Source organism: Panthera tigris, chromosome D4, assembly GCF_018350195.1.
Source record: "Panthera tigris isolate Pti1 chromosome D4, P.tigris_Pti1_mat1.1, whole genome shotgun sequence".
Lineage (NCBI taxonomy): Eukaryota > Metazoa > Chordata > Mammalia > Carnivora > Felidae > Panthera > Panthera tigris.
Window position 1 is genome coordinate 30,895,432 of NC_056672.1, and position 72,089 is coordinate 30,967,520.

A 72,089-nucleotide genomic window follows, 5' to 3' on the forward strand; every position below is an offset into this window, starting at 1 on the left:
TATCATGCAAGTGGATGTCAAAAGAAAGCCTAGGTAGCGATACTTATATGAAACAAAATAGACTTAAAAAATTTTTTTTAATGTTTATTTCTTTTTGAGAGAGAGAGCGAGTGGGGGAGGAGCAGAGAGAGAGGGAGACACAGAATCTGAAACAGGTTCCAGGCTCTGAGCTGTCAGCACAGAGCCCAACACAGGGCTTGAACTTGCGGACTGCGAGATCATGACCTGAGCCAAAGTCAGATGCTTAACTGACGAGCCTCCCAGGGCCCCCTAGACAAAATAGACTTTTAAACAAAAACTGTAACAAAAGATGAAGGTACCATACAATCATAAAGAGAATGATCTAACAAGGAGATATAATCATTGTAAATACTCATGCAACCATCATGGAAGCACCCAAATACATAAAGCTAATAACATAGAGGAAGTAATTGATAGTGATACAATAATAGTAGGGGATGTAACACACCTCTTACATCAATGGATAGATCGTCTAAACAGAAAACCAACAAGGAAACATTTGGCTTTGAATGACACATCGGACCAGATGGATCTGACAGATATGTTTGGAACATTCTATCCTTAAAAAGAAGAGTACACATTCTTTTCAAGTGCACATGGAAAAATCTCCAGGATAGATCACATATTAGGCCCCAAAATAAGTCTCAATATTAAAAAATATTGAAGTTATACCATGCATCTTTTCTGACCACAATGCTATGAAACTACAAATGAACCACAAGGACAGATCTGGAAAGAGCATAAATACATGGACCTTAAATAACATGCTACTAAACAATGAATAGCTCAACCTAGAAGTCAAAGAGGAAATCAAAAAACACATAGAGACAAAAATGAAAACACAATGATCCAAAATGTTTGAGATGCAACAAAAGGTTCTAAGAGGCAAGTTTCTAGTAATATAGGTCTACTTCCAGAAGAAAGAAAAATCTCAAATAAACATCCAAATCTTACATCTAAAGGAGATAGAGAAAAATGAACAAATCCCCAAACTAGTAGAAGGAAAGAAATAATAAAGATTACAGAAGAAATAAATTAAATAGAAACTAATAAAACAATGGAATAGATCAATGAAAGCAGGAGTTGGTTCTTTGAAAAGTTCAACAACATTGATAAATCTTTAGCCAGATTCATAAAAAAAAAATAGAGCACTCCAATAAACAAAACAGAAATAAAAGAGAAGAAATAACAACTAACACTACAGAAATACAAAGGCTTATGAGAGAGTTTTAAGAAAAATTATATGCTAAAAAATTGGATAACCTAGAAGACATGGATAAATTCCTGGAAATATATAACTTGCCAAAACTGAATAAGGAAGAAGTAGAAAATTTTAAGTCACCCATTACCAGCAATGGAATTGTATCAGCAATTAAAAAACTCCTATTAAACCAAAGTCCAGGGCCATATGGCTTTACAGCTAGAGAATTCTGGTGAATTCTACCAGACCTTTAAAGAAGAGCTAATACCTAGTTTCCTTAAACTATTCCAAAAAAATATAAGAGGAAGGAAAGCTTCCAAATTCATTCGATGAGGCCAACATTACCAGAATACCAAAACCAGATAAAGACTCTACAAAAAAAGAGTACTACTGGCCAAAATCTCCGATGGACATAGATGCAAAAATCTTCAACAAAATATTAGCAAACTGAATTCAACAACATGTTTAAAAAATCATTCATCATGATCAAGTGGGATTTAGTTCCAAAATGCAAGCGTGGTTCAATATTTGCAAATTAATCAATATGATACATCACATCAGGAAGAGAAAGGATAAAAACCACATAATCATTTCAAGACTCAGAAAATGTATTTGACAAAGTATAATATTCATTATCACAAAAAACCCTCAACAAAGTAGGTTTAGGGCTAACATACCTCAACATAACAAAAGCCATATATAAAAAACTTACAGTGAACATCATACTCAATAGTGAAAAACTGAGAGCTTTTCCCCTAAGGTCAGGAACAAGACAAGAATGTCCAATCTCACTACTTTTATTCAACGTGGTACTGAGATCCCTAGCCACAGCAAGTTGTACTTCAGACAAGAAAAAGAAATAAAAGGCATCCTAATTGGTAAAGAAGAATAAAACTTTCACTATTTGCAAATGACATGATACTATACATCGAAAATCCTAAAAATTCCACCAAAACATTACTAGAACTAATAGATGAATTCAATAAAGTCTCAGGACACAAAATCAATGTACAGAAATCCATTACATTTCTATACAGTAATAATGAAATAGCAGAGAGGAAAATAAGAAAACAATTCCATTTATAATTGCACCAAAAAGAATAAAATACATAGGAATAAACTTAACCACAGTGAAAGGCCTGTACTTTGAAAAGTATACAACATTGATGAAGAAAATTGAAGATAACCAAAACAAATGGAAAGATATTATATGCTCATGGATTGGAAGAACAAATATTGTTAAAATGTCCATACTACTCAATGCAATCTACAGATTTAATGCAATCCCTATCAAAATACCAGCAGTATTATTTTGCAGAACTAGAATAAATAATCCTAAAATTGGTATGGAACCACAAAAGACCCCAAATAGCCAAAGCAATGTTGGAAAAGAACAAAACTGGAGGGATTGCAATCCCAGATTTCAAATTATATTGTTAGAGTAGGCAGTTAGATAGACATGAGCAGGTGGGGAAAAAGGACCACCCAGTCTCCAACCAGAGACTGCCCCATCTCCCTTAGACAAACACCTTTTCTGATTTGCCACCAACTGATAAACAGAAGATATGGGTTACAGGGACTTCCCAAACTTTGGAGCATGAACACTTAAGAAAGACCTTGTTCGCTAGTAACTCCAAAGCTTTATAATATTTGCATTGCGGTTTGGGTGCCCCCAGTGAGTTGTGCTTAGGCCCTCATGGGGAGATAACTAACACAAATTTGTGTAAGAGGTTTGAAGGGAGGGAACCAAAGTGGGTCCAAGTGTGGAGTGACAATAACAAGATGGGAGGGAGGAGACCAAATAAATCCCCATAAAAGAACACAATGAAAAACAGCATGTGGCCACCCATCCTCAGGTCAGCCCACTCCTCTGTTGCTGCAGTGTACTGTTGCTTTTTGCTAAATAAAAACTTTGCCACTTTAGCTCTTTATCAGGTCTCTTGACTGAATCCTTTCCTTCAAGTAGAAAGAACTGAGGAATTCCAGTAGCCGGTAACAGTACTGCAAAGCTGTAGTAATCACAACAGTATGGTACTGGTACAAAACTAGACACATAGATCAATAGAACAGAATAAAGAGCCCAGAAATAAACCCATGATTATATGGTTAATTAATCTTTGATAGAGGAAGCAAGAATATGCAATGGGAAAATAGTCTAACAAATAGTGTTGGGATAACTGGACAGCTACATGCAAAAGAATGAAACAGAACCACTTTCTTACACCATACAAAAAAATAAACTGAAAATGGATAAGGGCCTAAATGTGAGACCTGAAACCATAAAATCCTAGAAGAGTGTAGAGGTAGTAATTTCTTTGACATTGGCAATAGCAATATATTTCTAGATATGTCTCCTGACACAAGGGAAATAAAAGCAAAAATAAACTATTGGGACTACATCAAAATAAAAACCTCTGCACAGCAAAGGAAATAAACAAAACTAAAAGAAAACCTACTGAATGGGAGAAGATATTTGCAAATGACATATCTGATAAGTGGTTAGTATCCAAAATCTATAAAGAACTTATCAAACTCAACACCCAAAAAACAAATAATGCAGTGAAGAAATGGGCAGAAGACATGAAAATATACTTTTCCAAAAATATACAAATGGCCAACAGACACTTCAACAGTTCTGTACATTACTGAGTATTGGAATATTATTCAGCCATAAAAAATAAAATATTGCCATTTGCAATGACATGGGTGGATATAGATAGTATAATGCTAAGTGAAATAAGTTAGTCAGAAAAAGACAAATACCCTATGATTTCATTCATATGTGGAACTTAAGAAACAGAACAAATAAATAAAGAAAAAAAAAGAGACAAACAAGAAAACAGACTCATAACTATTGAGAACAAACTGATGATTACCAGAGGAGAGGTGAGTGGAGGATAGCTGAAATAGAAGAAGGGGATTAAGAGTACACTTATCTTGATGAGCACTGAGTAATGTACAGAACTGCTGAATCACCATATTGTACACCTGAAATCATTATAACACTGTATGTTAACTCTACTGGATTTAAAAAAAAGAAAGATTGGCAAAGTGGATTAACAACAAACATGATCTAACAGTACACTGTTTTACAAGAAACTCACTTCAAATACAAGTTCATGGGTAGATTAGAAGTAAAAGGAAAAAATTGTTAATTTAAACAAGAAGGGTTCTAGCAATATCAGATAAAGTAGACTTCAGGGTAAAGAATATTACTGGAGACAAAGAGGGACATTACATAATGATAAGAGGATCAATTCACCAGGAAGACATAATAAACCCAAATGTGTACACACCAACAACATAGCCTCAAAATACACAAAACAAATCCCACAGAGCTGAAAGGAGAAACAGAAATTCACAATAGTTGGTGTCTTCCAATAGTCATTGTCAGCAATTGATAGAACTAATAGTAATAAATTTTTAAAAATTGTATTCATTTTTTCCCCCATGCAAAATATATTGTATAATATGAAAACAAATAACCAGTGTGTTTGTTAGAAATGTTGTTAGAGCACTCCTTCCTTTGGTAAATCTTTATTGAGCCAGTGTGAAGTGCCTAAGCTTACTGAATACATGCTTGGGTGTGGTCAAGAGTTTAAAGTCATACCCTGTGTCTGCAGTACAGCTGCCTTGCATTCCTACAGGTGCTGGGGCCATTCTTGCTCTCCGAGACCATGCAGAAGATACCTGTGTGTGGGAAGCACTGCTTGACAGCCTCAGTGGTGCATGGAGCCGACCAGCAAAACCAACTGCCATGACTCCCAGACCCCCTGAAATCCTTGGGGGCCATAGATACTTCATAGCTTGCCCAGGATTGTTGCTGTCCAAACAAACAAACAAACAAACAAACACATGTGGTACTAGAAATCCCAGAAGCTTCTGATCCTCAAGATCCTTTTCTAGGACTGTTCCAGAAAATCACTCAAGGTTTGCAGCCTGACTTATGCAGCCATGGGTTTTATAGGAGGCCCACAAGACATACATGGTCTGCCAATTTGAAGACACCAACCTTTATTTAAAGCAGGAATTCTCTCTATGTTATCCATCGTACAGTCTTCTTTCTGGATTACACTTCCACAGCAATAAGCACTTCACGTCACTTCACCAGAAACATGCCATATTCCTAGGTAGATACTCATCCTTCTCTGGATGATTACTGGCATCCTTCTTAAAAGGTGGCTGCCAGGCCTGAACACAATATTCTAGATGTGACATCATGAAATTAACATCACTGTCTTCTTTGTTCTACCCTTAAATTCCATTATGCAATCTTCTGGGGTACCCAAATCATGTTCTTAGTCATTTCAAAATTATTGGTACCAAAAATTAATTTTAGGGGTACTATTAAACCACTTTTCCCTCATCCTATAATTGTTATATATACACACATTCTTAAATTTTAACATATACCAACATTTAATCTCAATGTAGAACTTTTTGCACAATGAATTTCATTCTACTGGATTCAGTCTTTCTAGGGTTTAGAAATCCTTTTTTTTTCTCTTTATTCTTTTCAATCTTGATTCTTTTATTTAGAGTATACAGTCTCTATCATGGGCATATATCTTTTTTGCCTACTGAGTGATGATGCCCTGGTTTTCCTGTAGAAGCACTGCTTTTCCAAAAGCAATCCATTTGGTTTAGTTGGGTGGACCACCTTCCAAATCCTGTTGAAGGCATGTGACCCAGGCAGGGCCTAGTGACACCAGCCCTGCCCACAACTGGGAAAAACACTTTCCTCCAAAGAGAATCAGAGTGATAGCCTGACTGGGGTGTGTCCAATGTGGAGGTAGAAGATCCCGCACATGGTGGGAAACAGTGGGGTGCTTGTGACATTTGTTGAGCCCTGGATCCAGGCATGTCTGCAGCCAAGAAGTCCTCTTCTTGTGTAAGCAAGTTTAAAACTGATTTCTGTTTGTGGTGCCTGGGTGGCTCACTTGGTTAGTTGTCAGGCTTTGGCTCAGGTCATGATCTCATGGTTCATGAGTTCTAGCCCCCATTGTGCTCTGTGCTGACAGCTCAGTCTTGAGCCTGCTTTGGATTCTGTGTCTCCCTTGCTCTCTGTCCCTTCCCCACTCATGCTCTGACTCTCTCTCTGTCTCTCAAAAATAAATAAACATTAAAAAATAAAAAAAAATGATTTCTGTCACTTCAGCCAAGAATCTTGTTCAATAGACCATCCCTGAAAATTGTGTCACTTGGACAATCATATTCTCATAGGAGGTGCTGGTGGCTCAGATTTGTTTTGGAGCTGCATTTCCATAGGAAACATAGTTTTTATTTGTATTTTACGTGTGTTTAGGGTGGTTTAGTGGGGTAGGATGGGTGTGTGTGTGTGTGTGTGTGTGTGTGTGTGTGTAAGAAATTCTGTCAAGTGTCTTATCAGGGCTGCCACTGTGTTTATTTAAATATCTGATAAAGGTCAATGAGGGAGATCAGGTCGAGGATAAAGCCTGGCTTTTTTGCCACCAGAAACCAAGTGAAAATTGACAGTAACTAACACTATTTGGGTACCATGGTTTAGTTTTTTTTAAATCCAGGTCATATTGCTGGTGTGAATGTAAAATGATAGCTGCTGTGGAAAACAGCTTGGCAGGCAGTTCCTTAAAAAGTTAAATACAGGATTTCCATTTGATCCCACAATTCCACTCAGATACTTGTATAACAATGTTCATAGCAGCATTCTTCAGTAGCCAACAGGTGGACACAATCCCAATGTCTATCAACACCTGAATGGATAAAATATGGTATATACATCCAACAGAATTTTGTTCAGTCTTTAAGAGTAATAAAATTGTGATACATGTGAAATATGGATGAACCTTGAAAACACCATGCTAAGTGAAATAAACCAGACACAAAAGGATAAATATTGTATGATTTAACTTATATGAGGTACTTAGAATAGGCACACTTACGGAGACAGAAAGTAGAGTAGAGATTACCAGGGGCTGGGAGGAGGGGAGGATGGGGAGTTATTGTTTAATGGGTACAGAGCTCCTGATTGGGATGATAAGAAAGTTCTGGAAGCGAAAAGTGGTGATGTGTGTACAACATTGTGGATATACTTAATGCCACTGAATTGTACGTGGTTAAAATGATGAATTTTATATTATGCATATTTTATCACCAAAATGAAAAAATACAACCTGCAGACATTAGTGCTTCCTCTGATTTAGTATGCATATCATGGATGAGCAGTCAATATTTGTTTACAGTATTTTTCTTTTTATGTAAAATTTACATGTAAGGAACTGCACGAATCTTTTTTTTTTTTTAGAGAGAGAGAAAAAGTAGGGGGAGCACAAGTGGGGGAGGGGCAGAAAGAGAGGGAGATAGAGAATCTCAAGCAGGCACCACGCCCAGTACAGAACCTGACATAGGCTCAATCCCATGACTTTGAGATCACGACCTGAGCTGAAATTAAGAGTTGGATGTTCAACCAACTGAACCACCCAGGCGCCCCTGAACTGCACAAATCTTTGAGTTTTAACAAATGCATACACCTATATAACCCAAATTCTTATTAAGATACAGAATATTATCATCACTTTGGAAGTTCCTTCATGACCTTCCCTGTGAAGTGCTCTGATATAATTTTTTAAAGTTTATTTATTTGAGAGAGAGAGAGAGAGCTCGCGCGCACGCGCAAGCGCGCGCGCATGAACGAGTGGGGGAAGGGCAGAGAAAAAGGGAGTGGGGGGGAGAGGAAGAGAATCCCAAGCAGGTTCCACAATGTCAGTGTAGAGCCTGAGGCAGGGCTTGAATCCAAGAACTCTGAGATCATGACCTGATCCAAAAGCAAGAGTAGACACTTAATTGACTGAGCCACCCAGGTGTCCTGCTCTGATATAATTTTTTAAAATGTTTTTATTTATTTTTAAGACAGAGAGAGACAGAGCATGAGCAGGGGAGGGCCAGAGAGAGAGGCAGACACATAATCTGAAGCAGGCTCCAGGCTCTGAGCTGTCAGCACAGAGCCGGATGCGGGGCTTGAACTCACAGACTGTGAGATCATGACCTGAGCTGAAGTTGGATGTTTAACAGACTGAGCCACCCAGGCGCCCCTGATATAATTTTTAAAAGCAGAATAGAGAATCCACAAGTGAGGATTTGTTTTTTTGCTTCTACCTATATTGGCCCTCCCTCTGAGTGTTGTGTGATTAGCAATCTAGTGCTGTTCCTGGATGTGGAGGAAGAGGAGAGGGTACAGAAAGCTGAGGAAAGGACACTTCTGTCCCAATGTTGGGATATGGGATGCAGGTGGAAGTAAAGAGAATATGTATTCTGAAATTCACTAAAGCAGTCTAATCAGAATTGTCTCTTGGTATATTCCCTTATTGTCCACTTCTCTTTGGCTCTTAGCAAAATCCCTCTCTAGCCCCTTGGGCTGAGCCCAATGACTTTGAGCCAACAGCCCACGCCTCTCAGAGAAGTTCTGTGTTATTGAGACTGCATGGCTAATGACTGGCCAGTGGCAGTTCCTCATGTGAATGTTGTGTGAATGGACTGGCTGAGCAATGACAGTGCAAATCTCGGAAAGATAAATCCTCCAAATAGGAGACTTGCCTTGATTTAACCTATCTAAAGACAGTCTGTTTTCCCCTCTTTCTCCTCCTCCTTTTCCTTTACCAATTCTTACGTTTTTTAAATTGAACTGTATACTTCTGAATCTGTTACCTCATGAGAAGAATGTATATTATTTTTTTTTTAATTGGAATAATACAGCAGAAAGAGAAAGTATCTCTTTTTATGCTCCAGGAAGCATACCTGGTTTATAACTTTAGAAGACTTTTAAAAATACATACAAAAATGTGTATGTCTCTCTGTGTTTGTTTTTGTTTTTGTTTTTGTTTTTGTTTTTTTTTTTGAGAGGGCTCATGTGAATGAGGGGCAGAGAGAGAGGGAGAGAGGGACAGAAGCGGGGCTCACCTGAAGCGGGGCTTGAGCTCACTGGAAGCAGAGCTGGATCTCACGAACTGTGAGATCATGACCTGAGCGAAAGTCCGATGCTTAACTGACTGAGCCACCCACATGCCCTTGTCTCTGTATTTTAAAAAAATTGTAACAAATTATTCATACTGATCTACAACTTGCTTTTTTACCTGAGATGTATATTTCACAGGCATTACTATGTGCTTCTTCTGCTGTAAGATCTACTGACTTCGAGAAAATGACTCACAAAACAACCTGAGAGTTTTATTTTATTTATTTTACTTTATTTTATTTTATTTTTGTTTTATTGGGTTTATTCTTTTCAAAGTCATGTGGATTAATTTAAGTGTCTCAAGTAAAACTTTGGTTACAAAATGACATGGTTGGCCAAGAAAACAATTTAGGAACTCACAATTTTCCATCCACTGATTTTTGAACATTTTTAAGGAGAACCCCTTCTCCCAAGGCTGTTTTTTTTTTTTAATTTTTTTTAACATTTATTTATTTTTGAGACAGAGAGAGACAGAGCATGAACGGGGGAGGGGCAGAGAGAGAGGGAGACACAGAATCGGAAGCAGGCTCCAGCCCACAGCCTGACGCGGGCTCGAACTCACGGACCGCAAGATCGTGACCTGAGCTGAAGTCGGACGCTCAACCGACTAAGCCACCCAGGCGCCCCCCAAGGCTGGTTTTAAAGAGTGCTTAAGTAATCATCTGCTTGAGGAATTGTACTTAGCCATTTCTTTACTAAGGGATGAGCAGAAAAAATAAAGTAAGGAAGAAAAATTTTGAGCTTCCTTATCACACCAGAAGGGAATTCCAACTCATAGTTACAAAATGGGATACCCTAAGACCCTAAGCAACATATTTACTACAATTTTTGCCTGTAAGAAAGCCCATCAGTTTCCCTTCTTAAGCAAGGCATGGAAAGGTCTTAATATCTGGGTTAGATGGGGACAAGAAGGTCTCCAGTAATCCAATAAACCAACAAAAGCCTGTAATTCCTTTACTGGTTCAGGGATTGGGAAGGCTTGTATTTTATCAGTGACTGCCTCTGGCACCACTTTTGTCTTACCTGCCCAGATGACACCCAGGACACTGCCCAGATGACACCCAGGAAGGATCTGGTCAGTATTTACTTCCCATCCTTGTGACTTCAAGTGCACCTGTAATGACGCAGCTGCTTGAGACAGGGAGGATAAATCATCACAAGTTAACATTACATCATCTATGTAGTGATAAAGCACCATCTCCTCTGGCAATACCCAGTTTTCCAGATCTCTGGCTACCATCCTATGACAAATTGCGGGACTATGGAGGCACTCTTGGGGCAATGCCTGGAAGAGCCATTGTCTCCTGTTGCATGTAAAGGTGAACTGGCCTTGGGATTCAAATTCTAATAGAATGCTGACGAGGGGGTTAGATAGGTCTAGTACGTAATGATATGTCTTAATGGATGCTGTGATTTTTTTTTTTTCTAACAATGAGGCTATATTAGGCAACATGGCATGGCTGCATGGAGTAACTTTACTGAGTTCCCTATAATCTATTGTCATTCACCAGGTCCAATTAGATTTCTTTTTTTTTTTTTTTTTTTAATGTTTATTTTAGAGACAGAGAGAGCACAAGCTGGGGAGGGGCAGAAAGAGCCAGAGACAGAATCTGACATAGGCTGCAGGCTGTGAGCTGTCAGCACAGAGCCCAATGTGGGGCTCAAACCCATGAACCATGAGATCATGACCTGAGCCAAAGTTGGACACTTAACCGACTGAGCCACCCAGGCGCCCCTAGATTTCTTTACAGGGCAAACTAGACTATTGGATGGGCTTTGAGCAGGCCTGATTACCTCTGCCTTTCCTAATTCTTTAATGGTGGCAGTAAACTTGTTATGCTCCCCACCCCCCGTACTTTATATTGTTTTATGCTTATTACTCTTCAGAGGAACTGGCAGCTGTATAGATTCCCATTTTGCAGAACCCACAGTGATGGGTTTTACGACTCCAATGTGCAACTTGAATTTGCCTGTCATGGTAGTTAGATCTAGATCCTGTAAAACATCTACACCCAAAACATACTGAAGAATGGGTGATACATGCACTAGAAAACAGCAGGGTGGGAGCCTGCCAATCTGTAGGTAGAGACTAGTTTGTCTGACCTTGATAATTTGTCTCCCATAGTATCAATTGCTTCTATTTCTCCCTGAGATATCAAGGAGTTTCCATAGATTAGTGTGCATTCAGCTCCAGTGTACATTAGAGCTAGTACAGTCTGTCTGTTAGTGTGAAACTAATAAATGATTAATTCAACATGGGGTCTCTGGTCACCCCTATTGTACTCACCAGAGGGCAATGTTGATCTAACTTCTAATCTCTAGGAGTAAGGAGTACCCATACTCTAAATTCGCTTGTTAGCAGAGGGGCACTCAGGAACACATCTGGCTTTTTTGAGCCTTCTTTCAAGGGAATAAACTGCTTTCCTTTAGTCAGTGCCTTCCATAGGCTTAGCAGGAACCATTGGATTGCTTGTCTATATTTCCTCTTAGGGTCCTAGATAATATTAGAGTTTACAACTAGTAAATCTAGTTGTTTACTAGAGACCCTGATGGACCCCCTTTCTGCCATTTTATTATTGGCAGGATCCTTTGTTTTTCCATTTTTCAACCCATCTGTTTCCCCTATGCCAGATTCTTTTGGTTTCATGTAAGTCAGCCACCATAGCCACTACTGTAGCAATGGACTGATTAACCATAGGTGCAAGGACAGATGCTAAAGTCTCATAACATGCCCCTGAGGCATGGTCTTTCATATAAGAGGAAAATAATTATTTGGTCCTCTAAAATGCTGAATGTAAATGGCATGTTTCATTCCCAGTTCTCATATAATTTCTTGTAGTTCTTCCATAGAGGTCCAGTGTAATGGAGGGTAGGGAAAAATCCCCTTCATTAGGCCAAGTCATCTTTTTTTTTTTTTTCATTTACATCCAAGTTAGCATATAGTGCAAACAATGATTTCAGGAGTAGATTCCTTAATGCCCCTTACCCATTTAGCCCATCCCCCTCCCACAACCCCTCCAGTAACCCTGTTTGTTCTCCATATTTAAAGAGTCTGTTATGTTTTGTCCCGCTCCCTGTTTTTATATTATTTTTGCTTCCCTTCCCTGATGTTCATCTGTTTTGTATCTTAAAGTCCTCATATGAGTGAAGTCATATATTTGTCTTTCTCTGACTGACTAATTTCGCTTAGCATAATTTCGCTCTAGTTCCATCCACGTAGTTGTGAATGGCAAGATTTCATTCTTTTTGACTGCCAAGTAATACTCCACTGTATATATATATATATATATATATATATGTGTGTGTGTGTGTGTGTGTATATATATATATATATATATCTCACATCTTCTTTATCCATTCATTCATCAATGGACATTTGGGCTTTGTCCATACTTTGTAGGCCAGGTCATTTTAATGCTAGAGTTTATCAAATCAATCAAATTAGCTAAGCACTTACCCATGCCTGCGGCATGGTATATAACCTTTGTTCCAAGGCAGGTTGAGCAGTGACTGAGGCCATTTTTGACATCTCAGACCCTCTAACACAATACCATCTGTCCCAATATTCCACAGTTGTAACATGCAAGATGCATCCCTTCTTGGCCTTTTTGCTTAAAATGCCTCATTAGCTCCACTAATTCACCTCATAGTCATTTTCTGACTTGTTGGAATTTATTCTTGGTTATCTCAAGGCTCATGAGGGGCCTGGGTCTTTGTTTGAATCAAAGGGTATGACTGTAAGTCATTTTCCTTGTCTATTATAATATCCTCCCCATAAGCGGAGTCATTATTCCAGGGATCCTAAGCTTTAGGGTCCCAATTCTCTTGAAATATAATAATTCTCACTTTAGTGTATGGTAGCCTGCACCCATGCATCTTTGCCATTGTACATGTCATACTTCCTAAGCATTTCTCCTGCTGTTGTATTCTTGTGGACAAGATATCCATATTAGATGTGGCTTGTACATCCTTTTCCAAAGTCAATGCTTCTCTAGTCTGTTCTAATTCTCTCCTTACTTATAATTCTGCAGTGTCTCATAATGCACATATCTCTGGCCAAGCTACTGCCACAATAGCTTGTTCACTTTCCCTTCCCTTTTCCCTACCATTCTAGATAGGATATATAACAATCCTTTGGGCCATTTCAGGGTATTCCCCTATTCATGCACTGCTCCAAAATGCTCAAAAAACCTAGCTGAGTCTTCCCACATGACAGTGGCTGGCCAGCTTGGGATTTCCCCCACCAACAATGGGATTTCCCCCACGGACTATGGGCTTTCCCCTGACAGAGCCCCTTTATCTCTGCTTGTTTTGTTTTAGGTCTCTAGCTTAGCTCACCAATTGTTAGAAGATCGAAGAGGAACAGTAAGGTATCCTTTGAGATACTTTGAAACCAAAAAATGAAGTAAGCCACTCCATACCATTTACACACAGTTTTACTGATATGGGGATTGGGTGGATGACGATCCAGGTGCTTTTCAGCTGTTGTCTGCAAGGTCTGGAGCTTAATCCACAGATTTTATAGAGCAAGGGGGTATGCAGAGGCCATTGTAGGGTCAAACTGTTTAACATTTAACAGATCATCTGTGCACCAGAGTGGGGGAAGGGAAGAAACGATATTATCTCTACTAGTTATCTAAACAACCTTAGGGATGATCAGATTAAGCCTTCTTGCATTCTGGTTAGGGGATACATAAACCTCCAAGGACCTGGAACAAGTATCCCTGAGGGAGATCATTGCAGGGACAGGAACAAGATGGAAGGCCAAAGAATCAGTCTGCTCTCCTACACCTACACTAAATGTAGTCTAGATGCTTTTGGTATATTGTAGAAGAAAAGGTATCCAAAGGTTTGGGAGTTTCAAATGTTAGAGTGGATTTGTCATGTAACAATGCTCACTCACCACAGAAGGGTATAGAGGACACAACTTCTTCCACTATGACTGTAAGAAATAAATTTGTGAGGGAAATCCTAGTATCTTTGAAAAGCTCTGTGGTCACTCTTCTCAACAGATTAGAAATTACAGTGGAAAATGCTGCCACTGAATTGAGATTCTTAAATGCAATGGGGTAAGTGGATCCTGGGTGGCGGGAGCCAAATGGTGGCACTTAATCACCAAAGATAAGGTGGATGTAGAGGCCACTTTTAGGTGACGTGCTTGAGCAATAGAAACTTGAGCAAGACAAAAGGGCCCACAGTGACTACCGAGTGGACGTAAACAGACTCACTGAGTGACCCACCTCGACCTAGTCATAGGCCCTAACTGACCAATGAACTACTTACAACCAGGCACAGGTACCAAAAAAGGGAAAATTCCATAAGTTCCCATGTTTCCTCACTCCACTCTATAACTATAGTCCCTCACCACTGTGGCAGATAGTTTCTCCTTTGCTGTCCTGCCCAGTGCTCCATTGCAGTGTGTTCAATAAATTTCTATCTCCTTTGTTCTGGCTCGGGTGAATTCTTTCACTGCCAGTGCCACTGGCCCCCACCCAACTGGAACACACCACAGTGGACATGGTTACCAAAGTGGACAGCAGAGTTGCTGCAGTAGTTAGAACAGTCTGACTTGCAAGGACCTATGGCACTGGCTAGCTGATAATAGTGTCCCTAGAAGAGAAGCAGGTGGCAGTCTACTAAATTCTTATATCATCTGTAAAAGCAGATGAGTTCTAGGTCTAACCTGAACAGCAGAAGTCTAACTTGAAAAAAAAAAAGAGTTACAGCCCCTCAATTAATTCCAGAACTTGAGACAGTTTACAGACTCCAAACCCTTAACTGAAAGGGAAACTGTGTCCCCACTATACTGTTGATTTTTATTCTGTTTATACTCTTTTTACTGTTCATTTTTTCTCCCAGGCTGTTCCAAAGAGGCTGATAGCCTTTTATAAAGGTGATATGTTTTGGAAAAAAATAAGACAATCAGACATTTTGGGAACTACTCAATACTGCCTCTGAACTGACACTAATTCTAGGAGACCCAAACCTCACACATCAGAGTAGGGGTTTATGGAGAAAGGGTGATCAATGGAGTTTTTGCTCAGGTCCATCTCAGTGGGTTCAGTATAGTTTTTTCCCCCCAGTTCCAGAATGGATAAATGGAATTGACATTCTCAGCAATGGGCAGAATTCCCACACTGGTTCCCAGATCTGTGGAGTTAGGGGTATTATAGTAGGAAAGACCAAGTGGAATTCACCAGAACTGCTTCTACCTTGCAAAATAGTAAGCCAAAAGCAGTGACACATTTCTGGAGGGATTTCAGAAATTAGGGCCACCATCAAGGACTTGAAAGATTCAGGGATCGTGATTTTCACCACCACATCCTCATTCAACTCATCTATTTGGCCTGTGAAAAAAACACACGGATCTTGAAGAATGACAGTGAATTATCATAAACTTAACCCGTGAATTATCATAAACTAACCATAAACTTAACTCCAGTTGCTATTCCAGATCTGGTTACATAGCTTCAGCAAATTAACGTATCCCTTACTACCTGGTATGCAGGTATTGATCTGGTAAATGCTTTTTTCCCCTCCACACCTATGAGTAAAGACCACCAGAAGCAGTTTGTTTTCAGTTGGCAAGGCCAACAATACACCTTCACCTTAGGGGCATATCAGCTCTCCAGCTGTACATCATAATTTAGTTCTCAGGGATCTTGATTATCTTTTTTCCTCACATCATTAGTGGTCCATTACATTGATGACATTATGCTAAATAGAACTAGTGAGCAGGAAGTAGGAACTATTTTAGACTTACTGGTCTTATTGGTAAGACATCTGCATGTCAGAGGGTGGGAAATAAATCCTACAAAAACTTAAGGGCTTCCCATCTCAGTAAAATTTCTAGGTGTTCAGTGATGTTGAGCATGTCAAGATATCCCTTCTAAGATGAAGCATAAATTGTTGCATCTGGCTCCACTATAACCAAAAAAGAGAATGCTTAGTGAGCCTCTTTGGATTTTGAAGGCAACACATTCCTCATTTGAGTATGCTACTCTGGTCCATTTACTGAGTAACCCAAAAACACTGTTAAATTTTGAGTGGGGCTGAGAACAAGATAAGGCTGCAACAGGTCCAGGCTGCTATCTATGCAAGCTGCTGGGCCCCTTGGACCATATGATTCAGTAGATTCAATGATGCTTGAAGTGTCAGTAGTAGAAATGCTGTTTGGAGCCACTGATAGGCTCCAATAGACAAATAGTAATGCAGACCCTTAAGGATTTGGGGAGTGAAGTCACGCTATCCTCTGCAGATAACTATTCTCCTTTCGAAAAACAGCTTTTAGCTTGGCTACTGGGTATTAGAGAATAAATGCTTAAAAATGGGCCACCAATTTCATGAGCTGCTCATCATGAACTGTGTATTATCTGACCCACCAAGCCACAAAGCCAAATGTGCATTGCAGCACTCCATCATTAAGTAGAAGTGGTATATATGGGATTGGGTCTAAGCAGGCCCTCAAAGCAGAAGTTACATTAGGAAGGGGCCAAATGCTCATGGCCCCCACTCCTGCCTTCTCGCTCCCAGCCTCAACCTATGGTCTCACAGGGCATTCTCTAAAATCAGTTGATTGAGGAAGAGAAAGCTTGGGCTGGTTTATAGATGGTTCTATGTGATATGCAGACACTAACTGAAGTGGACAACTGTAGCACACTATGACCCCTTGTGGGGACATCCCTAAAGGGCAGTGGTGAAGGGAAATCCTCCCCGTGAGCAGAATGTTGAACATCTGGTTGTTCATTTTGCTTGGAAGGAAAAATGGCCAGAAGTGCTATTATATACTAATTCATGAGCTGTAACCATGGTTTGGCTGGATTATCAGGGTCTTGGAAGAAACCTGGTTGGAAAATTGCTGACAAAGAGACCTAGAGAAGAGGTGTGTGAATAGAGCTCTCTGAATGGGCAAAAAGCATGACTATATTTTTGTCCCATGCAAATGCTCACCAAAGGTAACCTCAGTAAATCAAGTGAATAAAATGACCTGTTCTGTGACTACCAGTCATTCTTTCCTCAGCCACTCCTGTCATTGCAAATGGGCTCATGAATGGTGGCTACGGTAAAAGATGGAGGTTATGCATGGGCTCAGCAACATGAGAATGTGAGCTCCACAAGAGACAGACTGTGACTACCTTTGTTCTATACCCCAGAACCGACAGCACAGTTGAATGAGGAAATATATTAACTACAAAAGTTTTAATATGTAGTACTGAGAAAAGAGACCATGGAGCAGCTCTTGGTAATAGTTTCTTATTAAGTTATTTAAAAATAGTGATGACCATGAACATTTCTGAAATTCTGTAAAGTGATGGGAGATAAACACACATACACACATACATACATATATATGTATGTAAACATGTATATATACACTAATACTTGCTTCTTTAAACTCCCACAAGTTTTTTGTTTTAGATTTTTATATCAGCCAAAAGGTAACTGAGTTTAGGAAACAGCCAATTTCAAATTTTATAGGCAAAACATATAAATGTGGTCTTAACTGTAACTTAACTGTAACTTTCATCAATCATAAATCACTAACAGAAATAGGGAAGTCTATACTTGCTTAAGATTTTGTAAGTATACCTTGGAGATGGTGATGAAAATTAAGTGCAAAAAATGAGTTTTCTAATTACAGTAGTTTCCCCTTATTTGTGGGTAATACATTCCCAGCCTCCCAGTGGATGCCTGAAACTGCAGATAGTACCAAACTCACACTCGTTTGACCTTTGAACAACACAGGTTTGAATTGTGTAGGCCCACTTCTTTTTTTATACAGTATCGTTTTAATGAGTTAAACATGATGCTACTCTCATGCTTCTACACAAGAGTTTACAAACCCTTGTATTTTAATGAAAATGTCACTTGAAAGATATATTGTACGAAGTATACTTTCAGTGAGTTAAGCACAGGAATATTCCAATATGCTTCTACATATAAGTTTACAGACTTATATCTCAAAAATGTTATCTGAAGTTATATATATGCAATGTGGTATCAATGGTTTAAGCATACAGCTTATCCTGTGCATGTAGGCCCACTTACATGTGGATTCTTTTACAGTAATGTAAATCTATTTTCCTAATGATTTTCTTAACATTTTTCTCTACTGTAAAAATACTGTAGATAATATGTATAACATCTAAAATACATGTTAATTGTATTATTGGTAAAGTTTCTGGCCAACAGTAAGCTATTAGTTAAGGTTTGGGGAGTCAAAAAGAGACTTCAGGAATTCAAAAGTTATACAGATTTTCAACTGCATGAGATGGGGATAGGGTTGGCACCCCTAGGCCCCACGTTATTCAAGGATCAACTGCACTGTTTTTTCCTATACATATATGATAAAATTTAATTTGTAAATTAGGCATAGGATAAAATCAACATGAAAATGGAATTATAGTATATTGTAATAAGTTATGTGAATGTGGTCTCTGTCAAAATATCTTATTGTACATACTCATCCTTCTTGTGATGTGAGAGGTGATCATATATATATGTATATATATATATATATATATATATATATATACATATATATATATATATATAAAATATGTGATGAGATGAAGTGACGTGAATGACAGGCGCTGTGATATAGCATCAGTCTACTATTGACCTCCTACTCACCTGTCAAAAGGAGGATCATTTGCTTCTGGACTGTGGTTGACTAAAACCATGGAAAGCAAAACTGCAATTAAGGAGGGACTACTATACTGAGACCATTCTCTCCCCTAACAAGATGTCCATGTGTTATAGCTACAAATCCACGTAAGCCAATTCCTCCCTCATAACTTGCCAAATTGTCTCACTTTTCCTTACTTCCTCTGAAATATTAACTAGGACAAGTAACTATTTGGATGTCTGGACTATAGGAAATACTGGTAGCCTGTTCTTCAGATTAGATTTTGTAGTGATAACATTTGTTTCCAGCTCTCTTTATTTCAAGTCTATTGGCTCCTTTGAAATTCTTTTAGATGATAGATGTGGTTTGGAACTTTTCACAACTTAAAATATAAAGGTCTTTGGAAGTTACAAAAACAAATACTTTAGACATCTGAGGTGTCCTCTGCTTTGACAGACTTGAAACTTTTTAAAATACAAAGCCATCATGCTTCCCTTCAGTTTAGCACCCAGATGTTTCCTTAGAGTCTTGAGTTGTTCCAGGATTCTGTGGACACCACTGAGTTAGCCTGCTGTTGCAAAGCAAGATGAAGGAATCCTTTCTTAGAGAAAACTCAGATTGAAAATGGTACATTATATTGATGTATGGACAAAAATTATTGAAGGTTTTGTGGGCTATAAGGTTCTAGTTGTCCTCGATCTCTCATTCCCTTCATAATTGAGTATGGCTATATTTCACCAGCTTAGTCCTTGTGTTTTCTTATTGATTGGGAGCATGAGATTTTTAAACACACGTACACCTGCTTCTTTGGCCTGCAGAATGTAGGTATATTTTCACAATTTTCCCCCTACTAATAAAAATACATGTCTTCTGTGGAACAGGTTAAAGAAAATAATCATCCATAACCCACCCAAAAGTTTGGCATATTTTCTTTCCATCTTTTAAATATACAAATATATTGTCTTATTTGTATTTACTACCTGTGCAACCATATGCTTAGGCTGTTTTTTTCCCTTCCAAGTTTAGTTTTAATTCAGAGATTACGTAGCTAGCTAAGCCCCCAATTTTGACCCAGTGATCTTCCTAGGCCAGAAGCCTATTTTTGTAGTCTACACTCATCTCTTGTGGATCTTTAACACATTTTTCCAGTTACTATCAAACATGAGAGACTTGTTCATCATAGACATTAAATATACTTTTGCTAACACTAGGCAACAAATGAGGCTTTTCCTAGAAGAGTTATGTGAAAGCCATCAGAGACTTGGCAGAACAAAGATAAAAGACTTGGTAATCCAGAATCTGGTCCTTATTCAACTGCAAAGTAGTCACATGGTCTTTACCAGCAATTCAAGGAGATGCTTCAGTAACTGGCTCTGAGACTTTTTTCCCATAACCTTACTAGGTTTTAACCATCTTGAGTCAAAGGAAGAGGATCTCCTTTTCTAGTGTCTAAAACCTAAGATCTTAATGTCTTCTCACTTTCCTAAAGAGTGAATTGTTAAATTATTAAAACAATTTACCTTTGCCCTTCCAGATTGTTATGTTTTGCTAGATTCAGGGTTGGGTCAACACAGCCAATAGGCAGCTGACATAAAATCTGCATATTTGTTAATTAGAAAATCTTGAGAACCACCCAGCATCCTTCTAATGCACCACTGGCATATCCAGTTATATCTTTATAGCCCAATTAGATTTTATAACTACACAAAAAGTTAATGCATTGAAAACAGAGAAGTTCCACCTCTACATGTTGAGTTAAAATTTATTTTAAAAGGTAAAGTTTTATATATCCTTTGAAAAAATGAAAATTCAAAAGTCTTAGAATTAAGTAATGAGTCTTCAACATTATAAAGCTATTTATAACAGCAATTAAGGTAGTGGTAAAGTTTTACCCTTATAAAAATGTCACAGAATTCAAATCACAACTTGGATCTTCAATGATTCAAGTGTCTTATGTTACATAAGGGTTTGGTCAGTTTTAAGATAAAAATTCCTCCAGATATGCTGTCCTTAAGTCCTCTGATACCCCATCCACCAGCTTACACAGTGGGATAGCTGGCTGCCGTAGCAATTCCACAGTGGTTGTTCTGGTCTTTGGCCATTTTTACATAGCCACTCCAGCCCCATTCTGGACCCCAACTGAAAAAAGAAGATGTTTTTTGTTTTATACAAAGTATCAAGTACATATTAGCTTCATTAGTAATAGCTAATACTTAAAATAGGGCTTTCCACATATCAGGTGCTATCAAGCACTATTCTAAGTGCTATTACATATATTGGTAAGTATATCAATTCCCACAGGTCCTTAACTTTTTAAGATAGGAAACTGAGGCAGGGCTAGGATTCCAATGTAGCAGTTTGTTTCTGCAGGCTATCTTATACCCCCTCTCAAAGAACTTTAGCAGTGAAAATGGATCCAGATGACCTCAAAGCCTCTGGGAATTGGGAAGTAGAATAAAATGGCAGGGCAACAAATGGTAACAGGAAGGACATACAGAGCCCACTGGACTCTTAGAAAATCCTTCAGAGTTAAAAGAGTCAGCAGTTGTTTCTGCTCAGTATACCTTGTTGAAAAACTGGACACAAAAAAGGAAACCAGCCCTTAACCTTACAGGTGCAAAATCCTTTATCTAAACTCTTGGGGCCAGATGTGTTTCTGAATAAAGTTTTCAAAATTTGGAAATGCAATGTTATAAATATGTAATAATAAGTCCAACAAGCTTGCTACAGAATCCTGTAATCAAACATCAGTACATTTTACCCTTATAAAAAATGTCAAGAGTGTTCACTCTAAGTTCTGGGATTTCAAAATGAGTTTTGGATTTGAAATCAAATACTGGTTCCAAACAAGCACTCCCTTTTCAATTTAATATATAACATTTGGAGTTTTATACCTGTTCTTGACAATCCAAAATTTTTTACTTGAATCCGTTTCTTCAAAGCCATAGCCAACTACAAGAACACCATGATCCAGGTTTTCGCTGCTGCAGTCTGGATCATAATAAATGCCTAGAGGAGTAAAATTTGGGGTGAGAAGCTTCAATTGACACATGACAGTAACTCACCCTATCTACCACGGTTAAGAGACATCTCAAAATTCAATGAAATGCCATTAGTAAATTACATATAAAGCTTAAATATTTACCAAAAATAGTTATGGTAACTAATAAACTCAACTCACTAGAAATCAACAAAATTCCACTAAACCCAAAATATTTTCTATTCGAAAAGGATTTCCAATAATAAGATCTAGTTATCAAGGCTAAGACGATTTAGCTACTTCTACTAATATTACTTAGCATAATCCTTTCTACTTCTAAAATGCCAACTAAGGAAACAGCACATTATAAAATAACACTTGAGCCACAGGGTTCTTTACAGTTCAATAGTAAACATTATTTGGAAAAAAGGTCCAACAACTGGAGAATACTTACATCAATTATTTGTATTTGCAGAATTACACAGCCATTTAAAAACACTTAAGGAGAGCTTGTCATGAGAAAATGTCTAAAATATGTCAAATGGAAACATCACTATATTAAATGCACACACTCAAAATTCTAGTCTTGGAAAGCAGGACTCCAAACCTAACACCAAACAATTATGGTTGTGTTTTCCAATTTTGCCTGCCTGAACTTCTATAATAAAAATACAAACACCTACCTGATTTATAGAACTGGAACGACTGATGGCCTGCATCAATAGCAACAGAGATGGGCCCCACAGTTGCCACTGCCTTCATCAGGGCCTTCTCCCACTGAGGGATGTCCACAAAGCCGGTGTCATTGGCAGCAGAACACTCAGGCTTGTAGTTACAGGGCTCTGAGTCCTTTTAAAGGTAAATGGGAAAGAAACTTGATCACTACCATCCACACCTCCAGTTCTAGGACCTCAAGACTCAGCAGTTTGCAGGTTAATGATTTCCAAGTCAGCTTTGTTGTGAGTTAATAGCCAAATGTTTCTGATTTGAAATTGAAAACTTAGCAGATGTTATCTTCAGTGAAACCCCTTAGGCCTACTTGTCCATAAGAAATTTTTCACTATGCAGAAATTATGTGCAGAATGGTGTATAAAAAGCCTCCAAGTTACACAGAATTAAGGACAGCTATGTGCTAACCATCTAATCAGAGAACCTGTGCTAAGGCTGATAATTTATAGTGACAGTTCTGTCAGTTTGCATCTAAAATGTGAATGCTGAGTAAAGTGTCTGTTATCTTTGAAAATGTTCAGCTTTCAAAAGCTGAGCTGGAATAACAAGATAAGGAGCTCCATTTACCCTTCCAAGATACGGATAAGACTCCTCTGTGTCCAGGCCTCCGTTGTCCTTAACATACTGGAAGGCATTATCCATTAGGCCACCATTGCAGCCCTCATTGCCTTGAGGCTGAGAGCAGTCCACCAGGTTCTGCTCACTCAATGAAACAAGTTTGCCAGTTTTCTGGAACATCTGTCCTTCAAGAGCACCAGTTGCACTAAAAGCCCAACAAGAACCACACTGACCCTGAAAATAAAAAAGTTATCAGTTTATAAGATAAATACAAAGATTCACAATAACCCATATACCCGAATATTCTTAAAACAAAACAAAACAAAACAAACAAACTCCACTGTCTACCAAAGCAAGGACACTAATTCCTTTTTGGCTTTATTCTTGGAAGGAGATCTGCTAAATATTATCATACCTGATTCTTCACAGGAGTTACATAGCCTTTCTCTCTCCAATCCACAGATTTGGGGATCTCAGCAAATACAGGTTCTTGGAACACTTTCCCTTTCTTGTGCTTCTGGTTTTGAAAGCCATTCATCACCTGCCTGAATTCTTCATTGGTCTTTAAGGAAAAGTAAGTAAAATGTTGAAAAGGCAAGAGGTTATTTTGATAAAGTACAGAGGACAGGAAGCACAAAAAGCACAGCAATCCACGCTGACACTCACCATGTCACCAAAAGCATTCATTGCCATTGTGAAGCCATGTTTCCCTTGGCTATATTCTCGGTTATGCAGTTCAATCATTTTTATATTCTTCTCCCACACTGCTCTCCTCCATCCTTCTTCATTCTAGAGGCAAATATATAACTTACCATCTTTATTCCTACTTAAAACCAGCCCATCTTCACCTAGTGGATTTGCAGACAGGGAAAAAAGCCATGGCCCAGGATGGCTTATATTTCTGGGAGCTGTTCTCTAGCAACCACACAACAGGAATTATGCCCCATATTGTGCTCAATAATGGGTGCCATGAAGTTATTGCCTTGGTGAAAGCTGACTTCTACATGCTACTCTCTGGCTATAAACTCCCAACGGCAAGGGACTCTTTCTCTTTGGGGGTCCCTTTGGACAGTTTCATATGTTACCTACCATGCCATATAATCTCTTGTGTGTTGCCTTCCACTCGTACCATTGTGCATTTAAACTTTGATCGAATTTTGAAGCAGCTGAGGCTATTCCCAAGCAAAGGGCAGTCAGGAAGAGTGAAGGATTCATGTTTCAAAAACCTAGAAAGGAAAATGAGATCAGTATTTGATGAGACCAATCCTTTAAAAAAGCCATCCTATTTTCTCCTGAGATGTTGTAAAGTAAAAACATTTAAAGTGCCTTCGCAAATATTTACAGGTTCCTGGAAGAAGGCTAAGGATGTGGGTGGAGAAAAACAGGCCAAGGACTTGGAGGTATATGATTCAGCCATCAAAATTAAAAACAGGCTGACAAGTGCTATAGGAATTGAAACAGACTTCATTGTAATAGTGCAATGATAATTTAGGTTTTGATCAGAGTTTCAGAATCTTAAGGCAACTAAGAAGCTGTTGGTCCAAGTTCTTTACTGAAAATACCGAGGTGACCCAGGAAATCTTATTTATCAGAACACCTGATCCCAAGTAGGGACAGGGATCCCCAGGGGTTAGGTAGCCACCTCACATCTTTCTTTTGACAAATATACAGCAAGGGGTGAGACATGCTTCTTGAATTGAAAGCTTTCTGAAAGACCTTCCCAGAAGGTGGGCAGGATTGCACCAGTGCTCTGCTGTCCCCACATTTGGTCTCTGCCGCCAGCACCGCCATTAACTACCCCCAAACTGAGGAAGAAATTACGAGGCACGAGGGCGTCCAGAGCCCCAGTTCCCGACCGGGACAGGGCCACGACCTCCCGGAGTTCAGAGCACCTTCTCGGGCCTGGCCCAAAGGGACACTGCAGGCGGGGCCAGGCCGAAGGCTGTCCGCCCCGCTCGCCTCCCTCAGCTTCCAGACGATGTTCACAGACCGAGGTAGAGGGAGCGCCGGGCCCCGCAGCCCTTGCGGAGGTCAGCCTGCCCTGTACCTCCTGGCCAGGCCCAGTCCGGTGGGGGCCCGGCTGCCAGACCTGTGCCCGCAACGGCCCTGAGACGGACCGACTCCTGCACAGCCTAGGACCTCACCGTGGTCTCAGTGTCGCCCTGGGTTCCCCGAACCGCCCTGCCCCCACTTCCCATCTTCAAGGCTTACAGGATCCAGGCAGCGTCGGCTCAGCCTCACCAACTCCAGGCAAGCAGATGTTTTTATTCCCGCGGGTCGCGCCCGACACTTGCCCGTGCCCTGGGGTGAATCCCCTCCTCCAGTACCGGTCCCCAGACCGAGAAGCTGACCTACGGCGTCCACAGCTGCGCAGGCGCACTCCACAGACACACACAACCCTTCCCAGATCGCCGAGGCCGGGGATTGTGGCCCAGCTGCTCCTGACTCAGCCTTTAAGGCCTCGGGAATTCTGCACGCCCGACCCGCCCTTACTTACGGTCTGCTCGCGCCGCGATTGGCTGCGCCGGCCTGTGGGCGGGGCCTCCAGGCTTGGGACTCCCAGAGCGTGACGCGGCTCAGTCTCAACTTGTCCCAGGACTGCTGGGCCCTGCGTCTGTGCGCTCTGGACATCGCTGAGGAGGGGGTGAGGCACCTCACTGGGGACCCGGATCAACTTACTACCCCGAATTCATGAGATCGGCGGGTGGTCGTACTGGAGCCCCTAGCTCGTCGCTTTGCGGGTCCTTAGGTGCTGAAGTTTTTGGTTAAAATCTCTCGGAGGACTGAGAACGGGATATTCTAGTCCAGTGGTTCCTGTTTATTCCAGGCAAAAATGGGGCGGGTGGAGGATGCAGAGCCCACAGACAGATTTGTTATCAGTGTTTCAGGATGGGATGCCTCTGGGTTTTGGAAGAATCTGGAGCGGACTGGAAATCCCCAAAATATGGGACGCAATGGGCAAGACCTAGTCCTTGGAAGGAAAGGGGATGGACTGGATGGGTGTACAGAGGTATGGCCATTTCGTAATGCTTCTCTTCTGTTCCCCACCCCCCTCCCCGCTCCCTTACCTCTCGAGCCATTCACAAAACCAATAGAAAGGAATTACTTACAGGAAAAAAAAAATGGTTTCATAAAAAGGGGAAAAGTGGTTGAGAAGGGTGGAAACTTATTTACTTAAACTCTGCATTAGGGATTGATTGTTAGGTCTTACTCAGTATCCAAAGTGCTTCTCTTGAGATATAAGAATATACATACTTTAATAACACTTAACGTGGTTATGCACTTTGAAGAAGTGTTTCCGTTGGAGAACAAATAGATATAAATATATTTGTGTGTGTGTGTGTGTATATGTGTGTGTATATATACAGACTCTTGAACACCATGGTTGTTAGGGGCAACAACTCCCCTTGCAGGTGAAAATCTGCATTATAACTTTTCAACAGCCAAAACCTTAGCTACTAATTAGCTGCCGGTTACCAGAAGCCTTACCAATATTATGAAAGTTGACTAACACATATATTGTATGTTGTATGTGTTATATATTATGTATTCTTATAGTAAGCTAGAAAAAAGAAAATGTTACTAAGAAAATCACAAGGAAGAGAAAATACATTTATAGTACTGTAATGTATTAATCAAAAGAAATTTGGGTGTAAGTGAACACATTTCAAACCCTGTCAAGGGTTAACTGTATATAGAGATTTAAGGAAATCAGAAATGTTTCTAAGAGTTTCTTTTTTAATTGCAGAAGGAGCATATTTATTGTAGAAAATATATTAAATTTTTTTTTAATTTTTATTTATTTTTAGAGCACGAGTGGGGGAGGGGCAGAGAGAAAGGGAGTCACAGAATCTGAAGCAGGCTCTACGCTCTGAGCTGTCAGCACAGAGCTGGTTGCGGGCCTTTATCTCACAGTGAGATCATGACCTGAGCAGAAGTCAGACACTTAGCTGACTGACCCCCCCTGGTGCCCCAAGAAAACATATTTTAGAAAATGAACACCCTTGTCCTTTTCCCCATAACTCCTTCCTCTCTCTCTCTCTCTCTCTTTCTATATCTATATCTATATAGATAGATAGATATGTATATAGATATATATAGATAGATCTATCTATATATAGGTATAGATCTATCTATAGATCTATAGATCTATCTATATGTTTTATGGAGTCATAGTGCATGTCGATTTGTACTTAGTTAAAATTAAATTGATAACTTTCATAGAAACACAATCAGACAAGTATTTCTAAAAGTCAACTTATTGAAGATTTCATTTTATATCCTTTGAAGTAGAATCATTTTCCTCTTGCACACAGCTGGGAGTCCAAAGTTCTCACATGGTTACAAAAGTGTATTGCATATGGCTGAACTTTCATTTTGTTTTATGCTTAAAAAAAAAAAATTAATCATGGTGGTCAACACAAGCATCCACATGTGGAAGTAAAGGAAGACCACCCACATGATAACTTGCTACAAAAAGGAGACCATTCAAAAGAAGCCAGGGTGAGGAAAAGCTTTACAAGGACAAAACAGGGAGACTTCTGTAAGAGGAAGCCGGAAAAGGAATAACTAGAAATGGAACATCTTATGTGGTTGGTTTGGGGAGAATATTTGGATTTTTTTGCTTTGTCCTGGGTTGGAAGTGGAGGCAAAAATAGATTGATAGCCATTGAGCAAGTAAGGCCTGACTATTCCAAAATGGTTGCTGGAGAAGTTTCTTTTGTGGGTTAGAGTTCTTTGTCATGTAAAGTTTGGCCTTTGTTTGCTTGTTTACTCAGTCTATCACAAGAGATCTAAATTATTCTAACACGTGGGTTTTACAGTTGCCTTGGGGGTCACAGCTCCAAATGATTGCACAGGTGGAAAAACCTGCTACTGCTTGACTTCCTCCTGCACCTTAGGCAATAGCCTGAATGGGAGGCTGCCTGGCAGGTGCTGCTCCAAAGAATGACATCACCTTTGTTTCTTGGAATGTGATACAACCTCACATTGTAGGGGAAATCGTCTCTCTAGCAAATATGCTCAAAACCTAAACTTAAATAAAAAATGTATATATTTAGGAGAAATATAGGAGAAAATCTTTTAAGCAAGAGAGTAGAAGATATTATTGCTCCAACTCATGACATCTACATATACATAATCTGTAAAATAAAGTATCGCAGGAATGTGTATTACTAACCATTGTGTTCTTTTTCTTCATATTCTATTGCTATTCCTTTGCCAAATAACTTAGATGAGTACTAGTATTAAAATAGTTACATTTTAGTCAAGCAACCAAGACTTAGCTCTGCCTTTAATAAAATTCAGTTGGCAGAATTTTCCAATTCCTATTTAAAATTCATTCTCTGTGAAAGTATATTCTCATGTGCATGTCCAGATTTCTTTTGCTCACTGGTAAAACAAGGTATAATTCTATACCTCATCTCTGGAAGTTTTAAACCATAGAGGAATAAATAAATCCAATGTGATGGTATTCAAGACCCTGAGGCCACTTAACACCTCTCCCCAAAATAACAACCTCTCCAATTTGTTTAAATTTCAATGAGCCAAGACTTACTTTTAAACACATTACGTAACAGGCAACTGTTAATTTGTAAAGTGGTTTATTATAATTAATAATTTTATGGAAAAAAGCCTGTTTATGATTGGATGTTTATATGAAGCAACTTATGAAATTATTTTTTTGAGCTACTATAACCTTGCTTTTCCTATAAGGTTAAACAGTCAGCCAATTTGTTAAATAAATCAATTAACAAGAATTAATTAAACTCTTAGTTGGTGCTCATTGTCTTCTGGTGTAGTTTATGCATTTACTTAGATACGTTCTACATGTAACTTCACTAACAGCTTTACTGAAACTCAGCCTTTCCATTTTAAAATCTGAGATTAACTACAGTAATCTTTTCTTTAAGTTTATTTATTTATTTTGAGAGAGAACACACACGTCAGTGGGGGAGGGGGAGAGAAAGAGAGAGAGAGAGAGAGAGAGAGAGAGAATCCTAAGCAGGCTCCACTCTCGGCATGCAGCCTGTCACGGGGCTTGATCTCACGAACCTTGAGATCATGACATGAGCAGAAGCCAAGAATCAGACGCTTAACTGATTGAGCCACCCAGGTTCCCCTAACTACAGTAATCTTGATTTTACAACATATGAGCATAGCCTACTATCATTTAAATAACATGGCGAAACTTCTTGGTCCAGTAGGTACCAAAAGAGCTGGCTTGTGGGATTTTCCCTATTGCCAAAACTATAATCCACAAACTCTCCTTTGGCTCCCAGAGGATCTCTTCCTCAAATCTGAAGAGTCTTTTCATGAAACAAGATGTATTAGTTTCTTACAGCTTCTGTAACAAATTCCCACAAACTTTGTGGCTTAAAACAATAGGAATTTGTTCTCTCACAGTTAGTGGAGGACAGAAGTCCAAAATCAGTATCACTTGGGCTGAAAACCAGGTATCATAGAGCTGTGCTTCCTCTTGAGGCTTTAGGGAAAACGTGTTCTTCTCTTCCAGCTTTTGGTGGCTTTAGTCACTCCTTGGTTTGTGGCACATCACCCCAATCTCTGCCTCTGTGGTCACATTGCTTTCTCCTCTTTTGTCTGTGTCAAATTTCCCTCCCCTTCCCTCTTATAAGAACCCTTGTGATTACATTTAGAGCTCATCCAGATAATCCAGGATATCCCTCCCCAAATCCTTAATCACATTTGCAAACTCTTTGCCATGTGAGGTAGCATTGATGGGTTCCAAGAATTAAGATCTGATGTCTTTGGGGGACCATTATTTAGTCAACTGCAACATGGCATAAATAAAAACTAATTTCTTGGGGTGCTTGGTGGCTCAGTTGCCACATCAGTTGGGCATTCAGCTTTTGATTTTGGCTCAAGTCATGATACCAGAGTTGTGGGATCAAGCCCCACTTTAGGCTCTGTGCTGAGCATGAAGACTGCTTAAGATTCTCTCTCTCTCCCTTTGCCCCTCTCCCCAGCTTGTGCTGTCTCTCTAAAAATAAATAAATAAGTACATACATACATACATACATACATACTAATTTTCTTGACAAGGCTGATCACAACTTGTGTTTAACATCTTTAGGCTTACTTGACTAGGACAATCAGGCCCTAAACTCTATGCGAACTTCCCACTCTGTAACTTTGCTGATGTCCCTGACTACAGACATTTCCTGCCTTGACTGTTAGTGCAATCAATGTTTGACATAGCTTTTTAAATTTCAAGACTCCCACACAGTTTTTATTACCTCTTCCTTGCCCCATCCCTCCTTACTCGTTCCACAGCCACCCATCATTTCAGGGTCTCTGCATATAAAAGCATTGCTTATCCATCCCTTCCTGAAGACATTTCTGGTTTTAGACTTTGAGCATATTCCTATGGCAATTGTCCCCATTAATAAAGTCTTTCCTTACAAATGTACATTCTTGCATTTTTCCCCCTGACACCCTACATCATTATGGTAAGTGGTCAAGACAGAAAAGACCTCTGTACTGTTAAGAGTCAGCTTGCACATGCATGTGCCAGGGGTTTGTTCCACAGGAAAAGCATCTTCATATGAGAGGACTCATTACTCCTGGAAATTAAAGCATTATTAGAAAGGTCTTGCGATGATGATGATTGTGATGATGATAATGATGGTAACCACGATGAGGATACTAACAGCTAGATAACACTTAGGTGCCAGGCAACCTACTGAGCATCTTCTAGCTTCTCCATCATTTACTCGTCACAACAACCCTGTTATAGCAGTTCTCAAACTTGAGAGACCATCTGAATTACCTGGGGGCTTGTGAGAACTGATTGGTGACCTCCAACCCCCGAGTTTCTGATGCAGTGAGTCTGCAGTGGGGTTTGAGAATTTGCTTTTCTAACAAGTTCCCAAGCAATGCTGATGCTACCGGTTAGGGGACCCACTCTGAGAACCCCTGCCTGAGGAGATAGGTGCTATTGTACACCCCATTTTATAGATGGGGATGGTCATGGCAGGGGGTATACAAAATCAAGGGTGGCGTGGGTTCCTCTCTGGAGTGAAGAAAGAACTTAAATGTACTTTAGGTCACCAGGGCTTAGAAAAGGAAGCTGGGCTTTGGGGACTTTGCCCTCCTCCCTAAGCCCCAGTCCCCATTACCTATTTGGCAAACTGGACTCTGGGTTCCAGACGCAGCAAGAGAAATGAAATGTGCACACCAAGGCCATAGCGAGATACAGTGCTAAAGCTCCCCAGGGCCAGGCTCTCCACTTGGACTTCAATGTAGGCTTACCTTGCATCAGGCTGAGAGGAGGGGAGACAGGTGAGCCATGCAGAAGGCATTGCTGCCCTTATTGGGCTGGGCCCCCACATCTTCCTGCTCCACCAACTTCCAGGAAGGTGTTTTGCCCTGTGCCTCCTAGGTGTTTCCTTGCTTGATCATTTCTTGGAGACAAAAACTGTACCTTAGCTATGGTCAATTCATTAGCAGATTTTAAGCCTACTTCTGATGACAATGCTGATGACTCATGGTTTTGGGAAGCTCAGGTATTAAAAAAGTGAGGTTCATTCATTCACCAATCCTAAAAACACATACATCAAGCTTTCTTTAAAAAAGATTTGAGACCATAAAAAGGAAATAAAACTATACAATCAAGCATCCCCAATTCCCTATATGATCCTGTCAAAAACCAAAAACCAAAACCAGAAGCTTTGGTAATTTTGCTGAGTCACTGACTCCACTCTGGTGGTTTATGTTTATTTTCTCTTTTGTCTTGTGTTCCCTCTCTGCCCTTGCTTATCAACCACCTACCACCCAATGATTGCTGCCTCCCTATCTTGATTTCATTGTCCTCAAAGCAGACCTATAACTATGGTCTCAAGTACATCTAAACTTTATCCTCAAATCCATAGCATCCACTGAAGAACCCAGATTTCATTTTTGAGAACTAACTTACCCTTTGAATAAGGAATCTGATTTTTCTTCAAGATTGCTGCTAACATGGTCAGATGAAATAGCATGTAAGAGTTCAGTATAGAATAGATGGTTCTGATTCAACAAAGCACTACTACTTCTTTTTTAAAAATTAATTTATTTATTTCGAGAGAGAGCGAGCGAGCACAAGCAGGGGAGGGGCAGAGAGAGAGTGAGAGAGAGAATCCTAAGCCAGCTCCAAGCTGTCAGCACAGAGCCCAACATGAGTTTCGATCCCATGAACTGTGAGATCGTGTACTGAGCCAAAATCAAGAGCCGGATGCTTAAACGACTGAGCCACCCAGACACCCTAACAACTACTTATGTTATGTTATGTTATGTTATGTTATGTTATGTTATGTTATGTTATGTTATGTTGTTATGTTATGTTATGTTATTTTCTTTATTTTATTTTATTATTATTTTTTACAACTACTCCTTTTAAATGCATTTTATTATTAATAGAATCCTGTGCCCAGATGGTGTTCTTCCACTCTAGGAGGATAAATCAGGCACATTGCAGAATGCACAAGTCTCCTCAGGTTGTAGCTCCCATGCACTTTGAATTGTAAGGCTTGGAGTCTGGTGTCCTGACTGATTGAATGTTTCCTTACCCATCATCCCAGGTTTCTCATCCAGGGAGCAAGATCACACAAGGTGGCCATTCCAAAGCGAATTAGCATCTACATTGTGGATATGGCATGTGTGTTTTATAAATCCACTCACTCCTTTTCACAGTACCCTAGCCCTTGCATTTGCCTAGTTTGTACATTTCCATGGGCTCAGTGTAGAAGTGACACTTGATGTGTCAAGTGATGGTTTGCATGACTGTGGAAAGTAAGTGGAATTTGACTGAAAAAATTTGGGAAGTGGTAAAAGAAGAGTTTTTCCTCCAAGTTCAAAGAGGGAAATGGAACTAAATGAAAATTTGAATGACATGAGAAAGTGTTTTAGTTATATCAGGAGGACAAGCAAAACTAAGTTACACGTCTTGTCTCCCCAACAAAAGTGTCTCAAGGGACAGAGACTTTGTTTTATAGTTGATGTCCCCAGAGTGTGATAGATATCACTGCAAATGTAAATATCACTGCAAAATGGCAATTTGTGGGCCAAGAGAAGAATTGTTGCCAATTTGGCTTAGCTCCCTGGGGACTATTGCACTTGACCCAGAGTTTAGTGGGTCTTAGGTGTACTTAGGAAACTTCTCTTGCTCCCAGGACACAGAATCCTAGATCCTCCTCACTGTCCTTGAGATGCTTAGAAATGCCACAAGGAGCTTAGAACTACCTCAATCCTTAGAGAGTTCCCAAGACAGAAACTGGCCATCAAAAGTCTCTTAAGGCCTCAACACTCCATCCTTAGGGTGGATTCTAGAACTCTGTTGGAGTCCACCAGGGTAGTACAAGAGGTCCCTGTGGGTGACTTCTTGTGATGTAGCCAAGTGGCTACCATGGCCTGCCTGATCCTGGGGAGTGGAGACCCTTTTCTGCTGTTTCTTTCCTTGGTGAAACCTAGTGGGACACTGAGGAGAAAAATAAGTAGTTTGGGGTGCATGAGAGAAATGGTAAAAATAAGCATGAAGGGAAGAATCATATTAATTAAGTGTTTATTGATTTCCAAGAATATGAGAATAATAATAAAGTCATTTGGTGTAATATTGTTGCATTTCCCCCTATTGAGAACTTAGAAGATCTAGACATTGCACTTAACAGGCAATGAAACCTTTCTGTAAGCACAATGGGGACTTGACATCTAAAAACGGATGATTTGGTCATTTTGCCCAATTTATGAAAGGGGAGAAAGTTGTGGAATTAACTGAATTTCATTTCTGTTTTATCTTTTTGGATTTGGAGAAGCAATGAAAAACCATTAATGTTTTTTTTCTTTATTATTTTGGTTGAGGTAGAGGAGAGAGCTGATAAATAAGGATGTTTGCTGGAAATACTAAACTTTAATAACTAAAAATAAAGAATATCCCAGAGCTTCTGTTTTAAAACCTTTTGATGTTACAACCATATCTGTATTAAAACAGTCAATGGAAAAATGACAGACCAATAAAAGCAACAATTTCCAGTACTTCTGGACACAATTTACTACCTGATTGCCCTGTCTTTGTACTGCAGATAACTCCAATCTTATCTTTGATAGGCATAAACCTTGCACAAATAATTTACCCTCTCCAAGCCTTGGTTTCACCTATTATAAAATGTGGATAATACTAATGACATCATGAGGTTGTATTAAAAACTAAATGAGATAATATGAGTGTTGATATAAGCAGCCATTTATAGAATTTCTGCCTTACAAATTGCAGTATCTTTGAGAAGTAACATTCAATCCAATTGCAGCAAAAACTATTCTTATTGAGATATTGTATACTGATCGTGCTTATAGCTTTGGCCATTCTTACATATCTAGAATCCTCTTGTAAAGCATTAGAGAAGTTTGTAACTTGAGTCAGGGAATCATAAAACCATGGGAGCTGGCATCCTTCCTATTCTGGATGATCCTCTGTCAGAGGAGATCCTCTGGATGATCCTTGTCCTTGGAAGCTCTCCCCTCCAGGGATTCACTTGGACTTATGAATGCATTTGAAATCCTCTAAGAACAATGATAGAATTGTAAAATATATTTTATTTGAAGAAAAGTGGTAGGTGTGAGATGAAGGTCTTGAGGAATTGAGGCTCAGCATTGGCTGAGAGCGCCAGGCCTGAGCCAAGAGTGACATGAAAGACTGGCCCTTGCCCTTACTGCTAGCTCTCTAGCCAGGCCTGTGAGATTGGGTGTCCTCTCTATTTCTTCCTTTGCAAATGACCTGCACTCTCTTCCTCCTAGGGTACTGTATAAGGTGTTGGAATGGGAAGGGCAGGGTAGCTTGGGATGACAGTACGATGGCTGGATTCAGGAAATGATGTTTTGGCATTCACTCTATGAATCTTTATGGAGTCCCTTTATGTCAGGTCCTGTTCTGAGGAATCAAGGATGCACAAACACTGATATATTCCCTGTGATGGAGGAGCTTACATCCAATGAAGTAGTAGGTATGAAGCAAATATTCCTGTTGGATAATATGTGGACTTGTGCTTTCTTTCTTTGCCATTGACCTAAAAGTCTTGGCAGTTTCTCATTTTGTGGGACCCCAAGTAGTGAGGTTCCCATGTAATCATCCCATCCTCTTGATAGAGGGAGACTAAGAAAATATAGCAGCCTCCTCTTCTCCAGATCTCATCAGGAAAAAGAGTTCTGAACAACATGAAATAAAAGACATTGCAACCAAGGCTACACAGTGCCCTCTATCATGGATCAGATGTGTCTGGTTGATTCAGGTATTTCTGCCCTAACCGTAGGATCCATTGTTTGTCACCTGGTTCAGCTCTAGCTCATTTGACTGTGACCTGCTGCCTGGTCTCAGTTTTGAAGGAGTCACCTCATTGCACCATTGACCCTAAGGCTGCCCTCCCAAAGACTCCCTCTGGTGACCTCACTATTAACCTTTGTAGGTCCTCCTGTGTACACAGAGAAAACAAGAGCTGATATTCTGATCTGAGAGGACAGTCAGTCAGTAGCATTTGGTGCAGCCTTTGAAGTTTTAACCAAAACACTGTCACTACCTTAGAGTTCTTTCTCAGGAGGCAAAATGTTCACCTGAACAGAATGGGCACAAAATCCATCTCCTGTCCACCACCAAAGCAATTGGCAAAATGTCTATGGCATCAAATAATACAAACTCTTCTATTTTAGATTTAATACTATAGCATAGATACCTTACCTTGATAACACATAGAGCATTCCAGTGTTCACCCATACTATAATGACCTAAACACTCTCCTTTTCTCTTATTTATGAGCATTTAGAATTTGTTTCTTTCATTTACAGACACTACTGCAATGAATATCCTCGCACATGTATCTGTATAGATGTGTGTAAATATTATAAAACTAACTTCTGGGGGCGCCTGTGTGACTCAGTCAGTGAAGTGTCTGACTCTTGATTTCGGCTCAGGTCTTGATCTCAGTATCATGAGATTGAACCGAACCCCAAGTAGGGCTCCAGGCTGGGCGTGGACCCTGCTTAAGATTCTCTCTCTCCCTCCCCTGCTTGCGTGGACATGTGCTCTCCCTCCCTCTTTCTCTCTCAAAAAAACAAACAAACAAAAAAACCCCAAAACCCCAAAAACCAAAAACTAACTTCTGAAAATGGAACTACTTGCTGAAAAAAGTGATTCCAATGTGTATTCCCTCCTGTAGCAAATGAAAATTTCCATTTCCTCAGAATTTGTAAACCATCTCATTTATAAGCAAAATGTCATCTAATTGCTGTTTTACAACATTGAGAACTCAGTGTGCAGAGACTTTACATACACAGTTGGAAGTGATTTAATTTATTCCTCACAACAATCATGTGAGGTAAGAATTGCTAACCATTTTACAATTGAAAAACGAAATATGAGGGGTGCCTGGGTGGCTCAGCCAGTTAAGTGTCCCACTGTTGATTTCGGCTCAGGTTGTGGTATCATGGTGTGTGAGTTCGAGCCCCATGTGGGGTTCTATGCTGATGGTGCAGTACCTTCTTGGGATTCTCTCTCTGTGTGTCTCTCTCTGCCCCCCCCCCCAAAAATAAATAAATACACACTTAAAAACAAAAAACACCACAAAATGTGAGATAGCTGTGTGCCCTTAGGCAAATGATTCAAACATTCTGTGCTTCCATTCCCATAGTAGAAAAATGGAGGTGGTAATATTGTTTTTATCTATTACATGAATGTGATGGTCAGTTTTATGTGCCAGTTTAGGCTCTAGTCCCCAGCTATTCAACTGAACACTAATCTAGATATTGCTATGCTGAAGAAAGTTCATATCAGTTGACTTTAAGTGAGGGAGATTACCCTAGATAGTCTGGTTGGTCCAGATGCAAGATCTTAAGAGCAGAGCTGAGTCCTTCTTAAGAAAAAAGATATCCCATCTGTGGACTTAGTTGTGCCTGAGAGTTCTAGCATGTTTTCCCTGATGGTCTGCCCCACAGATTTTGGACTTGCCTAACCAGCCCCGTAATCACATGAACTAATTCCTTCCAATAAAACTTACTATATTTACCTCTTACTGGTTCTGCCTCTCTGGTTGGACACAATGATGGTGTGTTAAAAATGAAAAGTACTATATAGCTGAAAGGTATTTTATGGGTACCTATGAATTGTGTGATGTCATGATACAATTACAGTTTAAATGTGCTGGGGGAGGATGGCAGGATAGAGATAAATCTGAAAAGACTGGGTGATGGGATGTGGTTCCACAACCAGCAGGATGTATCATTTTGAATAAGCGACATAATCTCTCTGCGGACCTTCATTTCCTCACTTATTTGACATAAAGGGAAGAAGTTATACCAGATGGTCTCTAAAGACTATTTCAAGGCAAAAAAGTCTAGAATTATGAGTTTGCTTTATATCCATAATTAGGCTTTAAAATATTTTTTTAATGTCGGCTTTAAGATATCATTTATAAACAGTAAAATTTGTTAATTAAAAACATTTTTTAAAGTTTATTTTTTTATTTTGAGAGAGACAGAAACGTGTGAGTGGGGGAAGGGCAGAGAGAGAGGGAGAGAGAGAGAATCCCAAGCAGGCTCTGCACTGTCAGCACATAGCCTGATGTGGGGCTTGAACCTTGAAATTGTGAGATCATGACCTGAGCTGAAACTGAGAGTTAGACACTCAACTGACTGAGCCATCCAGGCACCCCAGATTTTGTCAATTTTAAGTGAACAGATGGACGACTTTTAACAAATGAACCCAGTAGTGTAACCACCACATCATCCCAAAAAGTTCCTTTCCTGCCCTTGCCATCCATCCCCTCCCCCAAGCTCGGTGCTTGGCATTCACTGCTTTCTGCCACTATAGCTTTGCCTTTATTGGAATTTCATATAAATGGACTCATACAGTCTGTATTCTTTTGTGTCTGGCTTTTTTCACTTAGCACAATGCTTTTGAGATTTATATCTTTGATTATCAGTGCATTTTGTTATAATTTCATATTGTTATTTGTATTTTTTCTGAAAAAACTGTTTATGTCCTTTGCCCATTTTCTATTGGGTCATTGATCTTTTCCTTATAAATGTATAGAAGTATATTTTTAAAAACTCAGTGAATAATTTGGAAGTTTATTTTTTCTAAAACTGCTTGAGTGTTTTCTCCTACCAAATGGCCCACTTGAAACTGATGGCCACTGATGCTTGCCATTCTTTCTCTGTCTGCCCCCTGGAGGCGCTGTCTCCTTTCCACCTGCCAGCTTGCTGAGGACATGCAAAGGCTGGCCTGTTTCTCACAGTGCCCAGTGGGGAAGCGGGGTCTTGGGAGGAAAAGGAGAGCACAGAGCACCTGCTTATACCCCTGCTCCTTGGCATCCATCTTGGAGTGGGTGGTTCCTGGCTGCAGAGGGACAGCCCAGCCCTGCTTGTGGTCCCTGAACCTGTGCTCCCAGCCCTAGGACCAGAGACCCTGCATGACCAAAACCTGGATTTGTTTGAACTTGCAGCCAAGCCTCCTTTTAGTCCTGTGCACTAGGATGTGCCAAGGAGTGGGAGAGGGACTGTTCTCTTATCCCCTTCTGCTTCATTACCCACCACAAACACTCAGGAAACCTTCACAGGGCAGGGCATTCTCCCAAGTGGCCACTTCGAAATCCTTAGTGTAAAGGGAACCCTGTGCAGTTCTGTGGGGCTGGGAGAGCAAAGGGTGATGGGAAATCCACTGGGATAGACAAGGTCACTCCAGCCCCAGAGGCCACCTGGATGCCACCCCTATCTCTCCTCTTTCCCAGGTTGCCCCATCTTGTTGGGGTGCTGGGAAGAACCCACATCTCCCACGGTCCCACTCTGGGCAGCTAGAAGAAGGGCAAGCCTTGACCAACTGCACTGGGACGGTTGTGTGCCCAGCTTCCCAGAGAGATCATGTAGCCCATAGGGGTTAGGGTCTGTTGGGTGACATTGTGTGGGTGACTTCTGTTGGGTGACTTCAGATACACTTCCTGGCAAGTGGGCTATCCTGTACCAGCCTCGGTGCCTAAGCACCAAGCACTCAGTCCCTGGGGAAAATGCATCTTGTTTGCCAAACATCCCATTGGACACCCACTAAGGGCATACAACCTGCTTGTCAATTGGGGTTACCCTGTTTACTCCCCTAGTAAGCTTTCAGTGAGCTTCTCAGATAGGCACTACTGATTTTGTTCTTCGGCTTTTTTATTTTGTCTCTATCTAGCACAAGAGGATATACAAGCAGCAAGGATAATTTAAAATGAGAATGGTGACAATGGTGAAAAATAGTCTTGGTTCAACTCTAGTGCCTACTTTGTCTCTAATTAAAGCTATTAACTGAAAACGTTTGTACAACAGTTCTCCTCTGATAATTTCAAGTGTGTTTGTGTTCCAGAGTTTTTTGTAGAGCTCTTTGAAATTCCCATGGCTTACCTACTGAATCTTCTTTGGAATCTTCAAATTCCCCAAACCTTTAGAGACTTGGTGGTCACTCACTGGCCAGAGGCATTGTAAAAGGATTCTGGAGATTTCAACTTTTCAGCAAAAGCCCTCCCAAATCTTTAGTCTGATTCTGGGATCCCCAAGGAGACTGGGAACCTTCCTCCAGATCTTTCCTGTGAAAGGACCATATGCTCCGTCCTCTGATGCAACACAAATAGCTACTGTGAAGCTCAGTGGTGAGTTTCAATGAGTTTATTCCACTATCTGTGACCCAGGTAGGCTTGGACTTATAGGTATGTTTGTGTTATGTTTCATATTCAGATGCACAGTTCCAACAGTATACTTTATAAATTGTACTCTTTGTCTTCCTTGTAATCTGTCAAGCACCAAGTATAGTGTCATCTCTGTGTGGATGCTCTACAAATGCTAATTGGTAGTGATCAGGATAATGATGTTGACAAATGACTCCATGAAACTGATGAATCATTTGGTGGAAGAGGCCTGGCACAGCAGTTATGTAATGTTGCTTCACCGAACAGGAAATGTTTCATACCTCAGAGCAACACAAAACATTTTGCCTGCCAGTGTTACTATTTCTAGTCAGAGCCAAAAAGGCATCTTGGGAGAGAGAAGAACTTTTGAATGACATTGACTCTGTAAGCAAACCTTAAAGAGATACTGCTGTTTCCTTTGGTGCAGGGTCGACCAAAACCTGGCTCCCGCATGAGTTGGCAATCAAACAAAAAGATGAAGCAAGAAGTTTGAATCAGCTAATAAAAATAAATAAACTAATTCATATGAGTATTAGCACTTCAGTCTCTAGTCTACCATTCATTCCATCCAGTGTATTTTAAAAAAAGTTTTTAATGTTTATTTATTTGTGTGAGAGAGAGACAGACAGAGCATGAGTCAGGGAGGGACAGAGAGAGAGAGGGAGATACAGAACCCGAAGCAGGCTCCAGGCTCTGAGCTGTCAGCACAGAGCCCGATGTGGACCTCAAACTCACAGACCGTGAGATCGTGACCTGAGCTTAAGTTGAAAGCTTAACCAACTGAGCCACCTAGGCACCCCAAGAATTCTTTTAATTGGAATGTATCTATAAAAACATAGATAAATACTAAAGAAGCAAATTCCTAATACTTGCTTCCTGGCAAATTCATAATTAGTTTCAGTTAATCTTTTATGCGTGTAGGTGAGGCCAAAAAAAAAAGTACTCATATGTTTTCTAAAAAATTAAGTTTTTTCTTAATTTTTGAACAAAAATTAAGTCATAACCTTAACTTAAAATGTAAAACAAAAAAGTGTAGTTAAATATTAGAATTTTGAACATAAGGGATTTTTTTTTTTTTTCTACAGAAGCCAAAATCTAGTACTTAGATGTATTTCTTTGGACAATCAGGCTCATCATTTTAGATCAGGGGTTGCAAATTCCTGGCCGAATCTGGCTCATAGACAGGTGTTATTCAGTTTGAATAATCATTAACACTTTACAAATGTGAAAACGTCACCACTCTCCAGTTATCAAAACCCTCACCAAACTCTACTGATTCCCCTTCAGCATTTATTTGCATTTTCCTGCAGGGTCCTCCAAAACATTTCAATTTGCAGCTATCTTAGATGACATTGATGTCTCCTTGCTTTTGCTACTCTGATGAAAACATTCCGAGTCAAGGAATTAGAGGGTAAACCCTGTTCCCACCATGGATTCCACATCATGGCCTGTCTTGTTCTGAGTATGAGCAAAAGGAGACAAAAATAGCAGAGGATGATTACCCACCCTCTCATAATCAAAGAAGGGCAAATTGAAATAAACTATCTTTCTATTTTTAACCTTTCGGTTTTGCAAAAGTAAAAAGATTGATGATATTTAGGGTTGGGGAGAGTGTGGAGAAATGGAAATTTGCTGGTAATTGATGCAATTTTTCATCAAAAAAATGGAAATGTTTATAATTTTAAAAATGTACATACTATTTGCCTTAGCAAATCCACTTTTATCCTACAAAATAGTCACATAAATATGGAGATTACATATTTAACATTTTCAAAGACTTTAATTGTAGCACAGTTTGTAATAGCAAAAAAGCCCCCCCCACCAAAAACGAAAACAACAAAACACAAAAAACCTGCAAATAAACTAAATGTTCATCAGTAGGGAAGTATTTAATTATGGTTACATATGATGGTTTATTTAAAAATTTTTTTAAAGGTTTTATTTATTTATCTTGAGAGAGAGAGAGTGGGGGAGAAGAGAGAGAGAGAGAGAGAGAGAGAGAGAGAGAGAGAGAGAGAGAGAGAATCCCAAGCAGGCTCCACGTTGTCAGTGCAGTGGGGCTTGAACTCATGTACCATGAGATTATGACTTGAGCCGAAGTCAGACGCTTAACTGACTGAGCCACCCAGGTGCCCCTACAAATGATGGTTTAAAAGAAGGAACGGGGGATGCCCGGGTGGCTCAGTTAAGTATCTGACTTTTGCTCAGATCACGATCTCACAGTTTGTGAGTTTGAGCCTCACATTGGACTCTGTGTTGACAGCTCAGAGCCTGGAGCCTGCTTCAGATTCTGTATCTCCCTCTTTCTCTGTCCCTCCCCACTCCTGCTCTGTCTCTCTCTCTCTCTCTCTCTCTCTCTCTCAAAAATAAATAATAAACTTTAAAAAAATAAATAAAAGAAAGAACTATATCTGTGTGTAATAGAAATGTATCAAGGATATGATATAACTCTAAGTGCAAAAAACAAACTTTAGAACACTTCACAATATGATTCTATTAAAAAAACAAAATAAGATAACTGTGTGTGTGTGTGTGTGTGTGTGTGTGTGTGTGTGTACTTTGACATGTAGATGTAGGTATATGCATAAAATCTGGAACAGTGGTACTCAACCTGAAGAGATTTGCCCTGCCCTCCCAGGGGACATTTGACAATGTCTGCAAATGTTTTTGAATTTCATGACTGAGGAAGGGTGCTACTGGCATCTAGTAGGTAGAGGCCAGGATGCTACTAAACACCTTACAGTGCATAGGGCGGTTCCTACAACAAAGAATTAACTGACTCAAAAAGTGAATAGTGAGGTTGAGAAACTCTGGTCCATGAAAATAGGTAGCAAACTATCTCTAGTAATGATAGGAGGATTAGGAGATTCTTTTTATATTATTTTGTATTTTGACGTATTATATATTTTTTTCAACGTATTCCTTTGAAATTAAAACAAATGAGAAATGCAGGGCCTTAGCTGGGACAGAATTACAGTTATAGGAAGGCCTTACACATTTTCATTCACAAAGATGGGCGGTCCACATCCAACAGTTGGGGAAATAAGCAATAATTAAAAAATTAAGGCAAAATAGTTATTTTAGGCAAAGAAGTATTTATCAGTAGATAATGAGTTTGCCCTCTCAGTACCGATTTTGTTCCATTTAGATAGATAGTTTCACACTTAGACAGCCAGTGCTTCCTTCCCCAGGATTACCTCTATAAAGCTCTCAGGTGCTATCTGTGCACATGCCCTCTCCTACACTGCACAGGACTGAGAAATTTCACACCCCCATTTGGCAGGGAGCTAAGGGCAGCCTCAGGTCAACAGTCACCAGGAACAGAAGCCCCAAGTCCCCTCAGCCCTTGTGGAACTGAGATTCTGCCAACAACCATGTGAGCATGAAAGCGAATTCTTTCCTGGCCAAGCCTGTCAGACAACAGAATTACAGCCTTAGGGGGGACCCTGGAGCAGAGGAACTGCTTAGCTGTGTCTAGACTCCTTCCGGGGAAAAACTGTGAGATAAGGAATGTGTGTTGTTTTGAGCCGCTAGGTTTGTGGTAATTTGTTATGTAGCAATAGGTAACTACTAAAGTCATGAAGTTTTACAACTTTTGACAGTGAGTCAGAGCCAAAGCAGTGACCAGTCACTGAATTTTCTTTCAACAGAGAGGGCACTGTACTGTCATTCCACTAGCCCAAGAGAATGCTGGACAAAATTCATGGGTTAAATGGAACCACAGGAAACAAAATCACCTCCATTACAGGTTAGGGCATTTAAGATGTATGTGTGTGATTGATATAAGCACTACCCTCAAGTGCATTTTCCCTCTAAAATCTTTTAATCTGGTTTGTAGTTGTTACCACAGACTATCACAGAGAACCCAGGACTGACTTATGGCCCACCCGGCTCCCTGTGGTGTCTAAAAGTTTCCAGGGGAACAGTGCCCTATAGAGAGGGAGCTTTTCTTACCTTTATGGAAAATAAGTTTCCAGAGAACTATATCTGTTGAAAGTATTTTGAGGTGAATCATGTCAGCCTGTTGACAGAAATACATAAAGCCTAATGTTTCAAGATTTCAGGAATGAGTATCATCAGGTAAAGAGTACTCTAAAAAAACTGATGTTCCCATGGCATGAGGACCTCCTGCACAGTTGTCACCTTCGAGAGTATCTTCTTTTAGCCCTAACTTTACCCTCTTCTTTTATATGAGCTATGATGTTATGTCAAACTCCTTTAAAGAAGACAGATCATTACTCTGATTTTTAATAACACTAATAAAATAGGTAACAGTGAGAATTCTTACTTTCTGATCACTTACTCTATGTCAGGCATTGTTTTCAGTGATTAGTGTAGATGACCTCAGAACATATTCCTTAAAAGAATGTGGTTAATAGTAATCATTACCATTTCACAGAGGAAGAAACTGAGTTTTTTGGATGAAACATGACTTGCCCAAGATCAAGTAGCCATCTGGAAGGGGGCAGGGAATAATAACCAAGCAATTTGGTTAGTTCATTGGTTAGTTCAGAATTGAATATCTCCCCACAAAATGACTCGCCTATATCATTTTTTAAATCAGTCAATGTATAATTTACATACCATAATGTATATAATTTTCCATATACTTGGATGAGTTTTGAAAATTTATACAGCTGTGTAATCACCACCACGATCTATATTTAGACCTTTCCATCATCCTAAAATGTCCCCTGTTTCCCTACCTAGTCAATTCCCACCTCTACCCCCAGGCAACTGCTAATCTGTTTTCTATCCTTCTAGATTAGATTCATCTTTACTAGAATTTTTGTATAATCAGACTTATAGAGTTGTACTCACTTGTGTCTGGCCTTTTTCACTCAACATAATCTTTTAAGATTTATCAATACCGTTATGTGTATTAGTAGCTCCTTTTCATTGCTACATGCTACTCCTTTATATGGTTGTATATTTTATTCACTTAGGAGGCCAGCATTATCCTAATAACAAACCCAGACAAAGATATTTCAAGAAAATAAAACTAAAATCACCAAATCATTAAATCATCAATTCATTAATTCACCAAAATTCCTTGCGAATATATACAGGAATCCTCAGTGAGATATTAGTAAGTGGAATCCAGAAATACATAAAAAGGACAATATACGCTGATCACACTTTATTTTTTAGAGCAGTTTTAGGTTTACCACAAAGTTGAGCAGAAGTTATAGAGAGTTCCCATATAACCCCACCCCCACACATGTAAGCCTTCCCCGCTATCAACATCCTGCACCAGTGTGGTACTTTTGTTACAATCCATGGCCCTACATTGATACATCATTATCAGCCAAAGTCCATAGTTTACCTTAAGGTTCATTCTTGGTGTTGTATATTCTATGGGTTTTGAAAAAAAGGTAATGACATGTATTTACCATTGTAGTATCATACAGAATAGTTTCACTGACTTAAAATTCCTCTGTGCTCTATTTATTCATCCCTCTCTTCCTCCAACCCCCTGGCAACCACTGATCTTTTTTACTGTCTCCATAGTTTTGTCTTTTCCAGAATGTCACATAGTTGAGATCATACACTTCCAGAGCCTTTTTAGATTTTTTTTTTTTTCCACTTAGTAATAGGAATTTAAGATTCCTCCATGTCTTTCCATGGCTTGATAGCTCATTTATTTTTAGTGCTGAATAATATTCCATTGTCTAGATGTACCACAACTTATTCATTTGCCTACTAAATAACATCTTGGTTGCTTCCAAGTTTTGGCATTATGAATAAAACTGCCATAAGTGTCCATGTGCAGGTTTTTGTGTGGACATAAGTTTTCAAATTATTGTGTAAATGCCAAACAACTGAATTGCCAGATTCTATGGTAAGAATATATTTAGTTTTGTCAAAAACTGCCAAATTGTCTTTCAAAGTGTCTGTACCAGTTTGTATTCCTACCAGTGTAACTGAGCCAATATGAGTTCGCTCCTTGGTGAGTCAAAAACTGCACTAGGCTGAGTTGTTACACAAAGAAAACTTAATTTGCAGCAAATAAGGAGATCACAGGAATGGCTTCCAAAGCCATAACGGCTCAAGCAAGGATGGATACGTTCTTTTTATTCAGGGATGGGATGAATATTTAGATAGAGAAGTCTTGTTGTGTGTAGAGGTGGGCATAAGGTTGTGCATGCATTTTAAGGAAACATTCCTATACACACATCGTATGTTATGTAGATGAGGCTTGTGCTCCTCCTTAGGTGGAGATTTTAGTATTATAAGGAAGTAAAAGTAGTTGTCACTCATTCTAGAAGTCACTCCATCATCCATCTGTGCAGATGTGAGTCAGGGGTTTAAGCTCAAACTGGTCTCGGTGGTCTGGTCTGGCTGGAGGTCTTGTCAGAGCAGTGGCTATCGCTGGAGGAGTGGTTTCACTTTGCATCTGCCTGAGTTGAGAGATAAACTGGAAAGAGCTTAGGGAAAAATGTGGAACAAGGGTGGGTGAGTACAAGCAGGTGGGCAATAAAGGTCAGATCTTGGGTTCTAGCTGGTGACATCACAATGAATGAGAGTTCCTATTGCTCCGCATCTTCACTAGTTTTTGATGGTGTCAATATTATGAATTTTGGCCATTCTAATGGATGTACAGTGGTATCTCATTGTTGCTTTAATTGCGTTTCCGTGACATATGATGTAGAGTGTCTTTTGATATGCTTACTTGCCATCTGTATATCTTCTTTGTTGAGGTCTCTGTTAAGGTCTTAGTGGCCCATTTTTTTTTTTTAATGTTTATTTATTTTTGACAGAGAGCGAGAGAGAGCGAGTGAGCAGGGGAGGGGCGGAGAGAGAGGGAAACAGAATCCGAGGCAGGCTCCAGGCCTGACATGGGGCTTGAACTCACGAACTGCGAGATCGTGACCTGAGCCGAAGTCGGGTGCTTAATGGACTGAGCCACCCAAGCGCCCTGGCCCATTTTTTAATTGAGTTGTTAGTTTCCTTATTGTTAAGTTCTTTGTATATTTTGGAAAACTGTCCTCTATCACGTATGTCTTTTACAAATATTTTCTCCCAGTCTGTGGCTTGTCTTCTCATTCTCTTGATATAGAGAAGACATATTTAATTAATGAAGTCCGGCTTATCAAGTCCTTTTTTAAAAAATGAATTGCACCTTTAGTGTTGTACAAAAGATCTTTTTAAACGTAATTTTAACATCTGAAAAATATGCTGTCATGTTAACCTGGCAAAATTTATTACAAGTTTCCTATCTGGAGATTACTTCCTAATTTTCTCTACTTAAAAACACTGCCTTGAGAACTTTTTTAAAGTACTAAGTATTTAAAAATTGAGTATTCACATACCATAGTGTGCAATTCAGTTTTTATTATATGCAAAAATGTTGTGGGACCATCAAGAACATTTTTATTCTTCCCCAAAGAAACGCAGTACCTGTTAGCTGCCACACCTCATCCCACCTAGTGATAACCACTAATCTACTTTCTGTCTACATAGAATTTGCCTACTCTGGATATTTTATACAAATTAAATATAAATTTGGCCCTTTGTCTCTGGGTTCTTTCACTTAGGATAATGTTTTTATGATCCATTTTGGTTTAATTTTTGTGTACCATGTGTGGTATGTGCTATAAAGAAAAGAGGGAAAGTAACCTGAAAAGAGAGGTAGTCTTGGGGCACCTGGGTGGCTCAGTCCGTTAAGCACCTGACTTTGGCTCAGGTCATGATCTCATGGCTTGTGAGTTCGAGCCCCACTTCGGGCTCTGTGCTGATAGCTCAGAGCCTGGAGCCTGCTTCGGATTCTGTGTTGCCCTCTCTTTCTTTGTCCCTCCTGCTCATGCTCTGTCTCTCAAAAATAAATAAACATTAAAAAAAAAAAAGAGAGAGATAGTCTCTAAATGGAGATGTATTTTTAGAATTAAAAAAAAAAAGCAGTTTTTACTTGCTAAGGAGCTCTTACAAAATCAGACCTCTGATAGAGGCTGATAATTTTCTGGCCTTTGTGCATATCTTTGAATGGATCAGTTTGGATTCTAAGAAAACAAGATTAACAGGGTTTAGGAAAGCCTTAGTTGTCACTTGGATTTAGAACCCAGCTGCTATCTGTGCAGGGTTTTTTTTTTGCTGCTGCAGAACAAAAGCTGATGGGTTTTTCCTGGAATTCTAACTCACAGATTCTAATTGCCTGAGCCTGACTGTAAACTGAAACTTGAAACCATCCGCTGTGGGCTATTTCAGCCTCAGCACAAAGTGTGCTGGATGAAAAGCAGACATCTCTCAGGCTGAGGGATCGTTGCAGATTCAGAACACCCTGTGTGGGGCCACAAACGGAAAACACCATGGACGCTGTCTGGACTGCCTGGGTCACATGCAAGTGTCTACAGGAAAGGGCTTGTTCCCTACTTGGACCATTTGGAATCAGGCTGCTGATCGGCTTTATATTTCTGACACAAAATGAATTGCATTCCAACCTTTGATTTCTTCCAAGAACTACGTATAAGTTTGTGGAGGATGCATTGTAGGGACTGTGAACTTTCTGCCTACTCCTGGTGGAGTGGACTCTTGACCCCCTCTCAGGGGCAGCTCCCTGTTGATGATTATATTTGGCTTTGTGGATCAGCAGCAGTACTGTTAAGCTGACCCAATTTTCCTTGTTTTTCTCCTAGTACACACACTTTAGTACAGCAAACAGATCATTAAGTGCAGCAATCCCTCAAAAAGGATCAATTTTTTCGAGGTGTTTACTGGATATATCATCAGGATGGAAGGGGTGGGAGGTTATGAAAAACCCACTTTGAAATTTTTAAAAATTCAAGATTTTCTCCTGATGGATTCCTGGACACGACCTGTCTTTCTATTCGAGTTGTATAAAAATATTTTTTCCTGTGAAAATACATTTATTACTTTTGCATACAACTCTTCTTGATGAAATGTCTGGATAAGAGTAAGGGATGATTAAAAAACATAAATTTATGATTGCTGAAAAGGACACATTGATTTTGCAACAGTGAGAAAAACCAAAACCCAAATCTGGATGTCAGTGGAGCTGGGGGCAGCATTAATGACCTTTGTTTTTCAAAACTGTTCTGGAAGCTTTCCCCTTCTCCGGAAGGAAACAAGGAAACTAGTTGTGCTGCCTTTCCAAACTGCTGAGAAAGTTCTGATTCAGACTGAGGAAGCTAGATCACATCCAACAGTGCTGGCTATGGGACAGCTTGGGTGGCCCCAGCTCTTGGACTTTTAGTGCAAAACACACTCAGGGGGTGGGTGAGCTGGTGTCACAGCTAAACAAAACTGTAACTGAGTGCCTTCTTGCAGTCCCTCTAAAACCAAGGACTCGACTAAATTTTTCCAACTGAACTGGAAATCCTGGGGCTGGAGGCCTCAGTGGGGACCCACTGAGTGTTCTGTTAACCTGGGGGCCCACATGTGGCCTGCTTGGGTTGCACTAACAGTTAAAGTACACCCTGAGAGGCATTTATGACACTGCCTCAGCTGGCAGCCATTTAGATTAGCTTCAACCTATAGCCAGGATGATTCTGTGCCTGAACTCGTGCCTTAGGTCACATAAAAAAGATTCATACAGAAACTTGTGGAGGAAGCCACATGCCTTTCTAAGATAGAGCTTTATAACTAATGGGATTTGTGTTAAACCTCAAGGGGCATAACTGAGATCAATAATAATAAGTGATCTCACCCTGCTGCACGGAGTCCTACTGATAATTATTTTGCTATAAAGACGGTTTGGCCAAGGGCCAAGGGATGGACTTTACTGAAAAGAATTACCATAGCAGACCTGGGATATCATCCTTAGAAAGGCCTGCTCGCAAGGACGGCCCTTGATTGGTATCTTAGAACTTGGATTTTGCATCAGCTCTCATAAACTCTAACTGATAAGTGTGGCTCATTTTGCCTAAACTTTGTACAAACAATGTGGTATATGCTAAACACGTCCTTTCTTGCTGGGGATCTGGAATTTTAGTATATAGTAGGCAGAGGGTATATATGTGACCGGCCCCTCACCTGAGCTCTGTCGTGAATGAGCTACGCTGGTTGGCAACACTCTGCACCTGTTGTCATATATCAGTGCAGGAGGAATTAAGCCTGTTCTATGCAAGTCCACTTGGAGAGAATGTTCAGAAGCTTGTGACTAGATTCCTCTGGACTTTTTTCCATGTGCCTTTTCCCTTTGCTGATTTTCCTCTGTGTCTTTTGCTATAATAAACATTAATTATGTGGTATAACAATTTCTGGGTCCTGTGAGTCCTTCAAGTGAATCATCAAGCCTGGGGGTGATCTGGAAATCTGACTTGCTCTAAACCTGTTTTTTTTTTTTTTTTTTTTGAGAAATATATGAAATTCTGTAATGTTCACAGATCATTGAAAAGTTTTGGGGGGAGGAGTTAAGATGGTGGAGAAGTAGGGGACCCTGGGCTTTTCTTGTCCCTCAAACACAGCTATATTGAGGTCATATCACTTGGAATGCCCAGGAAATCTATCTGTGGAGTGGCAGAAGGATCTCCACGGTTGGAGGGAGACAGCGTGGCAGGTGTAAGGTGCAAGGAAGTGAATTGTGTGAGAGAATAACTGTAGTGCCATGGAGGAGAGAGAACCCTTTCTGTGGAGAGATGAAAGGGAGAGAGAGAGGTTGAGAGAGTGTGGCATCGAATTCGCACCAGAGGAAAACCTCTCTGGACCATGGACTGGGGAGTGAAAAGTACTGAGTGTCACAGACTTTTTTTTGCAAGCAGTATTTGGTGCTCAAACTCTGAGTTTTTGGAAGTGTGCAACTTTCTCTGGAGGGGGCTGTGGTATGATCTCCTGAGAAGGAGGGAGCTGGCCCCTGAGTGCATAGCCTGGTGTAGTGATCTCCGGGGTGCACTGGGAAACAGTCCTCTTCCTAGAGTACTTTTGGAAGAGGGTTTATTGCCTCCCAAGGTCAAAAGACCCTGCAGGTGCCAGCAAAAGGCCTTTCATCAGCAGAGGAAGGAGGCATATAACCTTTGATGCTTTTAGCAGTGCTACATCATAGATTCCGTGCACTGTGCAGGCGTGAGGCTGTTTCTCGGGGACAGAGGACTTCATACAGCATGGAGAGGCTCTACTGTGGAGGAGGGGGGTGGATCCATGCAGTGCAGGCTCCTTTAACACTTTGGATTTTGAATCCCAGCTGAGCGCCAAAGAAAAATGCAGGAGAGTTGTGGCGCAGGGCGAGCTTACTTGCCCCCACTAAGTTCAGGAGTCGTGGACAGAGGAGGGTGTGAGATCCCCACTCTGGGGAGGACAGATTGGGTGTTTTCCCCTAAACACCAATACAGTGAGACTTTAGAGAGCAGTATAGTGGCCCTCCATGCAGGCAAGACCCACTGACACCAAGCCCCACCCCCCTGTGCCTGGCAACTGCTTATTTACTAGGGCAAGACTCCTCTGAGCCAGCACAGCGAACCTCTACTCCAGAAAACCATCATGGCAACCACCCCACATGAACCATGTATATTGAAAATTGAATGCTTTCAAGTGCCACATGCAGTTCTGGTGGAAATAGGACCAAGCTTACTTTCCTCCTCCTCCTCCTCCTCCTCCTCCTTCTTCTTCTTCTTCTTCTTCTTCTTCTGTTTCTTCTTCTTCTTCTTCTTTCTTCTTTTTTTTCTCTTGGAATCAGGCTCATAGTTTCTTGTTCGTCTTTTTTATTTCTTCTTCTTCTCTCTCTCTCTCTCTCTTTTTCTTTTGGATAAGACTTTTTTTATTCTTTTCTATCTTTTTCCTTATCTTCTTATGGTTTGCCTCCCCCTCTGTTTTTACCTTATTTTTCCTTCCCTTCCCCTATATTCATCTGTTGTGTTTCTCAAATTCCACATATGAGTGAAACCATATGACATTTGTCTTTCTCTGACTTATTGTGCTGAGCATAATACACTCTAGTTCCATCCACGCAGTTGCAAATGGCAAAATTTCATTCTTTTGATTGCCAAGTAGTATTCCATTGTATATATATAAACCACATCTTCCTTATCTATTCATCAGTTGATGGACATTTGGGCTTTTTCCATACTTTTGCTATTGTTGATTACGCTGCTATAAACATTGGGGTGCATGTGCCCCTTCGAATCAGCATTTTTGTATCCTTTGGATAAATGCCTAGCAATGTAATTGCTGGGCCATAGGGTAGTTCTATTTCTAATTTTTTGAAGAACTACCCTACTGTTTTCCAGAGCGGCTACACCAGTCTCCATTCCCACCAGCACTGCAAAAGGGTTCCCTTTCTCCACATCCTCACCAGCATATGTTGCTTCCTGCATTGCTAATTTTAGCCATTCTGACAGGTGTGAGGTGGCATGTAATTGTGGCTTTGATTTGTATTTCTCTGATGATAAGTGATGTTGAGCATCTTTTTTTTTTTTTTTTAATTTTCAATGTTTATTTATTTTAGAGACAGAGAGAACACAAGCGGGGGAGGGGCAGAGAGAGCCAGAGACAGAATCTGAAGCAGGCTGCAGGCTCTGAGCTCTCAGCACAGAGCCCGACGGGGCTCAAACCCACAAATCGTGAGATCATGACCTGAACCAAAGTCAGACACTTAACAGACTGAGCCACCCAAGTGCTCCTGTTGAGCATCTTTTCATGTGTCTGTTAGCTATCTGGATGTCTTTTTTGGAAAAGTGTCTATTCATGCCTTCTGCCCATTTCTTCACTGGATTACTTGTTTTTTTGGGTGTTGAGTTTGATAAGTTCTTTATTGCTTTTGGTTACTAACCCTTTATCCTATATGTCATTTGCAAATATCTTCCTTCATTCTGTTGGTTGGTTTTAGTTTGGCTGATTATTTCTCCTTTGCTGTGCAGAAGCTTTATATCTTGATAAGTTCTCAATAGTTCGTTTTTGCTTTTATTTTTTTTTTGTCTCCAGAGATATGTCTAGTAAGAATTTGCTGTGGCCTGTGTCGAAGAGGTTGCTGCCTGTCTTCTCCTCTAGTCTTTTGATGATTTCCTGTCTCACATTTAGGTCTTTCACCCATTTTGAATGTATTTTTGTGTATGGGGTAGGAAAGTGGTCCAGTTTCATTTTTAGCATGTCACTGTCCAGTTTTCCCAGAACGATTGGCTGAAGAGAGTGTCTCTTTTCCATTGGATATTCTTTCCTGCCTTGTCGAAGATTAGTTGGCCATACATTTGTGGGTCCATTTCTGGATTTTCTATTCTGTTCCTTGATCTGTGTGTCTGTTTTTGTGCCAGTACCATACTGTCTTGATGATTATAGCTTTGTAATACAGCTTGAAGTCCAGAATTGTGATGCCTCCAGCTTTGGTTTTGTTTTTCAACCTTACTTTGGCTATTTGGCATTTTCTCTGGTTCCAAACACATTTTAAAATTGTTTGTTCTAGCTCTGTGAAGAATGCTGGTGTTATTTTGACAGGGATTGCATTGAATATGTAGATTGCTTTGGGTAGTGTCAACATTTTAACAATATTTCTTCTTCCAATCCATGAGCATGGAATGTTTTTCCATTTCTCTGTGTCTTCTTCAATTTCTTTCATAAGTTTTCTATAGTTTCCAATGTATAGATCTTTTACATCTTTGGTTAGGTTTATCCCTAGGTATCTTATGGTTTTTGGTGCAATTGTAAATGGGATTGATACTTTAATTTCTCTTTTTGTTGCTTCATTATTGACATATAGAAATGCAACCGATTTTTGTATGCTGATTTTATATCCTGTGACTTTGCTGAATTCATGTATCAGTTCCAGCAGTTTTTGGTGGAGTCTTTGAGGTTTTCACATAAAGTATCATGTCATCTGTGAAGAGTGAAAGCTTGACTTCTTCCTTGTCACTTTGTACATCTTTATTTCTTTTTGTTGTCTGATGGCTGGGACTAGGACTTCCAGTACTAAGTTAAATAAGAGTGGTAAGAATGGGTATCCCTGTCATGTTCCTGACCTTAAGGGGAAAGCTCTCAGTTTTTCCCCATTGAGGATGATTTTAGCAGTGGGTCTTTCATATATGGCCTTTATGATGTTGAGGTATGTTCCTTCTATCCCTACTTTCTTAAGGATTGTTATTGAGAAAGCATGCTGTATTTGTCAAATGCTTTTTCTGCATCTATTGAAAGTATCATATGGTTTTTACCTTTTCTTTTATTAATGTGGTATATTATGTTGATTTATTTGTGCATATTGAACCAGCCCTGTAGCCCAGGAATAAATTCCACTTGATCATAGTGAATAATTCTTTTAATGTACTGTTGAATTTGATATGCTAGTATCTTGTTGATAATTTTTACATACAGACTTATCAGGGATATTGGCCAGTAATTCTTTCCTTTTTAGTGGGGTCTTTATCTGGTTTTGAAATCAAGGTAATGCTGACTTCATAGAATGAATCTGAAAGATTTCCATTTCTATTTTTTGGAACAGTTTGAGATGAAGAGGTATTAACTCTTCTTTAAATGTCTGGTAGAATGTCCCTGGAAAGCTATCTGGCCCAGGCCCAGGACTTTTATTTGTTGGGAGATTTTTTTTTTAATGTTTATTTTTGAGAGAGAAAGAGAGACAGAACATGAGTGGGGGAGGGGCAGAGAGAGAGGGAGCCACAGAAACTGAAGCAGGTTTCAGACTCTGAGCTGTCAGCACAGAGCCCACCAGGCTGGAACTCACGAATCATGAGGTCATGACCTGAGCCGAAGTTGGGTGCCCAACCGACTGCGCCACCCAGGTGCTCCAAAGATTATAACTTATTAAATAAAGTAAAGGGCACCTGGGTGGCGCAGTCGGTTTAGCCTCCGATTCTTGATCTTGGGTCAGGTCATGATCTCACGGTTTGTGGGTTCGAGCTCCACATTGGGCTCTGCACTGATGTTGCAGAGCCTGCTTGGGATTCTGTCTCTCCTTCTCTGTGAACTTGCCCCGCTTGTGCGTTCTCTGTCTCTCAAAATAAATAAATAAACTTTAAAAAATTTAAAAGTAAATAAATAAAGTAAAAATTCTCTAAGCCTACATATATATATTAATATATACATATACATATACATATATATATATTAATATATATATATATTTTTATAGAGACATATATAAATAAAGAAATGGGGAAGAAAACTTTCCTGTCATCATAAATGCAGAAGGAATGATGGAATTAAAAAAAATCATTTTTGGGGTGCCTGGGTGGCTCCATCAATTAAGTGTCTGAATTCAGTTTAAGTCATGATCTTGTGGTTTGTGGCTTCGAGCCCTAAGTCAGCTCTGCTCTGACAGTGCAGAGCCTGCTTCAGATCCTTTGTCTCCCTCTCTCTCTGCCCCTCCCTCTCTCTTATGCATGTGTACTCTCTCTCTCAAAAATAAATAAACATTTTTAAAAAATCTTTAAAAAAAGATCACTTTTTGGCAATTATCAAAATTGATTTCAGCAGGGATCATAAATAAATGCTAAAACTAATGGGTGAATGTTTGAGAAGTAAGAGGACATATTTAGCCTAAAATTCTCTCCTCCTATTTATTAATACAAAGAATAAAAGGGTAACTTCATTGTGGAGAATCTTAGAAGATACCCCTTTAACAACATGTTCTAAATTAATATCACCAGTGGGGCACCTGGGTGGCTCAGTCGGTTGGGCGTCCAACTTCGGCTCAGGTCATGATCTCACGGTTTGTGAGTTCGAGCCCCGCATCAGGCTCTGGGCTGACAGCTCACAGCCTGGAGCCTGCTTCGGATTCTGTGTCTCCCCCTCTGTGTGCCCCTGCCCCGCTCCTGCTCTGTCTCTGTCTCAAAAAATAAATAAACATTAAACATTAAAAAAAAAATAATCAATTAATATCACCAGTAATTTAACTGATGGACATACCTTCACCAGTAGAGAAAACCCAGCAGCACTCTGTGGCATTGCTCCCAGAGGGGCATAGCCTAAATCTAGTCACAAAGGAATATCTGACAAAGCTAAACTGAACAGCATTCAGCAGAACACATTCTGACCTCTTCAAATATACCAGTGTTGTGAAATACAAAGAAAGGCTGAGGGACTGTTGAAGGAAGACTAGATACATGACTACAGAATGCAATGCATAATCTTAGATTTATTTTTTTTTCTGTAAAGGACATTATTAAAAGAACTGGTAAAATGTGAATAATGTTTATAGATTACATAATAATACTATTTTACTAATATCAATTTTGATTTTGAGAAATGTACTGGGATTATTTAAGAAAATTAATTGTTTTTAGGTTATACACACTGAAGTATTTAAGGGGCCTCCTGTCTGCCACTTGCACTTCAACATTTCAGGAAAACTTATAAACTCCATTTATTCATCCATTCATCTCTCTATGGGAGTGTGCATAAAGCAAATGTAGTAAAATGTAAACATTTTGGGAAGTCAAGGTGAAAGTCATACTTTGTATTCTTCCAACTTTTCTATAAATCATATATTTTTTTTAATCAGAGAGAAAAAATAACTCAGAAATGGATCAAGGTATATATAAGTTATCAGAGTTCATTGGCTATATAAGAAAACCACAGAAAGACCATGGATGTTGCAGTCCTCAGGGAGTCAAACACTGCCTGGTGTATCTGCTTCTCACTACATAAAACTTTATTTCCTCCTATTTCATTTCAGAAGTCCAAGGGGGATGCTCATTGGCACATCTTGGATTAAATTCCTTGTCTGGAATTAATGAGGAAGCAGAAGGATGAGATATGATTTTTGGCCCATCTGGGTTGTCTGCTGCCCTGTTGCAGGATCTATTATTAGCAGACAGTGGGGAAGTACTTAGCAGACATTTGTTATACCACTACAGCTGATAATTCATCATAAGAAATAAAGTATTCCAAGTCAGTGGGAATGGTATGGAATAATTTAATGGTATAAGGACAACTAACTATTCACCCAAAGAAAATATCTGTTGATGCCTACTCATGCCCCATCAAAAAAGCCATAACATACAGTGTAAAGGATAACTCAATTTAATGTGTTGTATATCTTTTACATGGAACTTGACACCATGTAAGTTCACTAAGGAAACCTCTTGTGCTGGAACAGCAGCTATGAAACAGAAATGCTTATTTTACACAGTAATATTATGAATAACTTATATAATCATTGAAGAAACCCCTACATTCTTAGAGGTTTCTCTGGAGATAACTGAGTCATAATCACTCTAAACCAAGTATTCCCAACAGGAATTGTATTGTCAAGGAGTCAGAAAATTGGTTTTGGGGTAAGGGAGGTAGGGTGGGGATTTAAAAAATCTTACATTTTATGTATAAAGCATAAATATACAGTACATAAATAGATATACAACACATCTTTGACCTGATCTTATTATTGGGATAGGACAATTAGGAAAAAAAAATCTAAAAGGCCTCCATGGGGGAAGTAATAATGAGAAAAAAAGTGGAGAAACACTATGCAACAGATATAAGGAAGGTGAATTTCCACACTTAGTTCAAAATAAGGGCTTATTCTTATTATCTTTGAGGGAGTGTGCTCAGCAGTGAGGAAGAAGGAGGGAATGATTTGTAGATATCTATTCAATTAAATCTATTAAAACATCTCCTTTTTTTTTTTCAAGTAAATTGAAGAAATATTGGCCATGATGATGATGGTAGTGACAGTGACAATACTTAACATGTGCATAACTGTAGCCACATGCTATGTGTTCTTCCATTTAATTTAGCTAGATTAACTTCTTTAAGCCTCCTAATGATCTGATGATGTGATGTCTCCATTTTGCAGCTAAGAAAACTAAGATACCAAGTTTACATAACCTACTCAATGTTTCACAGGGATCTGGGAACTCAATATAGGTATTGTGGTTCCAAGTACAGGTTCTCAACTACTGTGTCATGTCAACACCAGAAAGAAACTCACAGAGGTCACTATATAACTAAGTACAAACACAGAAACTGCAGGGGCTACAGAGAATTAAGATTTACACAATCCCACATTTATAAGCACCTCACTGGTTTCATATCATATATGGAAGATAGGGATATTTTGTCTTACTGAACATCACTGTTCACAGCTGCTCTAAAAATTAATAAGGCTTGTTCTTTCAATAATTGTGCACTTTTTAATATTTTATATCAATACTGTTTATACTAAATGCACTGCTTGTACTATATAGAAGACATTGTCTTTGTAGAAGAGACAGCTGAGCAACACTAACTTTCCCTATATAGACATGTCAGACGACAATAGGACATGATATGGTTGACATTTTCAAGTATTTTCCATAAGGGTAATTTGTCATTAATGTATATGTAGAAAGTCATAGTTTTGTTACAATAATAAGAAGGTAAAAGTTTTAAATTTCTACAATGATGTTGGATTCTAATATATAAACAACAAATAACTAAGTGGCATGTACACATGTACGTCCTCACAAATGCTGAGGAACCAGAGAATATTCACATTTTATCTGATGCAGTTCTAATTATGCAACTTTTTTCTGGCCTTTTGAAGTTGCCTGTTCTAGTGAATATCTATGAATGTTTTGTTGTATATTGAATGTTTTTATATTACACATGAAACAAGAGTTCTGAACGAACAATTTTAGATAAAGCCTTTTACTTATTTTTCACAAATTTATAGTTTCCCCCCCAGTACAATCACTGATAGATAATAAAGTCTGAAGGTTTGTTGAGAACTTTCATACATCCAAAACATTTACATTTTAGTGATCTTTCATTGGAAAATAATTTCTTGGGGCGCCTGGGTGGCTCAGTCAGTTAAGTGTCCGAACTTCAGCTCAGGTCATGATCTTGTGGTCCATGAGTTCGAGCCCTGTGTTGGGCTCTGTGCTGACAGCTAAGAGCGTGGAGCCTGCTTTGGATTCTGTGTCTCCCTCTCTCTCTCTGCCCCTCCCCTGCTAGCGCTCTGTCTCTGTCTCTCTCTCAAAAATAAACATTAAAAAAATAATAAAAAAAGAGAAATAATTTATTGATAAAGTCTTCTCTCTAGATATTGAAATGTTGTATTCTTTCCTGTGTTTTGATATACTATGAGGTCTCTCCCATCTATGTATTTCTTTTATACTACAAATTGGCTTTTAGCCAACATATTTATTACTTTCCTTCATTGTGTGATTTATGTGGTGTTCAACAAAGTTTAGTCACTGTCAGAAAGTTTGTAGATTACTACAACTTTCTTCACAGTGTCAGTTTGTTGAGGATTGAGTTCATACAGAATTATTTCCTTTCCCATTGCCTTCAAGGGACCTTTCCTGGGAGAAGGCTCAGATACCCAATGAGGATTGTGCTCTGGCTTAAAAATCACCCATCCACAGTAGATTTCAAGATTTTATCTTCTATGTAAGTTATCTGATATATAGTGATTTCTTATAGAAGATTTTTCTATGTACATTAAGTTCATAAGATTGCTTCTGTGTGTAACTTCTTCGATTTTCTAGCCCAGACCTCTGGCTGAAACCTTTCTCACACTCATCCACCCATAGGTGTGTGTCTATGTGTGTATCTGATACCTTTTGAAGCTTGATTTCTGACCTAATGATTTCAGTCATATGCTTAATCCCCTATGTTAGTCTTCTTGTATTCTCTTAAGTATGACTTCTGACTGAAAAATTTCCCACATCCATTGCGTTCATAAAGTTTTTTTAAATGAGTTCTTAGACCTGTTGTTATGCTGAAAGCTTCCCCACATTTATTTCATTCATAGAATTTCTCCCCTGTGTGGATTTTTCTGATAATCTCTGAGGCTTGATTTGTGGCTGAAAGTTTTTCCACATTCATTATATTTTTAAGGTTTCCCTTGCGTGTGTGTTCTATGATGTATATGAGGGTTGATTTATCTCTAAAAGTTTTCTTACATTCTTTATATTTGTAAGGTTTCTCCCCTGTGTGAATACTCTGATAATTTGTGAAGCTTGATTTAGGGCTGAAAATTTTAGTCATACTGAACGTGAGCATTCATTACATTTATAGGATTTCTCCCCTTTGGGAACTCTCAATGTACTTACTGTAGGCTTGCCTTCTCAATGTGTTGTCGTTGGTAAATGAAATTTCCTACAAACATTTGTCCTAATTTTCTGGACACTTCTTGAAAAGGTTATCAAGTTGACAATCTTTTAAAAATAAGAAAATTGGAAACACTGTGTGAAATTTAACATTTTTTCTTTTGGAATGTAGCTTATATACATATTATTATGTATTATTTTATTTGACTCTGGTTTCTGGTCCAGTTTTCCAACAATAAAGTAATACCAAATGCATAATGCCTGCATTCTGATTCTTTAGAAACAATTATTTAAAAAGGAAACTGGCAGTGGAATATATGTATGCACTTGCATTTAGGGCTCACCTGGATAATCTAGAATAATCTCTTTATTTCAAGATTTTAAACCTAATCACAGCTGCAAAGTCTCTTTTGCTATATAAAGTAATATTCACAGTTTCCAGGGATTAGAACCTGGGTAACTCTTGGGGATATTCTTCAGCCTACCACACCCTATTGGGCACTTTATTTTGTTCTAGGCACTGAAATACAACTTTAAACAAGGCAGACTAGATTAGAATAAGCATTTAGGCAAGCATGTCTAATCCCAAATTGGATGGATTTTAAGAAGCATGATAAGCACCATCAAATGAAGCAGAACAGTTATGTGGGAGAGAAGTGGTGCCACAGAAAATTTTCAATTTTGGCAGATAATTGAAAATTCTGAAATACATGATTTCAGGGGTAATAAGAGGTGATGAATGTTTCAGAGAATAAATACAAGGAAGGGAAAAGTAGACTGAAGTGAGGGATTTTAAATAGAGTGGTCATAGAAGGCAATACTGAGAAAATGAGGTCTGAATTCTTTGTTTTTTATAAAAGCAAACCATGTGTGGGTTGTACCTGTAACAGATGACATCTCCCATTCATTGGTTTATCTCATTTTGCCTTTTTACAAACATGAAACCTAACAAATGTGCAAAGACTACTCTGTGCAGGTTACCAAGTAGCATAAAATGGACATTTAAGGGATCACCATCCAGGTGAAGAAATATAAAGTGATTAGATTTGTGACTTTCTTGAGCACAAGTTTTTCATGCTTCCGGGTCCCATCTTTCATGAATTTTGTAATCACTTCCTACCTTTTCTTTAAGTTTTACAACCCACGTATATATGCCTACAAAAATACAGCTTGGTTTTATAAGTTGCTTTATATGAATTGAATTACAGTTTATTATAATCATGTTTGTCTTGGTTATTTTGCTTAACATGGCGAGATTTATCCATGATCTTGTTTGTAGCAATAAGTTGGTCCATTCCCTTTGCTACAATGATACTCCATAGACTATGTCAGGAGCAGAATAGCCTGGCTGTGAGGTTATCTACAAACTAACACAAACATAGTGGCTTCAACAACACAAACTTCTTATTTTACAGCTCTGCAGGTCAGAAGTACAGCACTGCTCTCACTAGGCTAAAATCAAGGTGCTGCCACAGATGTATTCCTTTCTGGAGATACTTGGGGGCCAATCTCTTTCCTTGCTTATTTCTGTTGTTTAAAAGAATTCAATTTCTAGTGGTTGGAGGACTAAAGTTTTCTTTTCTGTTCACTGTCAGTCAGTTCATAGAGGATACCCACATTTTTTTGGCTTATGTCTCCCTTTCTCTGTTTTTCAAGTCAGCAATGGTGATCAAGTCCCTCCAGGCTTCAAATCTCTCCACTTCCCTTTGGCATCTTTCTGACTCTTCTGCTTTCTTCTTCCACTTTTAAATGCCCGTGTTATTACCTTGGACCCATTTGGATAATCCAGGATAATCTCCCTATTTTAAGGTCATTGATTAGCAATCTTAATCGCTCTACCAAGTAATTGAAAAATTTTAGAACTAAGACTGCTGTTTACCACAGGTATATATATCTTTAATTTACTACAGAATGCCCACTGATTTCAAAAGCAATCATATTAGTTAACTCCACTAGCAGTGGATGAAGTCTGATACTTCATGTCCTCATCCACTCCTGATATTGTCAGACTCTTAATTTATGCCAATTTTATAAATTTGTAGTGGTACCATGGTGCAGTTTCATTTTGTATTTCTCCCATAACTGATGAGGTTAAATATCTTTCTCCATGTTTACTGGGCATGCAGATTTCCTCTTTGTAAAAGTTACTAATTAAGTCGTTTGCCCATTTTTCTGCTAGGTTGCTTTCCTTCTTCTTCAAAGATTTGTAGAAGTGCTTTATATAATCTGGATACTAGTCCTGTCTTGGTTCCGTGTACTAAAATAGATTCTGCTATTCTGTACCTAATCTTCTTTCTCTTTCTATGGTGTCTTTAGATGTCTACAATTCTGAACTTTAATATAGTTAAGTTTATCAATCTTTTCTTGTATAGTTAGTGTTTTCTAGTGTCAAATCTTTCCCTATCCAGAGTAATAAAGGTTATATCTCCTATATTATGTTCAAAAATATTTATAGTTTTGCTTTATATGAGCCAGCCTTTAATCCCCCCAAATTGACATATGTTATATGGAAAATTGCATGGGTACAGTGTCATTTTTCATATGAATAGCTCTCCCATGCATTCTGCCATACTTTCTCAGGAAAAAACTGATTAAGGCATATTTGTTTTTGTGCTCTTTATTATTCCATGGGTCTATTTAATTATCCTACTGTAGGAGTGCTGATAACACTGACTCCATCTTTGGCCCTCCATCTTGTTTATGCCCATGCAAAGACCTTCTCCACATTATGTATTCCAGGCCCCATGGAGGTTACTGTATGCCCTGACCAGAATATGGAAGGGCTTGTTCTGGTCTTCCCTAAAGTGTCACACAGTAGGCTCCACTTTAGGTAAATAGTAGAGATGAGTGGTACATGAATGCCTCACTTAGATAATGAGTAGAGATCCTCATTATGACACCACTTTAGATAATTTCCCTGTGACCGCACCATCATTCTAGAAAAGTTTGGGATTAAGGTCCAGTTTTGGTAGAGAATGGGGGTAAAGAATGGCTGTATGCTGTCTGTATTGTCCTTCCACCTGATCCCCTCTGTCAGTAAGTTGCCCTGAATAAAACTCTGTGTAAATAGTCATATAGTGGCTTACTTTTGTTTTTCAGTCTTAAAGTGCCTTCTCAGTCTGTAGGATACTTTCCTGAGCCTCTTCAACCTTCTAACAATTATTGAGCCAGCCAAGAGATGGAAAATGAAACAAGCATGGGTAAAAAAGGCCATGTGAAAAAAACCTGTTGTCTGTGGGAGAAATCTCAAGCTGGTCAGCTACTGCCATGTGGGGAGATTTGGCCACTTGGTCAGCTACTGCACAACTCACGCTGCAACAAAGGTTTGTGCCGCCTGCATGGGTGAGAATTGCAGGTGCTTAGCTAATTTGGTTGATTGGATAAATGGTAGCATTAAGATGACTTAGCCTAATGAGGGGAATGTTTCTCCAGCTCTGTTGTGCTAGACCTCTATGGAAGAACTATAAAGAAATTGTATGTGAATTTGGAATCAAACATACCATTTACGCCCAACATTTTAGAGGCCAAGATGAATTATATTCCTCTGATATGAAAGACCATATCTTAGAGTCAGCCACAGGGGTATGGAATGGAACTTCAGTATCTGTCTCTTCCCCTATGGTTAATCAGCCCATTGCTATAGTAAGTGCTATGGTTGTTGACTTAATGTGACCTCAAAAGAATCCATGATAAAGGAAACAGATGGGTTGAAATGGAAAAACAAAGGATCTTGCCCACCATAAAATGGCAGAAAGGGGCCCATCAAGGTCTCTTATAAGCAACTGTGGCAAGATCTAATATTATCTGGGATCCCAGAAGAAAATATAGCAAACAACCCAGTTTGGTCTTGCTAAGCCTAAGAGAAAGCAGTTTACTTCCTGGAAGGAAGACTCAAAAAAGCCAGATATGTCACCAAATGCACTTCCACTAGTGGAGGAATTTCAGGGCGGATACCCCTACCCCTAAAGACTAGGGGTTAGACCAACATTGCCCTCTAGTGTGTGCAAGAGGAGGTGACTGGAGGCCCCATTTTGCATTAACCATTTATTAGTCTTCCACTAACAGACTGTACTACCTTTAATACACACTGGAGCTCAATGCACACTTATCTATGGAAGCCCTTCAATATTTCAGGGAGAAATAAAGGCAATTGATATTTATGGGAGACAAATTATCAAGGTCGGAGAAACTAATCTTTATCTACAGACTGTCAGTCTTCCTCCTTGCTATTGTTTTAGTGCATATTTCCCCTATTCCAGAATATATTTTGGGTATAGATAAACATCTATACAAGATCTGAATCAAACTACAACTACAGACAAGTTTAGTAGTGAAACCCATTATGTGGGTCCTGCAAAATGAGAACCTATACAGCTGCCAGTTCCCTGGAAAGTAATAACTATAAAACAATATAAGTTACCTGGGGGGCATAAAGAAATCACTGCCAATATTAGAGAGTTAGAAAAGGTGGGTGTAATAAGGCCTACTGAACAATCCCATTCACTAATCCATTTTGGAGGTACTTGGGTGGCTCAGTGGGTTGGGCATCTGACTCTTGATTTCAGCTCAGGTCATGATCCCAGGGTTGTGGGATCAAGCCCCATGCTCAGTGTGGAGCCTGCTTAAGATTCTCTCTCTCCCTGTCCCTCTCCACCTTTCAAGAACTCTCTCTCTCTCTCTAAAAAAAAAAAAAAAAATGTTATTAAATAAAAGTTAAAAAAAATTGTCCACTTCGGCCTATAAAGAAATCTAATGGAACCTGGTGAATGACAATAGATTATAGGGAACTCAGTAAAGTTACTCCATGTAGCCATGCCATGGTGCCTAATATAGCCTTATTGTTAGAAAAAAAAATCACAGCATCTATTAAGACATATCATTATGTACTGGACCTATCTAACCCCCTCGTCAGCATTCCATTAGAACTTGAATCCCAAGACCAGTTCACCTTTACATGCAATAGGAGACGATAGTTCTTTCAGGCATTGCCCCAAGAGTGCCTCCATAGTCCTGCAATTTGTCATAGGATGGTAGCCAGAGGAAAACTGGGTATTGCCAGAGGAGATGGTGCTTTATCACTATATGGATGATGTAATGTTAACTTGTGAAGATTAATCCTCCCTGTCTCAAGCAGCTGCGTCATTACAGGTGCGCTTGAAGTCACAAGGATGAGAAGTAAATACTGACCAGATCCAAGGGCAGGACAAGTGTCCTGGGTGTCATCTGGGCAGGTAAGACAAAAGTGGTGCCAGAGGCAGTCACTGATAAAATACAAGCCTTCCCAATCCCTGAACCAGTAAAGGAATTACAGGCTTTTGTTGGCTTATTGGATCACTGGAGACTTTTTAGTCCTCATCTAGGCAGATCTTTAGACTTTTGTATACCTTACTTAAGAAAGGAAGCTGATGGGATTGGGGTGTTAACCAACAAGAGGCTTTCTAAAAGGCAAAAATGGCAGTAAGATGAGTACAGGCCCTATAGGTATTGATGATAGATGTGAATTGTGTATTAGATGTGAGTTCATATCCAGAAAGGTTTGGCTGTGGTCTGTGGCAATGACAAAATGGAAATGAATCCCATTAGAATTGTGGCCTTAATTATGGAAGAGAAACCAGGCATAGACCTCACCTCCCCCCAGAAACAATTATTAGCTGTTTATCTTGCCCTGCAACAGATGGAAGGACTGACAGCCACCTGCCTGTGACAGTATGAACCTCCTTCTCAGTAAGAGTACAGGTTAAATACATGTTCAGCAAACCTAAGATTGCTGGTGCTCACGTAAACAACTTACACAAATGGCACACTTATCTACAGCAGTGGAGCACTTACAATCCTCCCCCCCCCCCCACCGTACCCCCCCATCTCATGAACTGCACTTGTTACTAGGGCTGGTCACTTAGGTTGACCCCACCCAACTTCCAGTCATTGACTTTGTGCCTCCCCTCACTCAAGTAAAGAAAGGGGTAGTGGTGCACTTATGGCAGTTGCCTGGGAAACTCCCCTACTTGGTCTTCCTCTGCTGTCTTCCTGGACTATGATGTACTTTGGTTTGAAGAAGGAACTAAAAGTAGTCTGGTGCACAGAATTAAGAGCAATATTAATTGTGTTGACACATGAAACCATGCCCATTGATTTGACCACTGATAGCTGGGAAGAGTGGAAAGGATTAACAACATGGATGCCACAATGGCATAGAAAAGTCTGGTCTGTATTAAATATTCCCTTGTGGGGAGCAGAACTATGGAAAGGTATTGGGGAAGTATGCACTACACTGGATGCAGCTGTCCAAGTATGGCACATGTCTGCGTACTCCCCATCCATACTACCCGGCAATTATGAAGCAGCCACTCTAGCTCAGGCACACACCCTTCTGCTGGAGGAAATGCTGACTCTGTCTGATGTAGCAAAATGGGTCCATGATAAATCAGGACACCGAGATCCCAAAACTACTTAGGAAATAGTAAAGAGATTATATTTGCCTTTAAAATATTCTGATCTACAAGCTGCTGACAAGTAGTACCTCCAGTGCCACCTCAGATGAGAGCCATTGTGCTATACCTCGGGTCATATTGGGTGGACTATATGCCCTATTTCTTGATGGCAAATAGATTACATAGGCTGTTTGCCGGTATCAGAAGGGCCCAAGTATGCACTAATCTTTGTGGACACTACCACAGGACTAGAGAATATGTAGGGAATGCTGACTCAGATCGAGGTACACATTTTACCAGCCATGAAGTCCAAGAATGCACAGAGGCCTGGGACATATTATGGACTTTCCACCTGCCATACAGCCCCACTGCTGCAGGCCTAATTGCAAGGGTGAATGGGCTAATAAAAAACACGTTAAAGACTCTGTCACCAGAAGACTCCCTCAGTGGACCATCTAATCTCAGAGACTAACAGAGGCCATTTGACTTCTTAATGCCATGCACATAGTAGGACAGATTAGCACATGAACACCTAACCAACACACCCCAGGTTGGGTGTTAGAGGTTCAGGTATCCTTAGGAGGTCTGAGGCCTACAAGGCTGGAGGACGATTCCTTTTGCATTTGCTACAAGACCTCCCAGCTGGTAAGACTTTAGTTCATTGGAAATTGGCTTTGAGTCTGCCCCTCCCTCAACCCCCACCACCTTTTATTTGTGATTTTATATATTTGGGTCCTTTCTCTTTTCTTTTTTATAAATCTCTCTAGAGGTTTATTAATTTTTTTAAAGAACCAGCTCCTGGTTTCATTCATCTGTTCTATTGTTTTTTAGTTTCTATAGCATTTATTTCTGTTGTAATTTTTATTATGTCCTTTCTTCTGCTGGTTTTAGGTTTTGTTTGTTGTTCTTTTTCTAACTCCTTTAGGTGTAAGGGTAGGTTGTGTATTTGAGAATTTTCTTGCTTTTTGATGTAGACCTGTATTGCTATAAGCTTCTGTCTTCAAACCACTTTGCTACATCCCAAAGATTTTGAACCATTGTGTTTTCATTTTTGTTTGCATATACTTAAAATATTTTTTCTTTTATTTTCTGGGTGACCCAGTCATTGTTTAGTAACATGTTATTTCACCTCCATGTAGTTGTGGTCTTTCCATATTTTCTTCTTGTGGTTGACTTCTAGTTTCATAGCATTGTCATCAGAGAGGTTGCATGGTATGATTTTGATCCTTTTGTATTTGTTGAGGCTTGTTTTTTGGGCTGATATGTGATCTATTCTGGAGAACGTTTCATGTGCACTTGCAAAGAATGTGTATTATGTTGTGTTAGGATGGAATGCTTTAATGTATCTCTTACATCCATCTGGTCCAGTGTGTCATTCAAAGATATTGCTTCCTTATTGATTTTCTGTTTAGATGATGTGTCCATTGATGTAAGTTGGGTTTTAAAGTCCCCTACTATTATTGTATTATTATTGATTAGTTCCTTTATGTTTGTTATAAACTCTTTTAAATATTTGGGTGCTTTCATGTTGGGTGCACAAATATTTAAAATTGTTATATCTTCTTGTTAGGTGTCTCCTTTAAATTATGTAGTGTCCTTCTTTGTCTCTTGTTACAGTCTTTGTTTTAAAGTTTATTTTGTCTGATACAAGTATTGGTAATCCAGCTTTCTTTTGACATCCATTAGCATGATAGATGGTAATGGATCCTCTCAATTTCAATTTGTAGGTGTCTTTAGGTTTGCAATGAGTCTCTTGTAGGTAGCATATAGATAGGTTTTGGTTTTTTATCCATTCTGATACTCTTTGTCTTTTGATTGTAGCATTTAGTCCTTTTACATTCAAAGTAATTATTTATAGACATGGACTTATTGCCATTTGCTACTTGTTTTGTGGTTGTTTCTGAAGATTTTCTCTGATCCTTTCTTGTCTTTTTCTCTTCCATGGTTTGCTGGGTTTTTTTAGTGATATATTTAGATTTATTTCTTCTTTGCATATTTATTAGTGTTTTTTTAATTTGTGGTTACCATTAGGTTTGTATTTAACATTTTCTGCATATAGTAGCCTATATTGATTGAACTTAAGCTTGAACTCATTCTTTATCCCTCTCTTCTCCAGATTTTAGGTATATGGTATATTCTACATCCTTTTATTTTGTGAATACCTTTACTGATTTTTACAAGTATACTTATTTTTACTTCTTTTGTGTTTTTTTTTATACTCTTGCTTATGGTCTTACCTTTCTACTAAGAGTCCCTTTTAATATTTCTTGTAGGGTGCTTAGTGGTCATGAATTCTTTCAGTTTTTGTTTTACTGAGAAACTCTGTATGTCTCCTTCTATTCTGAATGATAGCTTTGCTGGATAGAGTATACTTGGCTAACAGGTTTTTCTCATTGAGCACTTTGAATATATCATGTCACTCCCTTCTGGCTTGGAAAATTTCTGCTGTAAAATCTGCTGGTAGACTTATGGAGTTTCTTTTGTTTGTAACTGTTTTCTTTTGTATTTCTTTAAAAATTTTTTCTTTATCACTAGATTTTTACATTTTAATTACAATATAAGTTAGTATGAATCTGCTTTTGTCAATTTTGTTAGGGTTTCTCTGGGCATCCTGGATCTGGATATCTGTTTCTTTTCCTAGATTAGGGAAGTTTTCAGGTATTATTCATTTCTCTTTTTTCTTAATGTTTATTTATTTTTGAGAGAGAGAGAGAGAGAGAGAGAGAGAGACAGAGTGAGCAGGAGAGGGACAGAGAGAGGGAGACACAGAATCTGAAGCAGACTCCATGTCAGACTCTTATGTCAGAGTATGTCAGCTCTGTGCTGACAGCTCAGAGCCCAATATGGGGCTTCAACTGCCAGATCATGCATGAGCTGAGCTCATGTTGGACACTTAACAGATTGAGCCACCCAGGTTCCCCAGGTATTATTTCTTAAAATAAACTCTCTGCCTCCTTTTCTTTCTCTCCTTCTTCTGGGATTCCTACAATACAAATGTTATTACATTCGATGGAGTCACTGAGTTCCCTAAGTCTATTCTTGTTTTTCAAGAAAAATTTTTTTTCTCTTTTGTTCACCTTATTACTTTCTGTTGCTCTGTCTTCTAGGTCATTGATTTATTCATCTTTTTCTTCCAGCCTGCTGTTCATGCCATCAAGCATATTTCTCATTTTGTTTACTAACCCTTTATCCCTGCTATGCTATGTTTTTCTTATTTTTGTATTGATAGTCTCACTGATGTACTCCACTCTTTTCTCAAGTCCAGTGGGTATTCTTATTATCATTGCTTTAAATTCTCCACCAGGCATGTACTTATATGTGTTTTGCTTAGATCTCTGGCCCTCTGTCTTCTCATTTATCTTATTTGTCCTGTAGAGTCCTGCCGTGTAGTGTCCTCTGTTCCCCAGGGCCTGGAACTTCTGGGAATGTCTCCAATTCATGTTGCATGCACTTTGCTGTTGTGTTCTGGCTGTTTTATCCTTTAGGCCAGTCATCTGCAGAGGCTGTCTTTACCTGTTCTGGGCAGTGTTTTGTCCCTGGCCTGAATGTGGTACCTTTCAACTGCGTGTGCTCTGGTCTGCTTGTGAAATGAGATCTGTCACCTCTGCCATTGGAAGCAAGGCCTCACAAAATTCCCAGGTTGGAAGATGCAGCATTTGGAGGGGTTTAGTCTGGTCTTTGGTGAAGAGGTCTCCTATGCTGTGATTGAGACAAGCATGACTGGGAATGATGGTTCCACCAAAGCACTGGAAAGCAGGGCTTGGTGTAAGCAATTAGGAAGTGACTGGTTCCTGCAGGTGGCCCTGTGCTTATGCTGAGGAGCAAGGGAGAGAAATGGCTAGTTCCTTTATTTCTGGAGGGCCTCTCCATGAACCATGAACGCTGCCTCTGTGGAACATGCTCTAAGATGAGCAATTAACCTCCCCACTGTGTGCCCCAGTTGCTCTTCTGATCATTATTTCACACTGTATGTCTGTAGGATGTTTGCCCTCCCTTGTCTTCATGAGCAGCTCCAATGTCCTCTGTGCTCTCTCAGAGCATGCTGACCTTTAAAACTCTAGGCTTTAAGTCCCACTGGTTGCAAGAACTCATGAAATTCAGGCCCTCTCACTCTGTCAGCCAATTACTATGGGGGTCTGTTTTCCCCGTGTGCTCCCATGTGTGCTAGTATGTCTCCTATACTTCTCCATGACCATGACACCCTCCCCAGCACAGCTGCCAAGAACTGTTTCTCTCCCAAGCCCAGTCTCTGTACTTCCTACCTTCGTTGATGTGGCCTCTTCTCTCCCTTTAGTTGTGGAGTTTTCTGCTAGTCTTCAGATCGATTTCTGGGATATTTAGGATGATTTGGTATTTATCTAGTTGTATTCATGGGTCAAGGCAAGCCTAGGATCCTCTTACTATGCCGTCATCTTCCCCCACCTCTATATTTTATACAAATTTTAATTGCTTTTATAACCTTAGTTTTTTTTTTCTATTAAATATAACTGCATTATTTAATTTGTCAGCTATAAATGAGATAACTGGGCTCCCAGTTATAAAGATGAAAAAATGAACATGCTTATATTGCATCCCTTATGTCACACTCTTCCCCTTCCACTGTTTTTTTGGATCTAGTTTTCAATTTTTCCAAAGATAAAGGTTGTGAAGATGCTCATCTCTGTCTACTTTGCATCTAATTTCCCTTAGATACCATCTGTTAGTACTCAGTAACTCATCTGAGGATCTTCTGCTTAGAAATTCTTCCTGTAATAATCCATGTAATAACCATGGATTTTTTCTTTTCTCTAACTTGAAGATCACTTTTAGGTTTGTGAAATGATACCCTGTAAAAGGCAAATAATGTAAATTTTTGGTCAATTGCATAGGCTTCAATATTTCTGAATGTTAAAGAAGGTCCAGCTTTATGTGATCCCTTTTGGGGATAGTAAAAAAAAATATTCTGATGCTCAAAATTATCAATATCCTTAAACCCCTGAATCATAAGCCTAAATAACATTAAATCTGGAAACATCTATGTGTACTGGGTTTTAAAAAAGACACTGCATGAGGACTTCCACTTCTGACCACTAGAATATATAAAGAAATTTTATTTTATTCTTTATTTTATTATTATTTTTAATTCTAAGTAGGCTCAATGCCCAAAATAGAGCTTGAACTCATGACCCTGAGATTAAGAGTTGCATGCTCTACCAACTGAGCCAACCAGGCACCCCTACAAAGGAACTTTTAGTGTTTTTTTTTTTTTTGAAAGGAGAAAAAAATTTTTTTAATGTTTATTTATATTTGGCAAGGGGAGGGGCAGAGAGACAGACACAAAATGTGAAGCAGGTTTCAGTTTCCCAACTGGGAGCTGTCAGCACAGAGCCCCATGCGGGGCTCGAAATCATGAGCAGTGAGATCATGACTTGAGCTGAAGTTAGACACTGAGCCACCCAGGTGACCTGAGAGATAATGTTAAATAAGCTCCATGCTCAGTGCAAGGCTTGGTGCAGGGCTCAAGGGCTCACCACGACCCAGAGATCATGGCTTGAGGCTAAACCAGGAGTTGGACGCTCAACCAACTGAGCCACCCAGGTGCCCCTGAATGAAATTTTGCCATTTGCAACAGCGTGGATGGAACTAGAGTGTATTATGCTCAGCAAAATAAGTCAGAGAAAAACAAACACCATAAGATTTCACTCATATGTGGAATTTAAGAAACAACAGATGAACGTAGGGGAAGAGAAGGAAAAATAAGATGAAAACAGAGGGAGGCAAACCATAAGAGGCTCCATAAGAAAACATAAGAACAAACTGAGGGTTGCTGGAGGGGAGATGGGTGGGACAATGGGCTAAATGGGTGATGGGAATTAAGGAGGCCACTTGCTGGGATGAGCACTGGGTGTTATATGTAAGGGTTCTACACCTGAAACCAATACTACATGTA

The 72,089-nt window shown here is 39.5% G+C and overlaps 1 protein-coding gene, 1 long non-coding RNA gene and 1 pseudogene across 3 annotated transcripts; 2 read left to right on the top strand and 1 right to left on the bottom strand.

Annotated features, from left to right (window-relative positions):
* The first annotated feature begins 10,473 nt into the window (after positions 1 to 10,473).
* Positions 10,474 to 16,529, top strand: LOC102955149 (annotated as a pseudogene).
* A 4,055-nt stretch (positions 16,530 to 20,584) lies between these two features.
* Positions 20,585 to 25,571, bottom strand: LOC102950393 (procathepsin L). 2 transcript variants are annotated; one of them, XM_007089015.3, is made up of 8 exons: positions 25,319 to 25,571; positions 24,197 to 24,333; positions 23,774 to 23,896; positions 23,523 to 23,669; positions 23,117 to 23,341; positions 22,504 to 22,669; positions 21,735 to 21,849; positions 20,585 to 20,979 (listed from the first exon to the last, which is right to left on the bottom strand). In XM_007089015.3, the coding sequence occupies exons 2-8, from the start codon at positions 24,320 to 24,322 to the stop codon at positions 20,880 to 20,882; spliced, it is 1,002 nt and encodes a 333-aa protein (XP_007089077.1). In that variant the 5' UTR covers positions 24,323 to 24,333; positions 25,319 to 25,571; the 3' UTR covers positions 20,585 to 20,879. The 2 variants fall into 2 exon arrangements, with proteins under 2 accessions (XP_007089077.1, XP_042820838.1); XM_042964904.1 differs by having other exon boundaries at positions 25,459 to 25,570.
* A 134-nt stretch (positions 25,572 to 25,705) lies between these two features.
* LOC122233203 lies at positions 25,706 to 40,278 on the top strand. Its single transcript, XR_006210711.1, has 3 exons — positions 25,706 to 25,751; positions 39,565 to 39,765; positions 40,229 to 40,278. It is a non-coding gene; the product is annotated as an uncharacterized LOC122233203 (long non-coding RNA).
* The last annotated feature ends 31,811 nt before the right edge of the window (positions 40,279 to 72,089 follow it).

Excerpts from the sequence above, each read along its gene's own strand:
- LOC102950393 (XM_007089015.3), bottom strand. The coding sequence starts at position 24,322 with ATGAATCCTTCACTCTTCCTGACTGCCCTTTGCTTGGGAATAGCCTCA. Across the intron at positions 23,897-24,196 it reads ACAAGAGATTATATGGCATG|AATGAAGAAGGATGGAGGAG; the intron begins GTAGGTAACATA and ends ATTTGCCTCTAG. Across the intron at positions 22,670-23,116 it reads CTTATCCGTATCTTGGAAGG|GACTCAGAGCCCTGTAACTA; the intron begins GTAAATGGAGCT and ends TACCTTTAAAAG.